Genomic DNA, 72,089 nt, shown 5'->3' on the forward strand with positions numbered 1-72,089 from the left:
AAACTGCACACGCATGCATAACTCATCAATTACATTACTATAACCTTGACTAATATATAAGGGAAACCGAATACGCACAAGACAGTAACACTCACTTGAAGTTGTAAGGAAAGAGTATTATATCTTTGTTTTGATTTATTACCAACGATCGTAGCAAGTTGGCCTCGGTATCTACGGCATGAAATTTAACCTGAGTTGCATCTATGAGATATGTGTTAATGAACCCAATATCACCGACTGTCTTTTCTTCAATTCGGCGATCTTCAATCTGCATAATATAGTGAGGATGATTATAAATACATGCAATGAAAGAGCTAAGCTATATAGAGAAACTTAATGACAGAAGTAGTACCACTTACAGACAGTAGCAGGCGACCGTTGTTTTATCGAGGGCCAATTGATTGAAAAACTGATAGAACTCCTCAAATGGAACAGGCAACAGATCAATTCCAACGAGGTCATGCTCCTTTTAACTTTCACATACAAAGTACTCCTCCCCCCAGAGTCTCTGCAGATTTTCAAGTACCAATCATGCAATCTTCGCATCATCGTTGATAGAGATCTTTCATCTTTGACGAGAGGCTTCCCATACTCGTATCTTTGTATCTGCATGTCCATGGGTTCATAATGTACTTCGTCGGGCAGGTAATCTGCAAGATTGCTATAACCGGGCACCATCCTCGGATCATTAGCGACGTTGTGGCTAGGCACCTTGAGCGGGGGGCACGATTGCTTCGCTTGTTCGCCGAGCTGGGCAATTTGTTTCCCAGCTCATCGTTCTTTCAGCCTTTGATCACTGACAGTACTTCCCGACCGCTCCGCTTCGGCAAATTCCTTTCCAATAATGCGGTCATAGTTTCCTTTCGGCGGAGACTTCGGTGGTTTTGTTAGGGCAGCCAGAGTGCGCTTCACTTTCACCCGATCTACCTTCTCCTCCGGAGGTGGATGTTTCTTTGCTTTCACCCCTTCAAAGCAGTTCCTCACTTCTTCTCACGCGATCTCGGCGTTCTCCTCCAGGGTCCTCTCATATGGTAACTTCTCTGGAGTCTTCAGAGAAGGACCGAATCTGTATGTCCTCCCGCCTCTGGTTGTACTGCTAGACGCCGACCGAGCAGACGGAGCGGTTGTCTTCTTTACTTGCTTAAGAGGCGGAGGAGAAGGACTACGACGCGCCGGAGCAGCTGGAGCGGCGGCAGGTCTCTTCCGCCCTTGCTGACGGGGCGGAGAAGGAGGAGGTTGGCTGCTCGGGCGCGTCGGCGCAGGCGGAGAAGGAGGTGGAGTGCCGCCACGCGCCGGAGAAGGAGCCGGCCGAGGGCCCTGATCGTCACTCGCCGGAGGAGGAGGCGGTGGAGGCGGAGTGCCCTGACTTGCCGGAGGAGGAGGAGGAGGCGGAGGCGTCCAGTTCGGAAGGTTGATGAGCTCCTTCCGCCATAGGCATGGAGTCTTCAGAGCAGACCCCAGCCGAGTCTCCCCTTCACCGGTAGGGTGGTCAAGCTGGAGGTCCTCAAATCCCTCCGTTATCTCATCCACCATCACCCTAGCATATCCTTTTGGAATCGGCCAGCAGTGAAAAGTTGCGCCGGGTTCAGTAGGATAAACAGAGCCAACAGCCGCCTTGACCTTCAAATTCATCCATTGCGTCATAAGGTGGCAATTTTGAGACTCCGTTATAGCATCCACGGGATAGCTGGCAGGAGCCATCAAGGCATGCTCCGGCTGAAGCAGCTCGGTGGAAGCCACGCTGCTTCTGCGCTGAGATGGCGGGGTAGCTTCGGGGAAGGCTTCGGCAGTACGTTTGCTGCGATTTGCTTCTCGTTCCTCTATCGCGTCTACCCTTGCTTGCAGCGCCTGCATTTGGGTCTGCTGCATTTTTTTCCTCCTCTCATGGGATTTGTAACCGCCTGCGTCCAGAAACCCAACCTTCCACGGAACGGAGCCTGGCGTGCCTTGTGTCCGTCCAGGGTGCTCAGGGTTCCCGAGGGCCATTGTGAGCTCGTCGTTCTCTCTGTCTGGAAAGAACGTCCCTTCCTGCACTGCTTCGATATACTGCTTAAGCTTACTGACTGGTATGTCCATTTGATCATTCGTCCAAATGCACTTCCCTGTTACAGGGTCCAAGGTTCCGCCAGCCCCGAAGAACCAAGTCCGGCAACGGTCTGGCCAGTTAATTGTCTCTGGTTCGATCCCTTTATGAACCAGATCATTCTCAGTCTTGGACAACTTAGGCCGGGCTACGAGGTAGCCACCTGACCCCGTGCAATGGTGAAGCTTCTTCTTCGCAGCATTTTGCTTGTTTGTCGCCGACATCTTCTGACTCTTTTCCGATGTCTTGTGGGCCACAAATGCGGGCCAGTGATCTCTGATCTTCTCATATCTGCCCTTGAATTCGGGTGTCTCATTATTTTCGACAAACTTATTCAGCTCTTTCTTCCACCTCCTTAATAGTTCTGCCATCCTCTTTAGAGCAAAAGACTTGATTAATTTCTCTTTAACTGGGTTCTCTGGATTATCCTCAGGCGGTAGGGTGAAATTTGACTTCAGCTCAGTCCAAAGATCATTTTTCTGCATATCATTTACATAAGACACCTCAGGGTCTTCTGTAGCCGGCTTAAACCATTGTTGGATGCTTATCGGGATCTTGTACCTAACCAGAACCCCGCACTGAGCAACAAATGCGCTCTTTGTCCGGAGGGGTTCAATAGGTTGGCCGTCGGGCGCGATTGCTATGATCTCAAACTTTTCATCCGAGCTCAACTTTTTCTTCGGGCCTCGTCTCTTTACCGAAGTTGTGCTCGATCCGGAGGGCTAGAAAAAAGAACAAAGACTTAATTAATATGTGTACATACCAAAACAATGAATGCATCAATCAGCTAGTCAGCATAGGCTTAACTAATATATATACCTGGCCGGACTCGGTTCGGTCATCGGAGCCGTCATCACGGTCTCCTTCTTGCACCGGCATTGGGTCACCGGAGCCGTCCTCATGTTCTTCTTCTTGCACCGGCATTAGGTCACCGTAGCCAGCTTGTTCACCCTCTCCTTCCAGACCATCGATTTCGTTGAGAAACAACGAGATGGAATCACTTCCTTCTGCGATTATGTCCCTCAACAACGCTTCTTTTGTTGCTTCGTCTAGGGCGGTGTCCATAGTTTCTACAAATATTTATAACATGGCAATTATTATTCAAACATGACAGATGGATATATTAGTGCCAAACGTAGAACTAGCTACCTAATCATAGTAAGCTATCGGGAGGGGGTATATATCGACAACGACGACACTACATCTATGTCCCTCGACGACCCTCATTCCCGATAAAAAAAGAGGAAGAAGAAGAAAAAAGAGGAGAAGAAAGAATAGAGGAGAAGAACCCTCGAACCCTCGAACCCTCGACGACCCTGGAACCCTCGACCCCTAGACAACCCTCTTCTTCCTCTCATGTTCGAGAGGATCGCCGAGGGGTCGGGAGGTTGCCTAGTGTCAAAGGATTCAACAAAACCATGTCTTCATCATTAGGCGAAAGTAACATGTGCATGATGGTACGAAGCTCTTCAAAGTTGTTCCGGAACGGAGTCCCAGATAGGATAATTCGCTTTTTGGTACAAAGTTCAGAAAGAGCCTTCCGAATATCGCTATTTGGAAGGCCTTTGCTGAATTCGTACCAAAAGGCGGATTATTCTATCCGGGACTCCATTCCAGAACAACTTTGCAGAACTTCGTACCAACATGCCCTGGTTACTTCCGGCTAATGATGAAGGCATGGATTTCTTCAATGCTTTGACACTAGGAAACCTCTCTCGACCCCTCGGCGATCCTCGACCCCTCGAACCCTCGACGACCCTGGAACCCTCGACCCCTAGACGACCCTCTTCTTCCTCTCATGTTCGAGAGGATCGCCGAGGGGTCGGGAGGTTGCCTAGTGTCAAAGGATTCAACAAAACCATGTCTTCATCATTAGGCGAAAGTAACATGTGCATGATGGTACGAAGCTCTTCAAAGTTTTTCTGGAACGGAGTCCCAGATAGGATAATTCGGTTTTTGGTACAAAGTTCAGCAAGAGCCTTCTGAATATCGCTATTTGGATGGCCTTTGCTGAATTCGTACCAAAAGGCGGATTATTCTATCCAGGACTCCTTCCAGAACAACTTTGCAGAACTTCGTACCAACATGCCCTGGTTACTTCCGGCTAATGATGAAGGCATGGATTTCTTCAATACTTTGACACTAGGAAACCTCTCTCGACCCCTCGGCGATCCTCGACCCCTCGAACCCTCGACGACCCTGGAACCCTCGACCCCTAGACGACCCTGCTGGAACCCTCGACCCTCGACCCTATAGAACCCTCGAACCCTCGACCCTGAAACCCTCGACCCTTGACCCCTTAACGACCCTCGACCCTCTACCCTAGTTCCCGACCCTCGACCCCTCGGCGATCCTCGACACCCTCGTTCCCGATAAAAATTAAGAAGAAGAAGAAGAAGAAGAAGAAGAAGAAGAAGAAGAAGAAGAAGAAGAAGGAATAGCTAGAGGAGAAGATCGAAGAAAAAAAAGAAGAAAAAAAAGAGGAGAAGAAGAAAGGAATAGTGGAGAAGAAGAGAAAATAGAATATATTCTATATTCTATTTTCTCTTCTTCTCCACTATTCATTTCTTCTTCTCCTCTTCTTTTTCTTCTTTTTTCTTCTTCTTATTTATTTCTCCTCTTCTTTTCCTCTCCTCTTCTTCTTTCTTTCCTCTTCTTATTTTCTTCTTTCCTATCCTTCTTTTTCTAAAATTGTAACTTTTGCATATATAATACTTTTCTAAAATTGTAACTTTCTATATAAAACTTTCCTATCGGGAGGGGGAGAAGATCGAAGAAAAAAAAGAAGAAAAAAAAGAGGAGAAGAAGAAAGGAATAGAGGAGAAGAAGAAAAAATAGAAAAAAAATTCTATTTTTTCTTCTTCTCCTCTCTATTCCTTTCTTCTTCTCCTCTTCCTTTTCTTCCTCTCCTCGTCTTCTCCTTCTTCTTCTCCTTCTTCTTCTTCTCCTTATTTTCCTTTTCCTTATTTTACTTTTTCCTCTCCACTAACATAAAATGCACTAACCTAAAATGCAACAAACATAAAATGCACTAAAGAGGCTCAACTAACCTAAAATCAGTGATAAAATGCACTAACCTAAAATCGATATCTACTAACAACTTAAAAAAATTAATACATATATGAAAAAATGCATATATGAAAAAAAAATCATCATATCATCAACAGAAAAAAAACATCATCATATCATCAACAGAAAAAAAACATCATCATATCATCAACCTAAAGGGCGCCGGCGCGGGGCGAAGATGGGCTCGGGGCGGCGACAGGGCGGGGTGACGGCGGCGGGCTCGGGGCGGCGATGGGGTGGGGCGACGGCGGCGGGCGCGGGGCGACGACGGGCTCGGGGCGACGGCGGGCTCGGGGCGACGACGGGCTCGGGGCGGCGACGGGGCGGGGCGACGGCGGCGGGCGCGGGGCGACGACGGGCTCGGGGCGACGGCGGGGCGGGGCGACGACGGGCTCGGGGCGGCGACGACGACGGCGAACGGCCTGGGGGCGTCGGGGCGAATGGGAGCGGTTGGCCAAAATTTCAAAAGTGTTGGCTTATATAGCCAGAGCAATGGTCCCGGTTCATGCTACGACCCGGGACTAATGCTCCCTTTAGTCCCGGTTGGTGCGACGAACCGGGACCAATGGCCAATTTTCAGCAGCCGAAAGGGCGGGAAGCGAAGGCCATTGGTCCCGGTTGGTGGCACCAACCGGGACTAAAGGGGGGCAATGGTCACGGTTGGTGCCACGAACCGTGACCAATGCCCCCTTTAGTCCCGGTTGGTGCCACCAACCGGGACCAATGGCCTTGTGCTGCCCCGCGCCCAAAAGTTTAGTCCCACATCGCTAGCTGAAGGGCGCCGGCACTTGTTTATAAGCGCTATTGTGCCTCCCCATTCGAGCTCCTCTCTAATGCAGGCTTTCGGGCCTAAACTTGCTATTGCCTGTGGGCCTATTGGGCCTTCTGCGGGCCTGAATCCTAGCCCGTGTAGGGTTTCTAGTCGTATTCTGGCCGTGGAGGCCCAGTAGGTGGCATTTTTTTTGGTTTTTTCTTTTTTATTTCTACATTTTTTTGGTTTTTTATTTTTTTTTCTACTTAAAACTAAATACTTACAGTTTTTTAGTGATTTCTTTTTGCTTTTAGGTCACAAAAATTATAAACTTTCTGTTAGTGCCATTAGTTTTAAATTTTGAATAGTTTAAATTTGAATTTTTAAAAATTTGTGTGAATCACTAGTTTATGAATAACTTTACTATAAAAATAGAATTTTTTTTTCTATTTATTTTTTATTTATACTTACAACTAAATACTTATAGTTTTTTAGTGATTTCTTTTTGATTTTAGGTCAGAAAAATTATAAACTTTCTGTTAGTGCCATTAATTTTAAAATTTTGAATAGTTTAAATTTGTATTTTTTAAAATTTGTGTGAATCACTAGTTTATGAATAACTTTACTATAAAAATAGATTTTTTTTTCTTTTTTGCTATTTATTTTTTATTTATACTTACAATTAAATACTTATAGTTTGATTTTAGGTCACAAAAATTATATTCTTTTTGCTATTGAAGAATATTATAGTTTTATTTTAGTTGATCATAACATAATATTTTAATTGATTGTTTTTATTTTCATAAAAGTTTTGTAGTTCATTCAATTTGCTATTAATTCATTCTTTGAGCTAAATGACTCTGAAATTGGAAAGCATTTAAAAATGAACTCCGAAAAGGTTGAAAGTTGATGCACTTCGTAGAGAGGGTTACGACAAAAACTTGATGCACTTCGTGTACAAAATGGACAATCACTTTCGAAGTATCAAAGTTTCGGACAATAACTGCGTCACATCATTGGCTAGGACGAATGGTTCGTCTGTGTACCCAAGATTGTTTAGATCCACTGTTGTCATACCGTACTGTGGGTCTACCTGTACCCCGCCTCCTGACATATTGATCCATTTGCCTCAACACATGAAACCTTGAACCATAAGACATGAAAGCATTTCAAATGAACTCTGAAAAAGTTGAAAGTTGGGATGGTATCATAATTTCACCCACATAGCATGTGCATGTACAAAACGGACAATGGTAGCATGTTCGTCTGTTACAAATTTGGCATGGTATCATCATAATAGTTGCGGGAGAAAGTCTTCACTTTTTCTTTGCTTGTGTCATTTGCTTATTGCGCCGTAACCATGGATAATCTTCATTGTTTATCAGGATGCTTGGGTCAGCCTTGACATTGAAGGGAGGAATTTCATGAAACTTTTCATAATCTTCAGACATGTCTGTCTTGTCATCCACTCCCAGGATGTCCCTTTTTCCTGAAAGAACTATGTGGCGCTTTGGCTCATCGTATGATGTATTCGCTTCCTTATCTTTTATTTTTCTCGGTTTGGTAGACATGTCCTTCACATAGATAACCTGTGCCACATCATTGGCTAGGACGAACGGTTCGTCAGTGTACCCAAGATTTTTCAGATCCACTGTTGTCATTCCGTACTGTGGGTCTACCTGTACCCCGCCGCCTAACAGATTGACCCATTTGCACTTAAACAAAGGGACCTTAAAATCAGGTCCGTAGTCAAGTTCCCATATGTCCACTATGTAACCATAATATGTGTCCTTTCCGCTCTCGGTTGCTGCATCAAAGCGGACACCGCTGTTTTGGTTGGTGCTCTTTTGATCTTGGGCGATCGTGTAAAATGTATTCCCATTTATCTCGTATCCTTTGTAAGTCAATACAGTCAAAGATGGTCCCCTGGACAACAAGTACAACTCATCACAAACAGTGTTGTCACCTCTGAGACGTGTTTCCAACCAACTGCTGAAAGTCCTGATGTGTTCACATGTAATCCAGTCATTGCATTGCTCCGGGTGTTTGGAGTGCAGACTGTTCTTGTGTTCATCGACATACGGGGTCACCAAGGTAGAGTTCTGTAGAACTGTGTAGTGTGCTTGAGACCAAGAATATCCGTCCCTGCATATTATTGAGTCTCTTCCAAGAGTGCCTTTTCCAGTCAGTCTCCCCTCATACCGCGATTTAGGGAGACCTATCTTGTTAAGGCCAGGAATGAATTCAACACAAAACCCGATAACATCCTCTGTTTGATGGCCCATGGAGATGCTTCCTTCTGGCCTAGCGCGGTTACGGACATATTTCTTTAGGACTCCCATGAACCTCTCAAAGGGGAACATATTGTGTAGAAATACGGGCCCCAGGATGACAATCTCGTCGACTAGATGAACTAGGACGTGCGTCATGATATTGAATAAGGATGGTGGGAACACCAGCTCAAAACTGACAAGACATTGCACCAAATCACTCCTTAGCCTTGGTACGATTTCTGGATCGATCACCTTCTGAGAGATTGCATTGAGGAATGCACATAGCTTCACAATGGCTAATCGGACGTTTTCTGGTAGAAGCCCCCTCAATGCAACCGGAAGCAGTTGCGTCATAATCACGTGGCAGTCATGAGACTTTAGGTTCTGAAACTTTTTCTCTGGCATATTTATTATTCCCTTTATATTCGACGAGAAGCCAGTCATGACCTTCATACTGAGCAGGCATTCAAAGAAGATTTCTTTCTCTTCTTTCGTAAGAGCGTAGCTGGCAGGACCTTTATACTGCTTCGGAGGCATGCCGTCTTTTTCGTGCAAACGTTGCAGGTCCTCCCGTGCCTCAGGTGTATCTTTTGTCTTCCCATACACGCCCAAGAAGCCTAGCAGGTTCACGCAAAGGTTCTTCGTCACGTGCATCACGTCAATTGAGGAGTGGACCTCTAGGTCTTTCCAGTAGGGTAGGTCCCAAAATATAGATTTCTTCTTCCACATGGGTGTGTGTCCCTCAGCGTCATTCGGAACAGCTAATCCACCGGGACCCTTTCCAAAGATTACGTAGTGTAAATCATTGACCATAGCAAGCACGTGATCACCGGTGCGCATGGCGGGCTTCTTCCGGTGATCTGCCTCGCCTTTGAAATGCTTGCCTTTCTTTCAACATTGATGGTTGGTCGGAAGAAATCGACGATGGCCCAGGTACACATTCTTCCTGCATTTGTCCAGGTATATACTTTCAGTGTCATCTAAACAGTGCGTGCATGCGTGGTATCCTTTGTTTGTCTGTCCTGTAAGGCTACTGAGAGCGGGCCAATCGTTGACGGTCACAAACAGCAACGCCTTAAGGTTAAATTCCTCCTGTCTGTGCTCATCCCACGTACGTACACCGTTTCCATTCCACAGCTATAAAAGTTCTTCAACTAATGGCCTTAGGTACACATCAATTTCGTTGCCGGGTTGCTTAGGGCCTTGGATAAGAACTGGCATCATAATGAACTTCCGCTTCATGCACATCCAAGGAGGAAGGTTATACATACATAGAGTCACGGGCCAGGTGCTGTGATTGCTGCTCTGCTCCCCGAAAGGATTAATGCCATCCGCGCTTAAAGCAAACCATACATTCCTTGGGTCCTTTGCAAACTCATCCCAGTACTTTCTCTTGATTTTTCTCCACTGCGACCCGTCAACGGGTGCTCTCAACTTCCCATCTTTCTTTCAGTTCTCACTGTGCCATCGCATCAACTTGGCATGCTCTTCGTTTCTGAATAGACGTTTCAACCATGGTATTATAGGAGCATACCACATCACCTTCGCAGGAACCCTCTTCCTGAGGGGCTCGCCGTCAACATCACCAGGGTCATCTCGTATGATCTTATACCGCAACGCACCGCATACCGGGCATGCGTTCAGATCCTTGTATGCACTGCGGTAGAGGATGCAGTCATTAGGGCATGCATGTATCTTCTCCACCTCCAATCCTAGAATGCAGTCATTTGCTGCGTATGTACTGTCGGGCAATTCGTTATCCTTTGGAAGCTTCTTCTTCAATATTTTCAGTAGCTTCTCAAATCCTTTGTCAGCCACAGCATTCTCTGCCTTCCACTGTAGCAATTCCAGTACGGTACCGAGCTTTGTGTTGCCATCTTCGCAATTGGGGTATAACCCTTTTTTGTGATCCTCTAACATGCGATCGAACTTCAGCTTCTCCTTTTGACTAATGCATTGCGTCCTTGCATCGACAATGACCCGGCGGAGATCATCATCATCAGGCACATCGTCTGGTTCCTCTTGATCTTCAGCAGCTTCACCCGTGGCAGCATCATTGGGCACATCGTCTGGTTCCTCTTGATCTTCACCAGCTCCCCCCGTTGCAGCATCACCGTATTCAGGGGGCACATAGTTGTCATCATACTCTTCTTATTCGCCGTCTTCCATCATAACCCCTATTTCTCCGTGCCTCGTCCAAACATTATAGTGTGGCATGAAACCCTTGTAAAGCAGGTGGGAGTGAAGGATTTTCCGGTTAGAGTAAGACCTTGTATTCCCACATTCGGTGCATGGACAACACATAAAACCATTCTGCTTGTTTGCCTCAGCCGCATCGAGAAACTCATGCACGCCCTTAATGTACTCGTGGGTGTGTCTGTCACCGTACATCAATTGCCGGTTCATCTGCGTGCATTATATATAATTAAGTGTCCAAATTAATAGAAGTTCATCATCACATTAAAACCAAAGTGCATACATAGTTCTCATCTAATAACATATAGCTCTCCAGAGCATCTAATTAATTAAACCATACATTGAAACTATGTAAAACATTTCAATGCGAAAACAAATGCGATCATAATCGCAACCAAGGTAACAATTGATCCAACGGCATAATGATACCAAGCCTCGGTATGAATGGCATATTTTCTAATCTTTCTAATCTTCAAGCGCATTGCATCCATCTTGATCTTGTGATCATCGACGACATCCGCAACATGCAACTCCAATATCATCTTCTCCTCCTCAATTTTTTTTATTTTTTCCTTCAACAAATTGTTTTCTTCTTCAACTAAATTTAACCTCTCGACAATAGGGTCGGTTGGCATTTCCGATTCACATGCATCCTAGATAAATAAAATCTATGTCACGTTGGTCGGCATAATTTTCATAAACAATAAATGAACCAATAGTTATAAAGATAATATACATACCAAATCCAAATCATAGACAGGACGAGGGCCGACGGGGGCGGATACCAAAACCATCGCACTATATAAGATGCAATAATAAATGTAAGAAAATGATACAAGTATCTATCTAAACATACAAGTAAGAATATTTTTCCTTTCAGAAAGAACATAAGAACAAGAGGCTCACCACGGTGGTGTCGGTGATGAGATCGGCGCGGGTGATCGACGGCGGTGAAGACGGGGACGGGGCGTGACGGACCGCTAAATCTAGACAAATCTCGAGGAAAATGGAGCTTGGAGGTCGAGCTTCGAGAGGAGAAAGCTTAAGTAGTGTGGCTCGGGCATTCCATCGAACACCTCATGTGCATAGGAGGTGAGCTAGAGCACCACAAAGCCCTCTCCCCCTCGGCCAGAAAAAACAGAGCACTGTGCTCTGCTCTTGCGCGAGGGGGGTATATATAGGCACCTCATTGGTCCCGGTTGATGACATGAACCGGGACTAAAGGGGAGCCTTTGGTCCCGGTTCAAGCCACCAACCGGGACCAATGGTGGTGGGCTAGGAGCGAGGCCCATTGGTCCCGGTTCGTCCCACCAACCGGGACCAGAAGGTCCAGACGAACCGGGACCAATGGCCCACGTGGCCCGGCCGGCCCCCTGGGCTCACGAACCGGGACCAATGCCCACATTGGTCCCGGTTCTAGACTGAACCGGGACTAATGGGCTGAGCCGGCCTGGACCATAGCCCTGTTTTCTACTAGTGTAGAGGCTCACTAGGGACACATTGTGGTCTATGTATTCACACATGTATTACGATTTCCGGACAATACAATTATAGCATGAACAATAGACAATTATCATGAACAAGGAAATATAATAATCTTTTATTATTGCCTCTAGGGCATATTTCCAACAGTCTCCCACTTGCACTAGAGACAATAGTCTAGTTACATTGTGATGAATCGAACACCCATGGAATTTTGGTGTTGATCATGTTTTTCTCTAGGGAGAGGTTTAGTCAACGGATCTGCCACATTCAGGTCCGTATGTACTTTACAAATTTCTATGTCTCCATTTTGAACACTTTCACGAATGGAGTTGAAGTGACGCTTGATATGCCTGGTCTTCCTGTGAAACCTGGGCTCCTTGGCAAGTGCAATAGCTCCAGTGTTGTCACAGAAGAGTTTGATCGGCCCCGACGCATTGGGTATGACTCCTAGGTCGGTGATGAACTCCTTCACCCAAATTGCTTCATGCGCTGCCTCCGAGGCTGCCATGTACTCCGCTTCACATGTAGATCCCGCCATGACACTCTGCTTGCAGCTGCACCAGCTTACTGCTCCACCATTCAACATATACACGTATCCGGTTTGTGACTTAGAGTCATCCAGATCTGTGTCGAAGCTAGCATCGACGTAACCCTTTACGACGAGCTCTTCGTCACCTCCATAAACGAGAAACATGTCCTTAGTCCTTTTCAGGCACTTCAGGATATTCTTGACCGCTGTCCAGTGTTCCTTGCCAGGATTACTTTGGTACCTTCCTACCAAACTTACGACAAGGACATCAGGTCTGGTACACAGCATGGCATACATAATAGACCCTATGGCTGAGGCATAGGGGATGACACTCATCTCTTCTATATCTTCTGCCGTGGTCGAGCATTGAGCTAAGCTCAATTTCACACCTTGCAACACAGGCAAGAACCCCTTCTTGGACTGATCCATATTGAACTTCTTCAATATCTTTTCAAGGTACGTGCTTTGTGAAAGACCTATGAGGCGTCTTGATCTATCTCTATAGATCTTGATGCCTAATATATAAGCAGCTTCTCCAAAGTCCTTCATTGAAAAACTCTTATTCAAGTAGGCCTTAATGCTGTCCAAAAGTTCTATATCATTTCCCATCAAAAGTATGTCATCTACATATAATATGAGAAATGCTACAGAGCTCCCACTCACTTTCTTGTAAACGCAGGCTTCTCCATAAGTCTGCATAAACCCAAACGCCTTGATCATCTCATCAAAGCGAATGTTCCAACTCCGAGATGCTTGCACCAGCCCATAAATGGATCGCTGGAGCTTGCATACCTTGTTAGCATTCTTAGGGTCGACAAAACCTTCCGGCTGCATCATATACAGTTCTTCCTTAAGATAGCCGTTAAGGAATGTCATTTTGACGTCCATTTGCCATATCTCATAATCATAGTATGCGGCAATTGCTAACATGATTCAGACGGACTTCAGCTTCGCTACGGGAGAGAAAGTCTCATCGTAGTCAACCCCTTGAACTTGCCGATAACCCTTAGCGACAAGTCGAGCTTTATAGATGGTAACATTACCATCCGCATCCGTCTTCTTCTTAAAGATCCATTTATTTTCTATCGCTCGCCGATCATCGGGCAAGTCTGTCAAAGTCCATACTTTGTTTTCATACATGGATCCTATCTCGGATTTCATGGCTTCCAGCCATTTGTTGGAATCTGGGCCTGCCATCGCTTCTTCATAATTCAAAGGCTCACCGTTGTCTAACAACATGATTTCCAGGACAGGGTTGCCGTACCACTCTGGCGCGGAACGTGTCCTTGTGGACCTACGAAGTTTAGTAGGAGCTTGATCCGAAGTATCTTGATCATCATCATTAACCTCCTCTCTAATCGGTGCGGGCACCACAGGAACATTTTCCTGAGCTGCGCTACTCTCCGTTTCAAGAGGCAGTACTTCATCAAGCTCCACTTTCCTCCCACTTACTTCTTTCAAGAGAAACTCTTTCTCTAGAAAGGATCCATTCCTGGCAACAAAGATCTTGCCTTCGGATCTGAGGTAGAAGGTATACCCAATGGTTTCCTTAGGGTATCCTATGAAGACGCATTTTTCCGACTTGGGTTCGAGCTTTTCAGGTTGAAGTTTCTTGACATAAGCATCGCATCCCCAAACTTTTAGAAACGACAGCTTAGGTTTCTTCCCAAACCATAATTCATATGGTGTCATCTCAATGGATTTAGACGGTGCCCTATTTAAAGTGAATGCGGCTGTCTCTAGAGCGTATCCCCAAAATGATAGCGGTAAATCAGTAAGAGACATCATAGATCGCACCATATCCAATAGAGTGCGATTACGACGTTCGGACACACCGTTACGTTGAGGTGTTCCAGGCGGCGTGAGTTGTGAAATGATTCCACATTTCCTTAAGTGTGTGCCAAATTCGTGACTTAAATATTCTCCTCCACGATCTGATCGTAAGAACTTTATTTTTCAGTCATGTTGATTCTCTACCTCATTCTGAAATTCCTTGAACTTTTCAAAGGTCTCAGACTTGTGTTTCATCAAGTAGACATACCCATATCTACTCAAGTCATCGGTGAGAGTGAGAACATAACGATATCCTCCGCGAGCCTCAACACTCATTGGACCGCACACATCAGTATGTATGATTTCCAATAAGTTGGTTGCTCGCTCCATTGTTCCGGAGAACGGAGTCTTGGTCATTTTGCCCATGAGGCATGGTCCGCATGTGTCAAATGATTCATAATCGAGAGACTCTAAAAGTCCATCAGCATGGAGCTTCTTCATGCGCTTGACACCAATGTGACCAAGGCGGCAGTGCCACAAGTATGTGGGACTATCGTTATCAACTTTAATTCTTTTGGTATTCACACTATTAATATGTGTAACATCACGTTCGAGATTCATTAAGAATAAACCATTGACCATCGGAGCATGACCATAAAACATATCACTCATATAAATAGAACAACCATTATTCTCGGATTTAAATGAGTAGCCATCTTGAATTAAACGAGATCCTGATACAATGTTCATGCTCAAACTTGGCACTAAATAACAATTATTGAGGTTCAAAACTAATCCCGTAGGTAAATGTAGAAGTAGCGTGCCAACGGCGATCACATCGACCTTGGAACCATTCCCGACGCGCATCGTCACCTCGTCCTTCGCCAGTCTCCGCTTATTCCGCAGCTCCTGCTTTGAGTTACAAATATGAGCAACAGCACCGGTATCAAATACCCAGGAGCTACTACGAGCACTGGTAAGGTACACATCAATTACATGTATATCACATATACCTTTAGTGTTGTCGGCCTTCTTGTCCGCTAAGTATTTGGGGCAGTTCCGCTTCCAGTGACCCTTCCCTTTGCAATAAAAGCACTCAGTCTTAGGCTTGGGTCCATACTTTGACTTCTTCCCGGCAACTTGCTTACCGGGCGCGGCAACATCCTTGCCGTCTTTCTTGAAGTTCTTCTTGCCCTTGCCTTTCTTGAACTTGGTGGTTTTATTGACCATCAACACTTGATGTTCCTTTTTGATCTCCACCTCCGCTGATTTCAGCATTGAATATACCTTGGGAATGGTCTTTTCCATCCCCTGCATATTGAAGTTCATCACAAAGCTCTTGTAGCTTGGTGGAAGCGACTGAAGGATTCTGTCAATGACCGCGTCATCCGGGAGATTAACTCCCAGCTGAGTCAAGCGGTTGTGCAACCCAGACATCTTGAGTATGTGTTCACTGACAGAGCTATTTTCCTCCATCTTACAACTAAAGAACTTGTCGGAGACTTCATATCTCTCGACCCGGGCATGACCTTGGAAAACCATTTCAGCTCCTCGAACATCTCATATGCTCCGTGTTGCTCAAAACGCTTTTGGAGCCCCGGTTCTATGTTGTAAAGCATGCCGCACTGAACGAGGGAGTAATCATCAGCACGTGACTGATAGGCGTTCATAACGTCTTGGTTTGCTGGGAATGGTGCTTCACCTAGCGGTGCTTCTAGGACATAATCTTTCTTGGCAGCTATGAGGATGATCCTCAGGTTCCGGACCCAGTCCGTATAGTTGCTGCCATCATCTTTCAGCTTGGTTTTCTCTAGGAACGCGTTGAAGTTGAGGGCAACATTAGCGTGGGCCATTTGATCTACAAGACACATTGTAAAGATTTTAGACTAAGTTCATGATAATTAAGTTCATCTAATCAAATTATTAATGAACTCCCACTCAGACAGACATCCCTCTAGTCATCTAAGTGAAACATGATCCGAGGCAACTAGGCCGTGTTCGATCATCACGTGAGACGGACTAGTCAACATCGGTGAACATCTCCATGTTGATCGTATCTTTCATACGACTCATGTTCGACCTTTCGGTCTCTTGTGTTCTGAGGCCATGTCTGTACATGCTAGGCTCGTCAAGATCACCTAAGTGTTTGCATGTGTAAATCTGTCTTACACCCGTTGTATGTGAACGTTGGAATCTATCACACCCGATCATCACGTGGTGCTTCGAAACAACGAACTGTCGCAACGGTGCACAGTTAGGGGGAACACTTTCTTGAAATTATTATGAGGGATCATCTTATTTACTACCGTCGTTCTAAGTAAACAAGATGCAAAACATGATAAACATCACATGCAATCAAATAATAATAGTGACATGATATGGCCAATATCATATAGCTCCTTTGATCTCCATCTTGGGGCTCCATGATCATCTTGTCACCGGCATGACACCATGATCTCCATCATCGTGTCTCCATGAAGTTTCTCGCCAACTATTACTTCTACTACTATGGCTAACACGTTTAGCAATAAAGTAAAGTAATTTACATGGCGTTTCCAATGACACGCGGGTCATACAAAAAATAATGACAACTCCTATGGCTCCTGCCGGTTGTCATACTCATCGACATGCAAGTCGTGATTCCTATTACATGAACATGATCGCATACATCACATATATATCATTCATCACTCATCACAACTTTGGCCATATCATATCACAATGCACTTGCTGCAAAAACAAGTTAGACGTCCTCTAATTGTTGTTGCAAGTTTTACGTGGCTGCAATAGGGTTCTAGCAAGAACGTTTTCTTACCTACGTAAAAGCCACAACGTGATTTGTCAACTTCTATTTACCCTTCATAAGGACCCTTTTCGTCGAATCCGCTCCAATTAAAGTGGGAGAGACAGACACCCGCCAGCCACCTTATGCAACTAGTGCATGTCAGTCAGTGGAACCGGTCTCACGTAAGCGTACGTGTAAGGTTGGTCCGGGCCGCTTCATCCCACAATACCGCTGAAGCAAAATAAGACTAGTAGCGGCAAGAAAGTTGACAACATCTACGCCCACAACAATTGTGTTCTACTCGTGCAAAGAGAACTACGCATAGACCTAGCTCATGATGCCACTGTTGGGGAACGTTGCAGAAAACAAAAAATTTCCTACGGTTTCACCAAGATCCATCTATGGGTTCATCTAGCAACGAGTGATCGGATGCATCTACATACCTTTGTAGATCGCAAGCAAGAGCGTTCACTAGAACGTGGATGACGGAGTCATACTCGCCGTGATCGAAATCACCGATGACCAAGTGCCGAACGGACGGCACCTCCGCGTTCAACACATGTACGGAGTGGATGACGTCTCCTCCTTCTTGATCCAGCAAGGGGGAAGGAGAGGTTGATGAAGATCCAGCAGCACGACGGCGTGGTGGTGGATGCAGTTGTCACCGCAGCAGGGCTTCGCCGAGCGTCTGCGCGAGAGGGAGAGGTGTAACAGGGGAGAGGGAGGCGCCAAGGCTGTAGGGTGCGGCTGCCCCTCCCTCCCCCCCTTTATATAGGCCCCCTGGGGGGGCGCCGGCCCTGGAGATCCAATCTCCCAAGGGGGCGGCGGCCAAGGGGGGTGGAGTACCTCCCAAGGCAAGTGGGGCGCCCCCCCCCCACCCTAGGGTTTCAACCCCAGGCGCAAGGGGGTGGGCCAAGGGGGGCGCACCAGCCCACTATGGGCTGGTTCCCCTCCCCACTTCAGCCCATGGGGCCCTCCGGGATAGGTGGCCCCACCCGGTGGACCCCCGGGACCCATCCGGTGGTCCCGGTACAATACCAATGACCCCCGAATCTCTCCCGATGGCCGAGAATGTACTTACTATATATAATTCTTTACCTCCGGACCATTCCGGAACTCCTCGTGATGTCCGGGATCTCATCCGGGACTTCTAACAACTTTCGGATTACTGCATACTCATATCTCTACAACCCTAGAGTCACCGAACCTTAAGTGTGTAGACCCTACGGGTTCGGGAGACATGCAGACATGACCGAGACGCCTCTCCGGTCAATAACCAACAGCGGGATCTGGATACCCATGTTGGCTCCCACATGCTCCTCGATGATCTCATCGGATGAACCACGATGTCGAGGACTTAATCAATCTCGTATTCAATTCCCTTTGTCAATCGGTACGTTACTTGCCCGAGACTCGATCGTCGGTATCCCAATACCTTGTTCAATCTTGTTACCGGCAAGTCACTTTACTCGTACCGTAATGCATGATCCCGTGACCAACCCCTTGGTCACATTGAGCTCATTATGATGATGCATTACCGAGTGGGCCCAAGAGATACCTCTCCGTCATACGGAGTGACAAATCCCAGTCTCGGTTCGTGCCAACCCAACAGACACTTTCGGAGATACCCGTAGTGTACCTTTATAGCCACCCAGTTACGTTGTGACGTTTGGCACACCCAAAGCACTCATACGGTATCTGGGAGTTGCACAACCTCATGGTCTAAGGAAATGATACTTGACATTGCAAAAGCTCTAGCAAACGAACTACACGATCTTTATGCTATGCTTAGGTTTGGGTCTTGTCCATCACATCATTCTCCTAATGATGTGACCCCGTTATCAATGACATCCCCATGTCCATAGCCAGGAAACCATGACTATCTATTGATCAATGAGCTAGTCAACTAGAGGCTCACTAGGGACACATTGTGGTCTATGTATTCACACATGTATTACGATTTCCGGACAATACAATTATAGCATGAACAATAGACAATTATCATGAACAAGGAAATATAATAATCTTCTATTATTGCCTCTAGGGCATATTTCCAACAATGGTGCTAGTGAAGATGTTGATGGAGATTGCCCTCTCCCGATGAGAGGAGCGTTGGTGATGACGATGGCGATGATTTCCCCCTCCCGGAGGGAAGTGTCCCTGGCAGAACAGCTCTGTCGGAGCCCTAGATTGGTTCCACCAAGGTTCCGCCTCGTGGCGGCGGAGTCTCGTCCCGAAAGGTTGCTTCTGATTTTTCTCTGGATGAAAGACCTCATATAGCAGAAGATGGCCATCGGAGAGCCAACAGGGGGCCCACAAGGCAGGGGGCGCGCCCTGCAGGGTAGGGCGCGCCCCCCACCCTCGTGGCCAGGTGGGTCCCCCTCTGGTAAACTTCTTCTGCTCAATATTTTTTATTATTTCCAAAAATGACTTTCGTGGAGTTTCAGGAGTTTTGGAGTTGTGCAGAATAGGTCTCTAATATTTGCTCCTTTTCCAGCCCAGAATTCCAGCTGCCGGCATTCTCCCTCCTTATGTAAACCTTGTAAAATAAGAGAGAATAGGCATAAGTATTGTGACATAACGTGTAATAACAGACCATAATGCAATAAATATCGATATAAAAGCATGACGCAAAATGGAAGTATCAGAGACCACACGCGAGTCACCTCGTACCTACACAAACAAATAAGAACCTCGCAACCAATGCGATAAAGGGGTTGTCAATCCCTTCACGGCCACTTGCAAGAGTGAGATCTGATAGAGATGATAATAACAAGATAAATATTTTTGGCATTTTTATGATATAGATTGAAAGTAAAGATTGCAAAATAAAGTAGATTGGAAACTAATATGATGGAGAATAGACTCGGGGGCCATAGGTTTCACTAGTGGCTTCTCTCAAGATAGCATAAGTATTACGGTGGGTGAACAAATTACTGTCGAGCAATTGATAGAAAAGTGAATAATTATGAGAATATCTAGGCATGATCATGTATATAGGCATCACGTCCGCAACAAGTAGACCTAAGGCATCTACTACTATTACTCCACACATCGACCGCTATCCAGCATGCATCTAGAGTATTAAGTTCATAAGAACAGAGTAATGCTTTAAGTAAGATGACATGATGTAGAGGGATAAAATCATGCAATATGATATAAACCCCATCTTTTTATCCTCGATGGCAACAATACAATACGTGTCGGTTCCCTTTCTGTCACTGGGGTCGAGCACCGCAAGATTGAACCCAAAGCTAAGCACTTCTCCCATTGCAAGAAAGAACAATCTAGTAGGCCAAACCAAACTGATAATTCGAAGAGACTTGCAAAGATAAACCAATCATACATAAAAGAATTCAGAGAAGATTCAAATATTGTTCATAGATAATCTGGATCATAAACCCACAATTCATCGGATCTCGACAAACACACCGCAAAAGAAGATTACATCGAATAGATCTCCAAGAGAATCGAGGAGAACTTTGTATATTGAGATCCAAAGAGAGAGAAGAAGCCATCTAGATACTAGATATGGACCCATAGGTCTGAAGTAAACTACTCACACATCATCGGAGGGGCCATGGAGTTGATGTAGAGGCCCTCCGTGATCAATGCCCCCTCCGGCGGAGCTCCAGAAAAGGCCCCAAGATGGGATCTCTTGGGTACAAAAGGTTGCGGCGGTGGAAATAGGGTTTCGTGGTGCTCCTGGATGTTTGCGGGGTATGTGAACATATATAGGAGGAAGAAGTAGGTCGATGGAGCAACGAGGGGCCCACGAGGGGGGAGGGCGCGCCCAGGGGGGTAGGCGCGCCCCCTGCCTTGTGGCCACCTCGTTGATTGCTTGACGTCCACTCCAAGTCCTCTGGATCATGTTTGTTCCAAAAATCACGTTCCCGAAGGTTTCATTCTGTTTGGACTCCGTTTGATATTCCTTTTCTACGAAACACTAAAATAGGCAAAAAAAAAGCAATTTGGGTTGGGCCTTCGGTTAATAGGTTAGTCCCAAAAATAATATAGAAGTGTAAAAATAAGCCCATTAGCATCCAAAATAGATAATATAATAGCATGGAGCAATCAAAAATTATAGATACGTTGGAGACGTATCATGAACTACTTTCCAATTCAGGAGAAAGTACAATTACCTCATCAAGTTTCACATTCCTCCCAATCACTTCTTTTGAGAGAAACTTCTTCTCTAGAAAGGATCCATTCTTAGGAACGAATATCTTGCCTTCGGATCTATGATAGAAGGTGTACCCAACAGTTTCCTTTGGGTATCCTATGAAGATGCATTTGTCCGATTTGGGTTCGAGCTTATCAGGTTGAAACTTTTCACATAAGCATCGTAGCCCCAAACTTTAAGAAACGACAGAATAGGTTTCTTGCTAAACCACAGTTCATATGGTGTCGTCTCAACGGATTTAGATGGTGCCCTATTTAATGCGAATGCAGCTGCCTCTAATGCATAACTCCAAAACAATAGTGATAAATCGGTAAGAGACATCATAGATTGCACCATATCTAATAAAGTACGGTTATGACATTCGGACACACCATTACGTTGTGGTGTTCCAGGTGGAGTGAGTTACGAAACTATTCCGCATTGTTTCAAATGAAGACCAAACTCATAACTCAAATATTCTCCTCCACGATCAGATCGCAGAAACTTTATTTTCTTGTTACGATGATTTTCCACTTCACTCTGAAATTCTTTGATCTTTTCAAATATTTCAGACTTATGTTTGATATACCTATATCTGCTCAAATCATCGGTGAAGATTAGAAAATAATGATACCCGCCGCGGGCCTCAACTCTCATCGGACCGCATATATACATCAGTATGTATTTTTTCCAATAAGTCAGTTGCTCGCTCCATTGTTCCGGAGAACGGAGTCTTAGTCATCTTGCCCATGAGGCATGGTTCGCAAGCATCAAATGATTCATAATCAAGTGATTCCAAAAGTCCATCCGCATGGAGTTTCTTCATGCGCTTTACACCAATATGACCTAAACGACAGTTCCACATATAAGTTGCACTATCATTATTAACTTTGCATCTTTTGGCTTCAATATTATGAATATGTGTATCACTATGATCAAGATTCAATAAACCATTTATATTGAGTGTATGACCATGGAAGGTTTTATTCATGTAAATAGAACAACAATTATTCTTTGACTTAAATGAATAACCATATTGCAATAAACATGATCCAATCATATTCATGCTCAACGCAAACACCAAATAACACTTATTTTAGGTTCAACACTAATCCCAAAGGTAAAGGGAGTGTGCGATGGTGATCTTATCAACCTTGGAATCACTTCCGACACACATCATCACCTCGCCCTTAACTAGTCTCTGTTTATTTTGCAACTCCCGTTTTGAGTTACTACTCTTAGCAACTGAACCAGTATCAAATATTGAGGGGTTGCTATAAACACTAGTAAAGTACACATCAATAACATGTATATCCAATATACCTTTGTTCACTATGCCATCCTTCTTATCCGCCAATAATCTAGGGCAGTTCCACTTCCAGTGACCATTTCCTTTGCAGTAGAAGCACTCAGTTTCAGGCTTGGGTCTAGCTTTGAGCTTCTTCATGGGAGCACCAACTTGCTTGATATTCTTCTTTGAAGTTTCTCTTCCTTTCCCTTTGCCCTTTTTCTTGAAACTAGTGGTCTTGTTAACCATCAACACTTGATGCTATTTCTTGATTTCTACCTTCGCCGATTTCAGCATCACAAAGAGCTTGGGAATTACTTTCGTTATCCCTTGCATATTATAGTTCATCACTAAGTTCTAGTAACTTGGTGATAGTGACTAGAGAACTTTGTCAATTACTATCTTATCTGGAAGATTAACTCCCACTTGATTCAAGCAATTGTAGTACCCGGACAATCTGAGCACATGCTCACTAGTTGAGATATTCTCCTCCATCTTGTAGGCAAAGTACTATCAGAGGTCTTCTACATCTTGACACAGGCATGAGTATGAAATACCAATTTCAACTCTTAGAACATCTTATATGCTTTGTGGCGTTCAAAATGTTTTTGAAGTCCCGGTTCTAAGCCGTAAAGCATGGTGCACTCTGTTGGGTAACGTAGCAGAAATTCAAAATTTTCCTACGTGTCACCAAGATCTATCTATGGAGAGACCAGCAACGAGGGGAAGGAGAGTGCATCTACATACCCTTGTAGATCGCTAAGCGGAAGCGTTCAAGAGAACGGGGTTGAAGGAGTCGTACTCGTCGTGATCCAAATCACCGGAGATCCTAGTGCCGAACGGACGGCACCTCCGCGTTCAACACACGTACAGCCCGTTGACGTCTCCCATGCCTTGATCCAGCAAGGAGAGAGGGAGAGGTTGAGGAAGACTCCGTCCAGCAGCAGCACGACGGCGTGGTGGTGGTGGAGGAGCGTGGCAATCCTGCAGGGCTTCGCCAAGCACCACGGGAGAGGAGAAGAACTTGGGAGAGGAGGGCTGCGCCAGAACCTTGGTGCGGCTGCCCTCCCACCCCCCACATATATATAGGGGCAAGGGAGAGGGGGCCGGCCCCCTCAGATCCCATCTGAGGAGGGGGCGGCGGCCAAGGGGGCTTGCCTTGCCCCCAAAGGCAAGGGGGCGCCCCCCCCCTTTAGGGTTCCCCCAAACCCTAGGCGCATGGGCCCTAGGGGGGAGGCGCCCAGCCCACTAAGGGTCTGGTCCCTCTCCACATACAGCCCATAGGGCCCTCCGGGGCAGGAGGACCCTCCTGGTGGACCCCCGGAACCCCTTCGGTGGTCCCGGTACAATACCGGCAACCCCCCGAATTATTCCGGTGACCGTATGATGACTTCCCATATATAAATCTTTACCTCTGGACCATTCCGGAACTCCTCGTGATGTCCGGGATCTCATCCAGGACTCTGAACAACATTAGGTAACCACATACAAACTTCCTTTATAACCCTAGCGTCATCGAACCTTAAGTGTGTAGACCCTATGGGTTCGGGAAGCATGCAGACATGACCGAGACGTTCTCCGGTCAATAACCAACAGCGGGATCTGGATACCCATGTTGGCTCCCACACGTTCCACGATGATCTCATCGGATGAACCACGATGTCGAGGATTCGATCAATCCCGTATACAATTCCCTTTGTCTAGCGGTATTGTACTTGCCCGAGATTCGATCGTCGGTATCGCGATACTTTGTTCAATCTCGTTACCGGCAAGTCTCTTTACTCGTTCTGTAACACATCATCCCGTGATCAACTCCTTGGTCACATTGTGCACATTATGATGATGTCCTACCGAGTGGGCCCAGAGATACCTCTCCGTCACACGGAGTGACAAATCCCAGTCTCGATTCGTGCCAACCCAACAAACACTTTCGGAGATACCCGTAGTGCACCTTTATAGCCACCCAGTTATGTTGTGACGTTTGGAACACCCAAAGTATTCCTACGGCATCCTGGAGTTGCACAATCTCATGGTCTAAGGAAATGATACTTGACACTAGAAAAGCTTTAGCATACGAACTACACGATCTTGTGCTAGGCTCAGGATTGGGTCTTGTCCATCACATCATTCTTCTAATGATGTGATCCCATTATCAATGACATCCAATGTCCATGGTTAGGAAACCGTAACCATCTATTGATCAATGAGCTAGTCAACTAGAGGCTTACTAGGGACATGGTGTTGTCTATGTATCCACACATGTATCTGAGTTTCCTATCAATACAATTCTAGCATGGATAATAAACGATTATCATGAACAAGGAAATACAATAATAACCAATTTATTATTTCCTCTAGGGCATATTTCCAACACACTAAACTATCAAGTAGTCATCATACCGAGCTTTACCAAACGTTCATAACGTCTGTATCTGCTCCTGCAATAGGTCCGTCACCTAGCGGTGCATCAAGGACATAATTCTTCTGTGCAACAATGAGGATAATCCTCAGATCACGGACCTAGTCCACATCATTGCTACTATCATCTTTCAACATAGTTTTTCTCTAGGAACATATCAAAAATAAACGGGGAGCTACATCGCGAGCTATTGATCTACAACATAGTTATGCAAATACTATCAGGACTAAGTTCATGATAAATTAAAGTTCAATTAATCATATTACTTAAGAACTCCCACTTAGATAGACATCCCTCTAGTCATCTAAATGATCATGTGATCCAAATCAACTAAACCATGTCCGATCATCACGTGAGACGGAGTAGTTTTCAATGGTGAACATCACTATGTTGATCATATCTACTATATGATTCACGCTCGATCTTTCGGTCTCCAGTGTTCCGAGGCCATATCTGCATATGCTAGGCTCGTCAAGTTTAACCCGAGTATTCCGCGTGTGCAAAACTGACTTGCACCCGTTGTATGTGAACGTAGAGCTTATCACACCCGATCATCACGTGGTGTCTTGGCACGACGAACTGTCGCAACGGTGCATACCTAGGGAGAACACTTATACCTTGAAATTTAGTGAGAGATCATCTTATAATGCTACCGCCGAACTAAGAAAAATAAGATACATAAAGGATAAACATCACATGCAATCAAAATATGTGACATGATATGGCCATCATCATCTTGTGCCTTTGATCTCCATCTCCAAAACACCGTCATGATCCCTATCGTCACCGGCATGACACCATGATCTCCATCATCTTGATCTCTATCAACATGACGTCACATGGTCATCTCACCAACTATTGCTTTTGCAACTATTGCTATCGCATAGCGATAAAGTAAAGCAATTATATGGTGCTTGCATCTTATGCAATAAAGAGACAACCATAAGGCTCCTGTCAGTTGCCGATAACTTCAACAAAACATGATCATCTCATACAACAATTTATATCTCATCACGTCTTGACCATATCACATCACAACATGCCCTGCAAAAACAAGTCAGATGTCCTCTACTTTGTTGTTGCAAGTTTTACGTGCCTGCTACGGGCTGAGCAAGAACCGTTCTTACCTACGCGTCAAAAACCACAACGCGGTATAGTGATTGCTTTTTGATCTTCAAAAAGAACCCTGTTCATTGAATCCAATTCAACTAAAGTTGGAGAAACTGACACCCACCAGCCACCTGTGTGCGAAGCACGTCGGTAGAACCAGTCTCGCGTAAGCGTACGCGTAATGTCGGTCTAGGCCGCTTCATCCAACAATACCGCCGAATCAAGAAACAACTAGTGACGGCAAGCAATATGTATATACCCACACCCACAAGTCCTTTGTGTTCTACTCGTGCATATAACATCTACGCAAAAACCTAGCTCGGATGCCACTGTTGGGGAACGCAGTAATATCAAAATTTCCTATGCACACGCAAGATCATGGTGATGCATAGCAACGAGAGGGGAGAGTATTGTCTATGTACCCTCGTAGAGCGTAAGAGGAAGCGTTGTAACAACGCAGTTGATGTAGTCGCACGTCTTCACAATCGACCGATCCTGGTACCGAAAGTACGGCACCTCCGCGATCTGCACATGTTCGGCTCGGTGACGTCCCATGAACTCATGATCCAGCAGAGTGTCGAGGGAGAGCTTCATCAACACGACAGCGTGATGACGGTGATGATGATGCTACCGAAACAGCGCTCCGCCTAAGCACCGCTACGATATGACCGAGGTGGATTATGATGGAGGGGGGCACCGCACACGGCTAAGAGATTAATGATCAACTTGTGTGTCTATGGGGTGCCCCTGGCCACGTATATAAAGGATGGAGGGAGGAGGAGGTCGTGAAGGAAATATGCCCTAGAGGCAATAATAAAGTTATTACTTATTTCCTTATAATCATGATAAATGTTTATTATTCATGCTAGAATTGTATTAACCGGAAACATAATACATGTGTGAATACATAGACAAACAAAATGTCACTAATATGCCTCTACTTGACTAGCTCGTTAATCAAAGATGGTTATGTTTTCTAACCATGAACAATGAGTTGTTATTTGATTAACGAGGTCACATCATTAGTTGAATGATCTGATTGACATGACCCATTCCATTAGCTTAGCACCCGATCGTTTAGTATGTTGCTATTGCTTTCTTCATGACTTATACATGTTCCTATAACTATGAGATTATGCAAATCCCGTTTGCCGGAGGAACACTTTGGGTGCTACCAAATGTCACAACGTAACTGGGTGATTATAAAGGAGCATTACAGGTGCCTCCAAAGGTAGATGTTGGGTTGGCGTATTTCGAGATTAGGATTTGTCACTCCGATTGTCGGAGAGGTATCTCTGGGCCCTCTCGGTAATGCACATCACATAAGCCTTGCAACTAATGAGTTAGTTGCAGGATGATGTATTACAGAACGAGTAAAGAGACTTGCCGGTAATGAGATTGAACTAGGTATTGGATACCGACGATCGAATCTCGGGCAAGTAACATACCGATGACAAAGGGAACAACGTATGTTGTTATGCGGTCTGACCGATAAAGATCTTCGTAGAATATGTAGGAGCCAATATGGGCATCTAGGTCCCGCTATTGGTTATTGACCGGAGACGTGTCTCGGTCATGTCTACATTGTTCTCGAACCCGTAGGGTCCGCACGCTTAAGGTTACGATGACAGTTATATTATGAGTTTATGCATTTTGATGTACCGAAGGTTGTTCGGAGTCCCGGATGAGATCACGGACATGACGAGGAGTCTCGAAATGGTCGAGACATAAAGATTGATATATTGGAAGCCTATATTTGGACATCGGAAGTGTTCCGGGTGAAATCGGGATTTTACCGGAGTACCGGGAGGTTACCGGAACCCCCCGGGAGCCATATGGGCCTTAATGGGCTTTAGTGGAAAGGAGAAAGGGGCAGCCCAAGGTGGCTGCGCGCCTACCCCCTCCCCTAGTCCTATTAGGACTAGGAGAGGTGGCCGGCCCCCCTCTCCCTCTTTCCCCCTCGGGGAATCCTAGTCCAACTAGGATTGGGGGGGGGGAGTCCTACTCCCGAAAGGACTAGGACTCCTCCTACGCCCTCCTCCTAGCCGGCGCCCCCCTCCCCCTTGGTTCCTTTATATACTGAGGCAGAGGCACCCCAGAAACACACAAGTTGATCCACGTGATCTATTCCTTAGCCGTGTGCGGTGCCCCCAGCCACCATAGTCCTCGATAATATTGTAGCGGAGTTTAGGCGAAGCCCTGCTGCTGTAGTGCATCCAGATCGTCACCACGCCGTCGTGCTGACGGAACTCTTCCCCGACACTTTGCTGGATCGGAGTCCGGGGATCGTCATCGAGCTGAACGTGTGCTCGAACTCGGAGGTGCCGTAGTTTCGGTGCTTGATCGGTTGGATCGTGAAGACGTACGACTACTTCCTCTACGTTGTGTCAGCGCTTCCGCAGTCGGTCTGCGTTGGGTACGTAGACAACACTCTCCCCTCTCGTTGCTATGCATCACATGATCTTGCGTGTGCGTAGGAAATTTTTTGAAATTACTACGAATCCCAACAGTGGCATCCGAGCCTAGGTTATTTATGTTGATGTTATATGCACGAGTAGAACACAAGTGAGTTGTGGGCGATATAAGTCATACTGCCTACCAGCATGTCATACTTTGGTTCGGCGGCATTGTTGGACGAGACGACCCGGACCAACATTACGCGTACGCTTACGCGAGACCGGTTTCCCCGACGTGCTTTGCACATAGGTGGCTTGCGGGCGACTGTCTCTCCAACTTTAGTCGAACCAAGTATGGCTACGCCCGGTCCTTGCGAAGGTTAAAACGGAGTCTATTTGACAAACTATCGTTGTGGTTTTGATGCGTAGGTGAGATTGGTTCTTGCTTAAGCCCGTAGCAGCCACGTAAAACTTGCAACAACAAAGTAGAAGACGTCTGACTTGTTTTTGCAGGGCATGTTGTGATGTGATATGGTCAAGACATGATGCTGAATTTTATTGTATGAGATGATCATGTTTTGTAACCGAGTTATCGGCAACTGGCGGGAGCCTTATGGTTGTCGTTTTATTGTATGAAATGAAATCGCGATGTAATGCTTTACTTTATTACTAAGCGGTAGTGATAGTCGTGGAAGCACAAGCTTGGCGAGACGACAACGATGCTAGGATGGAGATCAAGGTGTCACGCCGGTGACGATGGTGATCACGACGGTGCTTCGGAGGTGGAGATCACAAGCACGAGATGATGATGGCCATATCATATCACTTATATTGATTGCATGTGATGTTTATCCTTTTATGCATCTTATCTTGCTTTGATTGACGGTAGCATTATAAGATGATCTCTCACTAAATTATCAAGAAGTGTTCTCCCTGAGTATGCACCGTTGCGAAAGTTCTTCGTGCTGAGACACCACGTGATGATCGGGTGTGATAGGTTCTACGTTCAAATACAACGGGTGCAAAACAGTTGCACACGCGGAATACTCAGGTTATACTTGACGAGCCAAGCATATACAGATATCGCCTCGGAACACGGAGACCGAAAGGTCGAGCGTGAATCATATAGTAGATATGATCAACATAACGATGTTCACCATTGAAAACTACTCCATATCACGTGATAATCGGTTATGGTTTAGTTGATTTGGATCACGTAATCACTTAGAGGATTAGAGGGATGTCTATCTAAGTGGGAGTTCTTTAATTAATTTGATTAACTAAACTTAAATTTATCATGAAACTTAGTACCTGATTAGTATCTTGCTTGTTTATGTTTGATTGTAGATAGATGGCTCGTGCTGTTGTTCCGTTGAATTTTAATGCGTTCCTTGAGAAAGCAAAGTTGAAAGATGATGGTAGCAATTACACGGACTGGGTCCGTAACTTGAGGATTATCCTCATTGCTGCACAGAAGAATTACGTCCTGGAAGCACCGCTGGGTGCCAGGCCCGCTGCAGGAGCAACGCCGGATGTTATGAACGTCTGGCAGAGCAAAGCTGATGACTACTCGATAGTTCAGTGTGCCATGCTTTACGGCTTAGAATCGGGACTTCAACGACGTTTTGAACGTCATGGAGCATATGAGATGTTCCAGGAGTTGAAGTTAATATTTCAAGCAAATGCCCGGATTGAGAGATATGAAGTCTCCAATAAGTTCTATAGCTGCAAGATGGAGGAGAACAGTTCTGTCAGTGAGCATATACTCAAAATGTCTGGGTATAATAATCACTTGATTCAATTGGGAGTTAATCTTCCAAATGATAGCGTCATTGACAGAATTCTTCAATCACTGCCACCAAGCTACAAGAGCTTCGTGATGAACTATAATATGCAAGGGATGAACAAGACTATTCCCGAGCTCTTCGCGATGCTGAAAGCTGTGGAGGTAGAAATCAAGAAGGAGCATCAAGTGTTGATGGTTAACAAGACCACTAGTTTCAAGAAAAAGGGCAAAGGGAAGAAGAAGGGGAACTTAAAAAAGAACGGCAAGCAAGTTGCTACTCAAGAGAAGAAACCCAAGTCTGGACCTAAGCCTGAAACTGAGTGCTTCTATTGCAAGCAGACTGGTCACTGGAAGCGGAACTGCCCCAAGTATTTGGCGGATAAGAAGGATGGCAAGGTGAACAAAGGTATATGTGATATACATGTTATTGATGTGTACCTTACTAATGCTTGCAGTAGCACCTGGGTATTTGATACTGGTTCTGTTGCTAATATTTGCAACTCGAAACAGGGACTACGGATCAAGCGAAGATTGGTTAAGGACGAGGTGACGATGCGCGTGGGAAACGGTTCCAAAGTCGATGTGATCGCAGTCGGCACGCTACCTCTACATCTACCTTCGAGATTAGTATTAGACCTAAATAATTGTTATTTGGTGCCAGCGTTAAGCATGAACATTATATCTGGATCTTGTTTGATGCGAGACGGTTATTCATTTAAATCAGAGAATAATGGTTGTTCTATTTATATGAGTAATATCTTTTATGTTCATGCACCCTTGAAGAGTGGTCTATTCTTGTTGAATCTCGATAGTAGTAACACACATATTCATAATGTTGAAGCCAAAAAATGCAGAGTTAATAATGAGAGTGCAACTTATTTGTGGCACTGCCGTTTAGGTCATATCGGTGTAAAGCGCATGAAGAAACTCCATTCTGATGGACTTTTGGAACCACTTGATTATGAATCACTTGGTACTTGCGAACCGTGCCTCATGGGCAAGATGACTAAAACACCGTTCTCCGGAACTATGGAGAGAGCAACAGATTTGTTGGAGATCATACATATAGATGTATGTGGTCCGGTGAATATTGAGGCTCGTGGCGGATATCGTTATTTTCTCACATTCATAGATGATTTAAGCAGATATGGGTATATCTACTTAATGAAACATAAGTCTGAAACATTTGAAAAGTTCAAAGAATTTCAGAGTGAAGTTGAAAATCATCGTAACAAGAAAATAAAGTTTCTACGATCTGATCGTGGAGGAGAATATTTGAGTTACGAGTTTGGTGTACATTTGAAAATTTGTGGAATAGTTTCGCAACTCACGCCACCCGGAACACCTCAGCGTAATGGTGTGTCCGAACGTCATAATCGTACTTTACTAGATATGGTGCGATCTATGATGTCTCTTACTGATTTACCGCTATCGTTTTGGGGATACGCTCTAGAGACGGTCGCATTCACGTTAAATAGGGCACCATCAAAATCCGTTGAGACGACGCCTTATGAACTGTGGTTTGGCAAGAAACCAAAGTTGTCGTTTCTGAAAGTTTGGGGCTATGATACTTATGTGAAAAAGCTTCAACCTGATAAGCTCGAACCCAAATCGGAGAAATGTGTCTTCATAGGATATCCAAAGGAAACTATTGGATACACCTTCTATCACAGATCCGAAGGCAAGACTTTTGTTGCTAAATTCGGAAACTTTCTAGAGAAGGAGTTTCTCTCGAAAGAAGTGAGTGGGAGGAAAGTAGAACTTGACGAGGTAACTGTACCTGCTCCCTTATTGGAAAGTAGTACATCACAGAAAACTATTTCTGTGACACCTACACCAGTTAGTGAGGAAGTCAATGATAATGATCATGAAACTTCAGAACAAGATACTACTGAACCTCGTAGATCAACCAGAGTAAGATCCGCACCAGAGTGGTACGGTAATACCGTTCTGGAAGTCATGCTACTAGATCATGATGAACCTACGAACTATGAAGAAGCGATGGTGAGCCCAGATTCCGCAAAGTGGCTTGAAGCCATGAAATCTGAGATGGGATCCATGTATGAGAACAAAGTATGGACTTTGGTTGACTTGCCCGATGATCGGCAAGCAATTGAGAATAAATGGATCTTCAAGAAGAAGACTGACGCTGACGGTAATATTACTGTCTACAAAGCTCGACTTGTCGCGAAAGGTTTTCGGCAAGTTCAAGGGATTGACTACGATGAGACCTTCTCACCTGTAGCGATGCTTAAGTCTGTCCGAATCATGTTAGCAATTGCCGCATTTTATGATTATGAAATTTGGCAGATGGATGTCAAAACTGCATTCCTGAATGGATTTCTGGAAGAAGAGTTGTATATGATGCAACCAGAAGGTTTTGTCGATCCAAAGGGAGCTAACAAAGTGTGCAAGCTCCAGCGATCCATTTATGGACTTTTGGGGATCAAAGCATTTGGTTTTATACAGACTTTTGGGGAAGCCTGTATTTACAAGAAAGTGAGTGGGAGCTCTGTAGCATTTCTGATATTATATGTGGATGACATATTGTTAATTGGAAATGATATAGAATTTCTGGATAGCATAAAGGGATACTTGAATAAGAGTTTTTCAATGAAAGACCTCGGTGAAGCTGCTTACATATTAGGCATTAAGATCTATAGAGTTAGATCAAGACGCTTGATTGGACTTTCACAAACAACATACCTTGACAAAATTTTGAAGAAGTTCAAAATGGATCAAGCAAAGAAAGGATTCTTGCCTGTGTTACAAGGTGTGAAATTGAGTAAGACTCAATGCCCGACCACTGTAGAAGATAGAGAGAATATGAAAGATGTTCCCTATGCATCAGCAATAGGATCTATCATGTATGCAATGCTGTGTACCAGACCTGATGTGTGCCTTGCTATAAGTCTAGCAGGGAGGTACCAAAGTAATCCAGGAGTGGATCACTGGACAGCGGTCAAGAACATCCTGAAATACCTGAAAAGGACTAAGGATATGCTTCTCGTATATGGAGGTGACAAAGAGCTCGTCGTAAAAGGTTACGTTGATGCAAGCTTTGACACTGATCCGGACGATTCTAAATCACAAACCGGATACATGTTTACATTAAACGGTGGAGCTGTCAGTTGGTGCAGTTCTAAACAAAGCGTCGTAGCAGGATCTACATATGAAGCGGAGTACATAGCTGCTTCGGAAGCAGCGAACGAAGGAGTCTGGATGAAGGAGTTCATATCCGATCTAGGTGTCATACCTAGTGCATCGGGTCCAATGAAATTCTTTGTGACAATACTGGTGCAATTGCCTTGGCAAAGAAATCCAGATTTCACAAGAGAACCAAGCACATCAAGAGACGCTTCAATTCCATCCGGGATCTAGTCCAGGTGGGAGACATAGAAATTTGCAAGATACATGCGGATCTGAATATTGCAGACCCATTGACTAAGCCTCTTCCACGAGCAAAACATGATCAGCACCAAGACTCCATGGGTGTAAGAATCATTACGGTGTAATCTAGATTATTGACTCTAGTGCAAGTGGGAGACTGAAGGAAATATGCCCTAGAGGAAATAATAAAGTTATTATTTATTTCCTTATAATCATGATAAATGTTTATTATTCATGCTAGAATTGTATTAACCGGAAACATAATACATGTGTGAATACATAGACAAACAAAATGTCACTAGTATGCCTCTACTTGACTAGCTCGTTAATCAAAGATGGTTATGTTTCCTAACCATGAACAATGAGTTGTTATTTGATTAACGAGGTCACATCATTAGTTGAATGATCTGATTGACATGACCCATTCCATTAGCTTAGCACCCGATCGTTTAGTATGTTGCTATTGCTTTCTTCATGACTTATACATGTTCCTATAACTATGAGATTATGCAACTCCCGTTTGCCGGAGGAACACTTTGGGTGCTACCAAACGTCACAACGTAACTGGGTGATTATAAGGTAGCATTACAGGTGTCTCCAAAGGTAGATGTTGGGTTGGCATATTTCGAGATTAGGATTTGTCACTCCGATTGTCGGAGAGGTATCTCTGGGCCCTCCCGGTAATGCACATCACATAAGCCTTGCAAGCATTGCAACTAATGAGTTAGTTGCGGGATGATGTATTACAGAACGAGTAAAGAGACTTGCCGGTAATGAGATTGAACTAGGTATTGGATACCGACGATCGAATCTCGGGCAAGTAACATACCGATGACAAAGGGAACAAAGTATGTTGTTATGCGGTCTGACCGATAAAGATCTTCGTAGAATATATAGGAGCCAATATGGGCATCCAGGTCCCGCTATTGGTTATTGACCGGAGACGTGTCTCGGTCATGTCTACATTGTTCTCGAACCCGTAGGGTCCGCATGCTTAAGGTTACGATGACAGTTATATTATGAGTTTATGCATTTTGATGTACCGAAGGTTGTTCGGAGTCCCGGATGAGATCACGGACATGACGAGGAGTCTCGAAATGGTCGAGACATAAAGATTGATATATTGGAAGCCTATATTTGGACATCGGAAGTGTTCCGGGTGAAATCGGGATTTTACCGGAGTACCGGGAGGTTACCGGAACCCCCCGGGAGCCATATGGGCCTTAATGGGCTTTAGTGGAAAGGAGAAAGGGGCAGCCCAAGGTGGATGCGCGCCTCCCCCCTTCCCTAGTCCTATTAGGACTAGGAGAGGTGGCCGGCCCCCCTCTCCCTCTTTCCCTCTCGGGGAATCCTAGTCCAACTAGGATTGGGGGGAGTCCTACTCCCGGAAGGAGTAGGACTCCTCCTGCGCCCTCCTCCTGGCCGGCGCCCCCCTCCCCCTTGGCTCCTTTATATACTGAGGCAGAGGCACCCCAGAAACACACAAGTTGATCCACGTGATCTATTCCTTAGCCGTGTGCGGTGCCCCCAGCCACCATAGTCCTCGATAATATTGTAGCGGAGTTTAGGCGAAGCCCTGCTGCTGTAGTGCATCAAGATCGTCACCACGCCGTCGTGCTGACGGAACTCTTCCCCGACACTTTGCTGGATCGGAGTCCGGGGATCGTCATCGAGCTGAACGTGTGCTCGAACTCGGAGGTGCCGTAGTTTCGGTGCTTGATCGGTTGGATCGTGAAGACGTACGACTACTTCCTCTACGTTGTGTCAGCGCTTCCGCAGTCGGTCTGCGTTGGGTACGTAGACAACACTCTCCCCTCTCGTTGCTATGCATCACATGATCTTGCGTGTGCATAGGAAATTTTTTGAAATTACTACGAATCCCAACAGGCCGGCCCTCATAGGGCGCTCCAAAAGTGTGGAGTCCTACTAGGACTCCCTAGTCCTAGTAGGATTCCACCTCCTACATGGAATAGGAAAATGGGAAGGGAGAAGGAGAAGGAAGTAAGGAAGGGGACGCCCCGTTTCCCTAGTCCAATTCGGACCAGTCCATGGGGAAGGGGCGCGGCCACCCTTGAGGCCTTTCTCTCCTTTCCCGTATGGCCCATTAAGGTGCAATACGAATTCCCGTAACTCTCCGGTACTTCGAAAAATACCCGAATCACTCGGAACCTTCTGGATGTCCGAATATAGCCTTCCAAGATATCGATCTTTACGCCTCAACCATTTCGAGACTCCTCGTCATGTCCTTGATCTCATCCGGGACTCCGAACAAACTTCGGACATCAAATCACATAACTCATAATACAAATCGTCATCGAACGTTAAGCGTGCGGACCCTACGGGTTCGAGAACTATGTAGACATGACCGAGACACATCTCCGGTCAATAACCAATAGCGGAACCTGGATGCTCATATTGGCTCCTACATATTCTACGAAGATCTTTATCGGTCAAACCGCATAACAACGTATGTTGTTCCCTTTGTCATCGGTATGTTACTTGCCTGAGATTCGATCGTCTGTATCTCAATACCTAGTTTAATCTCGTCATCGGAAAGTCTCTTTACTCGTTCCGTAATTCAACATCCCGTAAATAACTCATTAGTCACATTGCTTGCAAGGCTTATAGTGATGTGCATTACCGAGAGGGCCCAGAGATACCTCTCCGATACACGGAGTGACAAATCCTAATCTCGATCTATGCCAACTCAACAAACACCATCGGAGACACATGTAGATCATCTTTATAATCACCCATTTACGTTGTGACGTTTGATAGCACACAAAGTGTTCCTCCGGTATTCGGGAGTTGCATAATCTCATAGTCAGAGGAACATGTATAAGTTATGAAGAAAGCAATTGCAACCAATAAATGATCATCGTGCTAAGCTAACGGTTGGGTCAAGTCAATCACATCATTCTCTAATGATGTGATCTCGTTAATCAAATGACAACTCATGTCTATGGTTAGGAAACATAACCATCATTGATTCAACGAGCTAGTCAAGTAGAGGCATACTAGTGACATTCTGTTTGTCTATGTATTCACACATGCACTAAGTTTCCAGTTAATACAATTCTAGCATGAATAATAAACATTTATCATGATATAAGGAAATATAAATAACAACTTTATTATTGCCTCTAGGGCATATTTCCTTCAAATTGACCAAATGGTTGGGTGTCAAAAACTTTTATCCACCTCTCGTGAAAAAGACAAATTTCCGCCGATTCAGTAGGAAGCGGGTCAAATTTGAACTGCAGCTGCCTCATAGTTTGCTATTTATTTTTCCCAAAAATCATTTTAGGTACAAAAGTATTTATTTAATCAGAGAAACACCAACAGTTTTCCAAGATTCAATCACTAGATAGGAACGGTCATGCCTGCCGTTTTGACCGCATTTTGAAATGGGCATGAAAAAATAAAAAAATAAAAAATTGGAAAACTTTCGCATGGTGTCATTATATGTGGCCAAGTTCATAGGAAAAATAATAAACTTGTAATACCGCAATCATTAAAAAAAATGTTCTCAGAAATGAGCTATCTCATGTGGAGATCTATGACTTTCAAGCCAAATGATCAATATTATGGCCACATTTATGGCATAGTTTGTTCAAATGATCTCATATAGTGCACAAGGGTGCATCTTGCAATGACGAACAATGTTTCCTAAGTGAGTTTTTATTTTCTTTGGACAAAAAAGCAATTTTCTATTTTTTTAGTGCCAAAAATGAGTTTTTTTTAAGAACCTACCATATATTTGTTGCAAAATTGGACCAAATCAAATTTCTAAAATACTAGGCCATATTTAATGTACAATTGACCAAATGGTTGGGTGCAAAAAGTTTTTGATCCACCTCTCATGAAAAAGACAAATTCTGGCATATTCATTTTCCATTTTCGAGTTCCCAAAATGAGTTTTTTGTTGAAGAACCTTACAAATATTTGTTTTAAAAAAACTTCTCCATTTTTTAAGAATATTATACCACATTTTATGAACAAATTTGTGTACACTAGAAACATTTTTATAGATATTAAATTGTTTTTTGTGAAGAATCCAATTTAGTATGTGTAATGGAAGGCCCAGCCCATGAACAAACAGCACGCGGGGGTGATAAGGTGCTCCAAGTTCCCCGCCGCCGCCGCCGCTCTGCTCCAGGTTCGCCGACGCCGCCGCTGATTTGCTCAAGGTTCGCCGCCGCCTGTAGATCTGTGTCAACTTGCTTCGATTTGCTTGTCCTTATTCTACTACTACTTGTTACCCTCCCAGGAGATCGTTGGAGAGTCGATCGGGGATGAGCGGAGGCATGCGGCAGATCCTCAACTTGGGGCTTTATGACGGGGTCAAACGCGCGTATTCGCTGCGGCGCCTGAACCTCTCCAAGTTGCAACTTTTTCACCCGACGGCAGAAGAGGCGGCCGCGCATGGCATGGTGCTGCCCACGCTGGCCCCCGACAAGGCCCGTGCCGGCAACAGGAAAAGGATCTACAACACTAAACTGGCGACGGCGGAGGCGGCGGCGCCCAAGATGGATGTGCCAAAACCCGAGCTGGTCATGGGGCCACCGCAAATCTCCCCCTGGCTCAACTCACGTCGCTTCGTCCATTTCTTCCCCACCGCCTCGGAGAGCAAGGTCATCTTGGGCGACCGCGGGAACCGCATGTTACGCTTCAACATCGTCGATGGCTTCCGCTACATGGATACCCTGCCATGCCTCCACGGAGTCAAGGAGATCCCGATGGTCATCTCCGTCCCTCCAACGGACGTGCACCTTCCTGATGGCCACCAAGAAGACACTGGCGACCTCTACATCATCGATGGCCTCCTCCATCCGGACAAGGCGGAGGTGCGGCCGCAGTTCTAGGCCCTGGTGTGGAGGGGGGTCGACCAGTCCGCCCTATCTAGCAAGTTCTGGCACTGCGACATCCTCCCTCTGCCGCCGTGGATCAGCCACCACGAGCACGCCATGGTCTTCGGCCACGCCCTCGTCGGCGACAGCATCTGCTTCTCCATCTGTGGGGCCCAGGGTGCTGGCACCTACTGCTTCCACATCGCGACTCGTGAGTGGAGCAAAGCTGGCGACTGCCTCATGCCCTTCCATGGCAAGGCAGATTACGTCCCTGAGCTTGGACTCTGGTTTGGCATGTCACAGGACAACCTCCTCTGCGCTGCTGACCTCTCAGGCCTCGTCAGAGGGGAGGAGCTGTCGCCAGACAAGATGCGGATCTGGCAGCGTGATGACCTGCCAGAGGAGTGGCAGCCAAACAGCTTGCGCAATCCCTGTGTCGTCAGCCTTGGTTATGGCAGATTCATTATCGTGGACTTCTTGGATTTCATGAAATTCAACAAGGAATGGAACGAGATGGATGCTGTCAAGGAATTTGCCCTCTTCACCGGTATGGAGCTAGCCTTCAGCAACGGCAAAGGCAAGAATGGCAGAACTGGTGCCAGCAAAGACAATGGCCACCACAGTAGTGGCACCGATTGCTCCGGCAATGAGAGTTGCAACTGCGGCAGTGAGGCTGGCAGCAATGGCGGCAAAGGCAAAGGGCTGATGCATGGCCTCCGTATGATCAAGCACAAATCCCATCGTTACATGTTTAAGAAGCAACTGAGGATCGAGGCGGTGCTCTGAATTTGGAACCGCGGCTAGTTTATGCAGGCATGCATTCTGGCACTTAGTTTGCTCTCTATCTTCTGCTCCCTGTTTACAGCAAGGAGTACTGACTCTAGTGCTAAGCCAGCTTAAATAATCTGTATTATTGTATGATGAAACGTACCGTAATTTTAACTCCCCGGTGTTATTTTGGACCATTTCCATCTAGTATTCAGATTTGCTGCTGAGCAAATAATTGTTTGATGTTAATTTTGAACTGTTGTGCTAGCTGAAGAATCCAATCTTCTAGGTAGAAACAAAAACAAGTAGATCATATAGTATATAGTAATACTGGTTCAGTTTCCAGAGTTGATTTCAAGTAACTACAGTTTGGTTATGAAGAAAAATAGCAGTTTGGTCAAGTACAAGCTCTTCATCTTCAAGTCACTGACAATGTTGTAACTAAGTCAAAACTGAGCAGGTATGACATTGCTGATCAACTCCACTTGCAATTGAAAATAAAAATCATTCTTTTCACTTCAGGTAGGAGTATGAGAGTGGTAATGGAATGCAGATTCCAGTTGTTCTTTCTTAAAAAAAAGCATGCTCGGTTTTGACTTTTGGCCATGTGTAGCTTGCAGTTAAAGATAAAATCATGTTTTTTTACTTTAGATATGAGAATGAGAGTGTTAATGGTATGCAGGTTCCAATTTTGTTTTTAAATGAAGATATTTATATTTGTCTATGGAAGGAATAGCCGCTGGAGCAGTCTGCACAAAATGCCTGAAACTGAAACTAATCTACTACTACTCAGCAATACAACTTGTTTTCTGACCATTCAAAAAAAAGAGGAGAAAACAAGAGGCAGTATAACTTGCTGGGCCCAAAATAATTTGTTTCTTTTTGAATATAGGTCCTCGGCTTTGATAATAGGTCCATACTTATTTACTTTTTTCGGGGTGCACTCCTTGTTTGTTGGAGGCTGCAAAAGGCAGCCCCTTGAACCTAGTGATTTCTTTTGGAATGCAAGATACAGGTTTGCTGGTTTAGTTTCTCGGCAGTCGTTGATCGTGGATCAGACGCTCCTCAACCTCCTGTGTGTCGCTGTTCAACATCCGACAATGTCTCCTCTTTCTGTTCTGCTTTTCACCAGGTCCCTGTGTGTAATGTCTATAAAACTACCATTTCCTTCCGTTTTCGACTATCTTCCAGTGGCTTTGGGCTACATAAACCCTAGCAAATCGAGCCAATCTTGCTCCGAATCTCTGAAATTCTAGTGCTAGATTCAGTTAGTGACAGTCAGTTGTAGACAACTGGTGTCTAGAGCCAGTAAATCCTTGGAGGCGGCATGGATCTAGAGTGTCGATGAGGTTGGGTTCTCTCTCTCATAAAATCCCTCGTCAAGCTCGGATTCCGGAGGCGGTGTGGTTTGCTGTGGAGGCGGCATTTGGTTTGTTGTGGATGCGGCATTTTTTCGGGTGCATTCAGTAGTTCAGCCTGGTTATTACTGGAGAACATCTCTTGGGTGGTAAAAAAACTCCCAGTCCCTGATGTTTGATCGTGCACCATCCGAAGGCGGGTGGAGACGGTAAACAAAGGCAAAGGTTTCCCTCCCTGCCTAACCATGTTCTTCTCTGCAGCAAGGTGCTCCTTGTGCTACGAACAAAAGTAACAGATTCAGAAGATACGATGTCAAGACCTTGCAGAGAAATCGTGAGGAAGATAGAAAGGAGTTTCAAGCAAAGCAGCCAACAGAAAGAAATTTTGTCACCGTGCACAAGAATTTTGTCAAGATTCAGGCCAGTTTCAAATGTTTACTGTTGGATCCTGAACCTGAAGATGAAAGGACGAACAAAGGGAGCATTCGGTATCCAATTTTAGCTACTCTAATTCTGTTGGTCATGCAGCAGAAAGATGCAAAGAAGATGATTCGGTATCCAATTGTCTTGCATGATGCGAGTGCAAGAACCAGTTCCAATCCTCCTGACCAGTTCCTATATAAGAACATCTCTTCCTTCACATATACCCCTCCAGACTCAAGAACTTGCCATTGGGGTAGTTGAGAGAACACATATCTTGAAGTTGCCGCCATGCTTGTTTTGCAAGCAAACATTAATACGAATATAACTTGAACAGTTGTTGATAGCAATTATCCTATTTGAGGCTTCCATATCATTTTTTTTGGAACACAACACACACGTAGGCGCTCATATATACAAGCATACACTCGTCCCTATGAGTACCTTCGAGAGACTGATCCAGTATATCATCTTGAGACTAATGAAGTCATCATAGGCACGGGAACATCTGCTCCCACTGAACGCGAATCACCGGAAAGTCTGGAATAAATCCAGAAAAATACACGGATCACAATGATTTGAACCCTGGTAAACTGAAGATACCACTGTCCTTCTAACCATCCAACCACAGGTTGGATTGCATTGGAGGCCTCCATGTCATTCATCAATAAAATAGGCGAGTGATCTGATGAGGCAGCAACTAAATGCCTCACGGGCGCCATCGAGAACATGTTGCATCAGTCTATAGATGAACCGCCTGTCCAGCCTCACATGACAATAGTGCCCACCTTGTACCTTGGGAGAGTATCATACGAAAACCAATATAAAAAAAACATCATGGGAACCATGTTTAAAAGTTCCGAAAAAATCTGAAAAATGTGGAATGTTAAGAGGATGATATTATAAAGTGCTGCGTCGGGCCTCCCCTAGCGGCGTCTAGGGTTTACTTCCTTGCGGCGAACCCCGCCGTAAGTCCACCATAGCCGGCGTATCCCGTCGTTCCCTTCCGTGTGATCGTGATCCCAGGGCAAGCCGGGGGGGTCTCCTACCTCTCTCCATCCCCCGTTGGTACACGCGGTGTTCAGCGGCCGCTACCCTCGAGTCACCCTATGGCGGCGGCGGCGGAGGTGTTCTCGTATTTGACATCGTATTTGTGGCAAAGCCACCGTTCATAATTCTTCATACTTGTCACTCATGCATCATTGCACATCCCGGTACACCGCCAGAGGCATTCACGTAGAGTCATATTTTGTTCTAAGTATCGAGTTGTAATTCTTGAGTTATAAGAAAATAAAGTGTGATGATCATCATTATTAGAACATTGTCCCAAGAGAGGAAAGGATGATGGAGATTATGATTGCCTCACAAGTCGGGATGAGACTCCGGACGAAAAAAAGAAAGAAAAGAGGTCAAAAAGAAAAAGAAAGAAAGAAAGAAGGCCCAAATAAAAAAATAGAGAAAAAGAGAGAACAGACAATGCTACTATCCTTTTTCCACACTCGTGCTTCAAAGTAGCACCATGATCTTCATGATAGAGAGTCTCCTATGATATCACTTTCATATACTAGTGGAAATTTTTCATTATAGAACTTGGCTTGTATATTCCAATGATGGGCTTCCTCAAAACGCCCTAGGTGTTCATGAGCAAGCGAGTTGGATGCACACTCACTTAGTTTTTTTTGTTGAGCTTTCATATACCTATAGCTCTAGTGCATCCGTTGCATGGCAATCCCTACTCACTCACATTGATATCTATTGATGGGCATCTCCATAGCCCGTTGATACGCCTAGTTGATGTGAGACTATCTTTTCCTTTTTTGCCTTCTCCACAACCACCATTCTTTTCCACATATAGTGCTATATCCATGACTCACGCTCATATATTGCGTGAAGATTGAAAAAGTTTGAGAACATCAAAAGTATGAAACAATTGCTTGGCTTGTCATCGGGGTTGTGTATGATTTAAATATTTTGTGTGGTGAAGATAGAGCATAGCCAGACTATATGATTTTGTAGGGATAACTTTCTTTGGCCATGTTATTTTGAGAAGACATGATTGCTTAGTTAGTATGCTTGAAGTATTATTATTTTTATGTCAATATTAAACTTTTATCTTGAATCTTTCGGATCTGAACATTCATGCCACAATAAAGAAAAATTACATTGAGAAATATGTTAGAAAGCATTCCACATCAAAAATTCTTCTTTTATCATTTACCTACTCGAGGACGAGCAAGAATTAAGCTTGGGGATGCTTGATACGTCTCCAATGTATCTATAATTTTTGATTACTCCATGCTATTATATTATCTATTTTGGATGTTAATGGGCTTTATTTTACACTTTTATATCATTTTTGGGACTAACCTACTAACCGGAGGCCCAACCCAAATTGCTGTTTTTTTTGCCTATTTTAGGGTTTCAAGGAAAAGGAATATCAAACGGAGTCCAAACGAAATGAAACCTTCGGGAACGTGATTTTCTCAACAAACGTGATCCAGGAGACTTGGAGTGGGCGTTAAGAAACGATCGAGGAGGGCACGAGGCAGGGGAGCGTGCCTACCCCCCTGGGCGGGCCCTCCACCCTCGTGGGACCCTCGTTGCTCCACCGACGTACTTATTCCTCCTATATATATCCACGTACCCCCCAAACATCCAGGAGCACCACGAAAACCTAATTCCACCGCCGCAACCTTCTGTACCTGAGAGATCCCATCTTGGGGCCTTTTCCGGAGCTCCGCCGGAGGGGGCATTGATCACGGAGGGCCTCTACATCAACTCCATGGCCTCTCCGGTGATGTGTGAGTAGTTTACTTCAGACCTTCGGGTCCATAGTTATTAGCTAGATGGCTTCTTCTCTCTCTTTGGATCTCAATACAAAGTTCTCCTCGATTCTCTTGGAGATCTATTCGATGTAATCTTCTTTTGCGCTGTGTTTGTCGAGATCCGATGAATTGTGGGTTTATGATCAAGTTTATCTATGAACAATATTTGAATCTTCTCTGAATTCTTTTATGTATGATTAGTTTATCTTTGCAAGTCTCTTCGAATTATCAGTTTGGTTTGGCCTACTAGATTGATCTTTCTTGCAATGGGAGAAGTGCTTAGCTTTGGGTTCAATCTTGCGGTGCTCGATCCCAGTGACAGAAAGGGAACCGACACGTATTGTATTGTTGCCATCGAGGATAAAAAGATGGGGTTTATATCATATTGCATGAGTTTATCCCTCTACATCATGTCATCTTACTTAAAGCATTACTCTGTTCTTATGAACTTAATACTCTAGATGCATGCTGGATAGCGGTCGATGTGTGGAGTAATAGTAGTAGATGCCTTCGGTCTACTTGTCGCGGACGTGATGCCTATATAAATGATCATGCCTAGATATTCTCATAACTATGCTCAATTTTATCAATTGCTCGAAGTAATTCGTTTACCCACCGTAATACTTATGCTCTTGAGAGAAGCCACTAGTGAAACCTATGGCCCCCGGGTCTATCTTCCATCATATTAATCTTCCAACACTTAGTTATTTCTATTGCCGTTTATTTTACTTTGCATCTTTATTTCTCTTTATCATAAAATTACCAAAAATATTATCTTATCATATCTATCAGATCTCACTCTCGTAAGTGACCGTGAAGGGATTGACAACCCCTTTATCGCGTTGGTTACGAGGTTCTTATTTTTTTGTGTAGGTGCGTGGGACTCGAGCGTGATCTCCTACTGGATTGATACCTTGGTTCTCCAAAACTGAGGGAAATACTTATGCTACTTGGTTGCATCACCCTTTCCTCTTCAAGGGAAAACCAACGCAGTGCACAAGAGGTAGCAGGCCTCCCCTAGCGACGTCTAGGGTTTACTTCCTTGCGGCGAACCCCGCCGTAAGTCCACCATAGCCGGCGTATCCCACCGTTCCCTTCCGTGTGATTATGATCCCAGGGCAAGCCGGGGGGGTCTCCTACCCCTCTCCATCCCCCGTTGGTACGCACGGTGTTCGGCGGCCGCTACCCTCGAGTCACCCTATGGCGGCGGCGGCTACATCCATTTGAAAAACCATGGGAGGAAAGCGTATTTGAAAATGTTTCTAATACGAATATAACTTGAACGGTTGCTGATAGCAATTATCCTATTTGAGGCTTCCATATCTTTTTTTGGAACACAACACAGACGTAGGCACTCATATATACAAGCATACACTCGTCCCTATGAGTACTTTCGAGAGACTGATCCGGTATATCATCTTGAGACTAACGAAGTCATCATAGGCACGGGAACATATGCTCCCACTGAACACGGATCACCAAAAAGTCTGGAATAAATCCAGGAAAATACGTGGATCACAAGGATTAGAACCCTGGTAGACTGAAGATATCATTGTCCTTCTAACCATCCAACCATAGGTTGGATTGCATTGGAGGCCTCCATCTCATTCATCAATAAAATAGGCGAGTGATCTGATGAGGCAGCAACTAAATGCCTCACGGGCGCCATCGAGAACATGTTGCACCAGTCTATAGATGAACTGCCTGTCCAGCCTCACATGACAATAGTGCCCACCTTGTACCTTGGGAGAGTATCATATGAAAACCAATATAAAAAAACATCATGGGAACCATGTTTAAAAGTTTCGAAAAAAATCTAAAAAATGTGGAATGTTAAGAGGATGATATTATGAAGTGCTGCGTCGGGCCTCCCCTAGCGACGTCTAGGGTTTACTTCCTTGCGGCGAACCCCGCCGTAAGTCCACCATAGCCGGCGTATCCCGGCGTTCCCTTCCGTGTGATCGTGATCCCAGGGCAAGCCTGGGGGGTCTCCTACCCCTCTCCATCCCCCGTTGGTACGCGCGGTGTTCAGCGGCCGCTACCCTCGAGTCACCCTATGGCGGCGGCTACATCCATTTGAAAAACCATGGGAGGCAAGCGTATTTGAAAATGTTTCTAATACGAATATAACTTGAACGGTTGCTGATAGCAATTATCCTATTTGAGGCTTCCATATCTTTTTTTTGGAACACAACACAGACGTAGGCGCTCATATATACAAGCATACACTCGTCCCTATGAGTACTTTCGAGAGACTGATCCGGTATATCATCTTGAGACTAACGAAGTCATCATAGGCACGGGAACATATGCTCCCACTGAACGCGGATCACCGGAAAGTCTGGAATAAATCCAGGAAAATACGTGGATCACAAGGATTTGAACCCTGGTAGACTGAAGATATCACTGTCCTTCTAACCATCCAACCACAGGTTGGATTGCATTGGAGGCCTCCATCTCATTCATCAATAAAATAGGCGAGTGATCTGATGAGGTAGCAACTAAATGCCTCACGGGCGCCATCAAGAACATGTTGCACCAGTCTATATATGAATTGCCTGTCCAGCCTCACATGACAATAGTGCCCACCTTGTACCTTGGGAGAGTATCATACGAAAACCAATATAAAAAAACATCGTGGGAACCATGTTTAAAAGTTTTGAAAAAATCTGAAAAAATGTGGAATGTTAAGAGGATGATATTATAAAGTGCTGCGTCGGGCCTCCCCTAGCGACGTCTAGGGTTTACTTCCTTGCGACGAACCCCGCTGTAAGTCCACCATAGCCGGCGTATCCCGCCGTTCCCTTCCGTGTGATCGTGATCCCAGGGCAAGCAGGGGTGTCTCCTACCCCTCTCCATCCCCCGTTGGTACGCGCGGTGTTCGGCGGCCGCTACCCTCGAGTCACCCTATGGCGGCGGCGGCTACATCCATTTGAAAAACCATGGGAGGCAAGCGTATTTGAAAATGTTTCTAATACGAATATAACTTGAACGGTTGTTGATAGCAATTATCCTATTTGAGGCTTCCATATCTTTTTTTTTGGAACACAACATAGACGTAGGCGCTCATATATACAAGCATACACTCGTCCCTATGAGTACCTTCGAGAGACTGCTCCGGTATATCATCTTGAGACTAACGAAGTCATCATAGCCATGGTAACATCTGCTCCCAATGAACGCGGATCACCGGAAAGTCTGGAATAAATCCAAGAAAATACGCGGATCACAAGGATTTGAACCCTGGTAGACTGAAGATACCACCGTCCTTCTAACCATCCAACCACTGGTTGGATTGCATTGGAGGCCTCCATCTCATTCATCAATAAAATAGGCGAGTGATCTGATGAGGCAGCAACTAAATGCCTCACCGGCGCCATCTAGAACATGTTGCACCAGTCTATAGATGAACTGCCTGTCCAGCCTCACATGACAATAGTGCCCACCTTGTACCTTGGGAGAGTATCATACGAAACCAATATAAAAAACATCGTGGGAACCATGTTTAAAAGTTTCGAAAAAATCTGAAAAAATGTGGAATGTTAAGAGGATGATATTATAAAGTGCTGCGTCGGGCCTCCCCTAGCGACGTCTAGGGTTTACTTCCTTGCGGCGAACCCCGCCGTAAGTCCACCATAGTCGGCGTATCCCGCCGTTCCCTTTCGTCTGATCGTGATCCGAGGGTAAGCCGGGGGGTCTCCTACCCCTCTCCATCCCCTGTTGGTACACGCGGTGTTCGGCGGCCGCTACCCTCGAGTCACCCTATGGCGGCGGCGGCGGAGGTGTTCTCGTCGACGAATCGTGGCTCCCAAGGAAGAGTGGATGATGACCTAGGAGATTTCTTTGATAAGCTGGACCTCCATGAGGAGGAGTTTGATGATGTTGTGGTTGAAGAGGAAGCCCCAGATCTGGTGGAGGAGATTCCGTGGCTAGCCCTAGCTAGGGTTCATACCACAAAAAACTTGAGCCAATCTGCTTTCAAAAAGGATATGCGGGCTGCTTGGAACTGTGCCCAGCAGTTCGATTTCGGCCAATTGGCCCAAATCTGTTTGTCGTCCAAGTTTACTGCCTTCTTTTGATTTAATCCCCGTCTCTGTTGGGTTGTGGTGGCTGATACTCAAAGTCCTGGTGGCCAATGAAGAACTATATATGGCCTTATTTTTAGACCTTGCCCTCCATACCATTTGATCCCTTGGTTCAGCAATAAACAAGGTTTATGGGTCTGTGTCTCTTGGTTCTTTTAGTGCAGCAAAGTATTTGTTAATCTTTAGTATAATAGCTTTTCTAATTGAAATAGAATACATACACAGCCCACATGACTAGCGTAAGTTACGGAGCCCCGGTCGGGGCGACCCCGAGGCGATCGTCCGTCGATCTCTGTGATCACGGATACACGGCGGAGGGATCGAGGTATGTGAGGAAGGATGTACGAGGAGGGTGCAAGGCCCGGGATCTGGATCAGAATGACCCACTGGGCATGCGTGAAGTATGGATCAAAGCGAGGGAGGCGGTGAGGAGATTGGTAGAGAAGGAAAAAGCGGGGCGATCAGGGAAGAAACAAATCACAGGTATGATTCCCGAATCCGCTAGCAAGGGAGTAGAGAGGATTAGATCAAAAATGGAGTTGGTAAGAAGGGATTTGGGTATTGCTAATTTGGAGAGGAATCATGTCTCAAAGGAATTATACAAAGGGCTAGATCTGAAATCGGAGCCGCCAGATAGAGGGAAGGATAAAGATTGTATCAATCACAAATCAGATCGCGCAACGGGGGCAGTGAATCAGTCGGTGATCAAGAGCGATATGGTGCCACATAGTAGGATTCAGGTTGATATAAAGGACCAGAGGGGAAAATCCATGCTCATCGCTTTTGTGTGTAGTGTCCAACCGCAAAAGAATACCACCACCATGGCTGATCAGGGACAGCGCAAGGGCAAGGAGGGGATGAACCCCGATGAGGAGGTGGCCTCCAATGGCAAACCGACGCTGGGGGGCGTCCACTCCTCCGAGGGGGGCCATCCGAGAGCCGCAACGACACCATCCGCACCCCCGGCCGGCACGACGCTGGAGGGAGCATGGGAGAAAGGCTCGATGAGCTTGAGCATGTTGTCGCCCCTGTGTTCCCCATCAATATGGGGGTACGGGCGGCGAGCGTCGTCCAGCTGAACCTGGCGCGGGAGCGCGCGGCTATGCGTTCGAGATGGATAGCCGTTGGGATGTTCTTCTCGGTGCAAATCTTCGGCATCGTGGGCTTGTTCAACGAGCTCAAGAGCAAGTGGGGTCTTCGGGGGCGGCTTAACTATACCCCCTTGAAGAACAACCGCTTCCTCCTTGAGTTTGAGAGGGAAGGAGATCTTCGTTTCATCCTCAACAACGGCCCTTGGACACACAAGGGCGATGCCTTCCTCATGGTGGGCGTGGATGGGAGTGCTCGACCGGGCGACGTGGTAGTTGCCCACATGCCGATGTGGGCTCGTATTTACGATGCCCCACCAATCATGCTTTTTGAACCTGTTGCCAGAGAGATTGGGGCTGAACTTGGAGAGGTGCTTGAGGTGGATGCTGATAGGGAGGGCAGGATCTGGGGTGATTACATGCGAGTGCGCATAAACCATGATGTTGATGAGCCGATCTGCAGTAAGATAGAAACCTATGATAGAGCTGAGGGAAAATTGTATAAGCTGAATGTAAAATATGAGAGACTCCCGAGGTTTTGTAGCTCATGTGGCCACCTAGGGCACGGCCAGCGCGATTGTAAGCTGCCTGATGATCTCCAAGAGATGAGATTTTCGGCAGCAATGCGCGCTTCACCTTTTAAGAGGAGTCAGAGTAGGGGTGGAGTCGTAGTCCCAGAAGCTAGTAGTGCCAGGCGTTTCCTGCTGTTCGAGTCGTACAGAGGGGAGGACCGGTTCTTGGCTACACAGAAGGGGGCGACAGTGAAGTATGGCAGCGTGCCTGAAGAAGTGCTGGCTGACCCTTTGGTGCAGGAAGCAATCGCGGCCGTCAGTGCTATACGGCTGGATACCGCAGGCGTGGGGGTCGGCGGGGCCAGACTGGTACCTGCCAAAGCGGCTTTGCCCCAGCCGGTACCCTCAACCCCGATGTGGAAGGGTGAGAGGGCTGAGCTTGAGGGCCCGGAGTTCCCTCCTGGTTTTGAGCCTGTGCAGCAAGGGGGCCTGGACACTTCTGGAAAAGGAGCTACAGCAGATGGCTCTGTTGCTCTGGAGGATGACCAAAAAATGACAGTGATGATGCATGAACAGGTTGCTCCACGGGATTCAGGCATGGAGAAAGAGAGGACTAAGGAGCTGGAAGAAGGAGGAAAGATCAGGAAGATGGGAGATGCTCTGGGGCAGGTAAAAACTCAGGCTGCAGTGGTAGTTGCAAACACTAAGGATGCTTCTGAGGGCAACACAGCGGGCAAAAGGGGGAGGCAACAAACGTAAGAAGTTCTCACCCAGAAGCAAGGGAGGGGGACAGGCGCAACGCGGGTCAGTTCTGGGTAAGAGGGATGCGGGTGAGCAGGAGAAGGAAGGGGCGACCAATCCTACAGAGGAAAGTGTGGATCCTGAGCAATACAAAAAGAAGAAGGGGGGAGAACAAGCTGAAGGGCAGAGTAACACGGGACAGAAGGGCGGCCAGGAAGCTACCGAGCCAGGGGCCCTCGGTCAACTGGTGGGTGCGCCTGTTAGCACCCGCCAGGAGCCATGACAATAATCAGTTGGAACTGTCGGGGCCTCGGTCAAGCCCGGACAGTTCAAGAGCTTGTATGCCTAGTGCATACCTACCGTCCGTCTTTAGTCTTTATCTCTGAAACTAGAAGCAGCGAGGAGTATGTCAATAAGTTGCGTAGCAGGCTAGGCCTTAAATTCTGCATCTCCCATGTTGGGAAAGGAAAGAGTGCAGGTGTTGCTCTATTCTATGATGAGCAAGTTGAAATAAAGAAGCTCGCTGTTGGCTCGCGTTACATCGATGTGTTAATTCGTCTGAACCCTCACTGTCGGCAATGGCGTGGCACCTTTGTATACGGCGAACCGAAAGCGAGTGAGAGACACCATATGTGGGATTTACTGAGAAGAATAAGACCTTTATCAATTGAACCATGGCTAATGATAGGCGACTTTAATGAAGCGGCATGGCAGCATGAACACTTTTCTCGTGCCCAGAGGAGTGAGAAGAACATGGAAATTTTAGAGACGTGCTTGCGGACTGCAGCATGCTCGATCTGGGCTTTAAGGGCCCGAAATGGACATATGACAATAAGCAAGAGGGGGCTAATAATGTGAAGGCAAGGATTGACCGGGGAGTGGCAGACCATCGATGGAGTGCATTGTTTCCGGAAGCCTCAATCGAGCACATCTGCTCCTCACGTTCGGATCACCTTCCTCTCCTTCTCGGATTTGGCTCAAGGAAAGAATGGAGGCCTGTGAATAAAGCATTCCGTTATGAACACATGCGGGAAAGGCTGGACTCGCTGTCAGATGCTATAATGGAATCGTGGCATAAGATAAATCCATGCGCTAATATGTCTGACATATCGGCAAAATTAGTTGAACTCCAGCAATCTTTGAGCACTTGGGCAAGGACGAAGTTTGGTTCTGTAATAAAACAAACTGGTGCACTAAGGAAGCAACTTGAGATCCTTTGGAAACGCACCCCTTCGCCAGAAAGAGACAAGGAAATCAAGACGGTCTCGAGAAATCTGGACGAGCTGCTCCACCGTGAGGAGATGATGTGGCGACAACGATCGAGAGCTCTCTGGCTACGGGAGGGAGACAGAAATACAAAGTATTTCCAGCGAAAGGCATCGTGGAGACGCAAAAAGAACACAATTAACAAATTAAAAGATGAGAATGGCGAGTGGGTGGAAAACAAAGTAAAACTGCAGGAGATGACCACAAATTTCTTCAAGGACTTATACACAAAGGAAGGAGGGCTGGACCCAAATCTGATCACCAGCTACATGAATGAAAAGGTTACTGCGGGGATGAATGAGTCGTTAGTTAAGGAGTTCACGGAGAAGGAAGTAAGCGATGCTCTCTTTCAAATTGGCCCCCTGAAAGCTCCCGGTCCGGATGGCTTCCCCGCGAGATTTTTCCAAAGAAACTGGAGTACAGTTAAGCAGGATGTGGTAAATGCAGTGCTGAATTTCTTCAAAGAGGGGTCCATGCCGGAAGGAATAAACGATGCGGTTATCGTCCTAATTCCAAAGAAAAACAACCCAGAATACTTGAAGGATTTTCGCCCTATTAGCCTTTGTAATGTAATTTACAAGGTGATTTCCAAATGTTTGGTAAATCGGCTTAGACCTCTGTTGGATGAGCTCATATCTGAAACACAAAGCGCTTTTATCCCAGGTCGCCTGATAACGGACAATGCCACCATTGCTTTCGAATGCTTCTACAAAATTCAGCATAGCAGGCAGCCGGCCAACACCCATTGTGCTCTCAAATTGGATTTGGCAAAAGCTTATGATAGGGTGGACTAGGACTTTCTAGAGGCGGCCCTGTCAAAATTGGGGTTTGACAAGCAATGGATTGGGTGGGTAATGAGCTGTGTGAAGTCCGTGAGGTACTCTGTCAAGGTTAACGGAGAACTCCTAGAAACCTTCTACCCCTCGAGAGGACTACGGCAAGGTGATCCACTAAGTCCTTATTTGTTTTTATTCGTTGCTGAGGGGCTGTCCTGTCTGATGGACAGGGAGATCCGAAGGGGAGGGATCACTCCAATAAAAATAGCAAGGGGGAGCCCGGGCATCGCAAATTTGCTGTTTGCGGATGACAGTCTGATCTTCTTCAAGGCTTGCAAAGAAGAAGCAAAAACTATTGTAGATATTCTGGAAAAATTCCAAAAGGGCTCGGGACAATTACTGAGTAACAACAAGTGTTCGGTTTTGTTTAGCGAGATATGTCCAGCCTCACATCAACTCGAGGTGAAAGCGGAATTGCAAATCACGACATCTAATTTTGAAAGCAAATATCTAGGGTTGCCCACCCCAGAGGGCCGAATGAAGGAAGAGCAATTTCAACCAATCATGGAAAGATTCGTCAAGAGATGTTCTGACTGGAACGAGCGATACATGTCCCATGCTGCAAAAGAAACCCTTGTAAAATCTGTACTACAAGCACTCCCAACCTACTGTATGGGTGTGTTTAAGATGACACAAGGATTCTGTGATAAGTATGAAAAACTAATCAGAGATTTCTGGTGGGGGGAGGAAAATGGGCACCGAAAGGTCCATTGGATGGCATGGGATCGGATGACTAAACCAAAGAGGGGAGGGGGCATTGGGTTTAGGGACATGAGTCTTTTCAACCAAGCCCTTCTAGCTACGGAGATTGATCCAACGTCCAGATAGCTTGTGCGCACGGGTACTAAAATCTAAGTACTACCCGCACGGGGAGCTTATCGACACGGTCTTTGCAACTGAGGCCTCTCCTATCTGGCGTGGAATTGAGCACGGACTGGAACTTCTAAAAGCAGGACTAATTTGGAGAATTGGTGATAGGAGAAAGATAAACATACAGAGAGACAACTGGATACCTCGAAGAGAAGGCCTAACCCCAGCCAAGTTCATTCGAAGGTCCAGATTACGCTGGGTCAATCAATTGATGCAACCTGATGGTAGTGGATGGAACACACAGCTGGTTCACCAATTATTCCATAGATTTGATGCGGAGGAAATCTGCAGCATAAAACTCCCTAGATCAGGGGGCTCCGATGTGTTGGCCTGGCACAATGAAAAGTCGGGCGTGTTCTCGGTGAGGAGTGCATATAGATTGGCGGTTTCGATCCGGAATCAATCAAATACCACCACCTCTAGCTCGTCAAGCGAGGCAGACGATCGGAGCATTTGGGACATAATTTGGAAGGCCAAAGTGCCAGAGAAAGTGAAGGTTTTCGGGTGGAGGGTTGCAACTGGCACTCTGGCCACAAAGAGGAACAAGTGGAAGCGTACCCTGGAATCTGACAGCACGTGTAACATATGTGGGGCGGGTGTGGAGGACGAATTCCATGCTGTCGTAACCTGTACGAAGAGTAGAGGATTGAGACACGCAATGAGGAACCACTGGAACCTCCCGGGCGAGCAACTCTTCAGGAATACGGGTGAGGACTGGCTGCAGAATTTGCTTGGTCCTTGCAACCAAGACACCAGAACTAGAATCCTGCTACTGCTTTGGCGATGCTGGTTTCTACGAGACGACTGTACCCATAGTACAGGGAAGGAATCAATCTGTCGATCCTCAGTACAGGGAAGTTCAACACGCCAACAGGAAGAAGAACAAGATGGCCCATTTACTGGCTGGCCGTGCTAGGAGGATGGGAGACCTGCTTTGTGTGCCGGGAGTACCGGACGACCTGTTGAGCGACCTGAGTGCCGACTTTGGGTTGGCTGAAGAGTAATTTTGTTTACTCTTGTACCTCAAAAAAAAATAATAGCTTTTCTAATTTTATTACAGGGTTGTGCTGGTAGTAATGCTAGAACTGAAGATGTGGTGGTTGACATTTTACATTGCTTCAAAACTGATTATGTTAGTTAGCGATGGTGATTTTATTATGAAAATTAATAGGACTGCTGACCCATGATGATATGGTATAGCTATTCAGTAGGTTATAACTGCTTGCTTATTAAGTGATATACTTGCGTCAAATGTGAAGCCTTTGTCAAACAGTTCAACTTTTTTCTGCTTTCAATATGTGAGGCCTAACTAAATAATTATCTCATTTGTCTTAAAATAATGCCTAATGGCTGCAGTTTCAATACTACATTAATTACGAGGGCAAGATAGTATTCAAAGTGGGGAGACCAAGATTGTGTTCTCTTGTTGTTATGTAGGTTTGTTGTAAAACTTTTTTTCTTTTTCTTTGCGGTTTGTTGTAAAACTTGCACTATCATCTTAGGGCGCCAACCACCACAGCCATGCTCATGAATGCTCCTTCAAAGGTACTCCCTCTGTAAAGAAATATAAGAGCGTTTAGATCACTACACTAGTAATCTAAACACTCTTATATTAGTTTACGGAGGGAGTAATATTTACTAAGGTTGCACATATATAGCATGGCAAGGCATCACACTTATCATTAGGAACCTCTACTCTGGACCATAATTTATGATTGAAAATTTATGACTGAGAAGATTGTTCTGGAAGAATACTTTGAAGAGTGGATCAATATATATGGTGGCTTTCTAATTCATATGAAATTGCACGTAGTTGTTGACCATTTTGAAGATGTTTTAATAAAATGTGCAATTATCCTATATAATCACTTATCAGTTGTTTTTTCTCCAGTGTCCATCATAAAGCGGATGCATATAACCAACCATATTGGCCTGGTAGGTTCAAATTCAGTTGGCTCTTTTTTGAATTTTCATTTTATTTTGCATTAACAGAATCTATTGTTGATTCTTCTCTCCCCTTTCTGTCATTAATCATTGTCGAACCAGCTTCAAAGGGATCAAGATGGTGCCTCCGGGACCGCACACAGAAGGACAGTGGTATCTTCAGTGTGCTATAATTCGGGGCTTGTGTGTGCGCCTCTATCTGCCTGTTCACTTGCCTAATTCGGGGCACGTCGTCACCTCTCCACCGCATCGTCTTCGTCCTTCTCCGCTTGCCATCTCGCCATGCCTCTCATCCCTGCTGCTGCTGCGTACGGTTAAGGTGCGGGTCTGCGTTCCCTTCCACCAGATCAGTTCCGCTCTACCGTTTGCATGGCCTCATTGCTTCCGTTTCTTGCCGCTTGTTGCTACTTGATCCCTCCTTCCATTTTCCTCCTTCCGTCTGCAGGATCGCTGGTTGTGCTCTCGTTTGGTCGGTTTTCTACTTCATCTTCCGCTGCGCCGCTGCTCATTCTTCTGGGGCCCGCCAAGGTGAGGCGTCCTTCTGTTGCGATGCTCTTTACCTGTTTGATGAAATGCCCGCTATGAACTGATATGTTGTTTCTTGCCTATTGGAGGTGATGTGGACTGAGCCCTTATTTTCCTTTTTGCGCCTTTGGATATGTGTGTTCTTGTGAATCTTACGTGCACCTTTAAATACGTGGATTCATTAGCATGTGTGAGAAAATCCATGAAGATTCAGAGGCCCCTGTTCCTGTTAGTTTGAAGAGCTACAGGAGCAGCATGTGATGAGAAAATGCGGACGCCAGTAATCCATGAAGATATACTCATGTACAGGGTCTGTTAGTGTGAATTGAATTCCCCTTTTTCATGATCAGTCTATGAACTACCTAGTGATGAGAATTCTGCTGTGCTATAAAGTGATTCTTGCTGCCAGTAACTTGGTATAGCTTTGGATTTATGTAACTGCATCAACTGTAACGACATGACAAGTAATTTGTGTCTGAAAGATGAGATTGGGCCATATATAAATAGTGCTCCCTCTGTAAAGAAATATAAGACCATTTAGATCACTACTTTAGTTATCTAAAAGGTCTTATATTTCTTTACAGAGGGAGTATGATGAAAGGCGTGTTATCCTGCTGACTGGGATCACATGGCAATGGGCTATGGTTAGTTAGGTAGGATCTGTCAGTGTGGTCAAGTCGTTCTCATTGTCATTGCTTTTGCTAAACTCGTGACTAATTTGTTTGACAAGGCAGAGATAATTTGATTCTTGTTGTATTCAGATCCTGTCTGTCTGTCTGTCTGTGTGCCGCGGCAATTATGTTGTTGCAGAGAGTGAACCTGACAAAGCTTGGAACACCCACACTATGGAGATACTGGAAGCACCTCAACCTTGTAAGCACTAGCATCGTATCCACCTATATGTTATAATTCTTGAGCAGCAAACAATAGAGTCCATGCTAAGCATTTGATTCATTTCTGATATGATATTTACTGTGGATGGTGATAAAAATGTGTCCAGGTGAGCAGGAACCCAACTCCATCAGAGGACCAGCTGTTGGACCCCATGGAACAGCTGGTCCTCTGATGGAGTTGGGTTCCCACTCCATTTTTGTTTCATCCTGATCTGCTGCCAGATCAATCTTGAGAATTCAAGCTCCTAGATTGACAGCCTATATAGATCCTCAATGCATCTCCACTGCGAATTGCATTAGGCCGACTGCCAAATTCATAAGGAGCAGATTCCAATTTCGGGGTGGGGGGATGCATCAGTAGTACAAGATGCAACTGTAGGCTCACTACGCATGCAGTGTGTGTGTGTGCGCCATCATCCGCTTTAATTGCCAATTTACTCTGCAAAAAAATAATATCCCCTCCTAACTTGCACAAAGATCATACTACTGCTTCCAATCCATTCTTTGTAAATTCGTGCAGGTAATCTTGGTTAGATTCAGGATCCATAATTACTGTCAATCAGAAGCAACCTAGATTACTCTGGGCAATTCAATTCGATCCGATCCGATCGGGATTTACTGCTTCCTTCACATGCTTATGCTCAGTGGATGGTTGAGTGGGTCCTGCTGAGTTAGTAGTGCCTTTACCGGTTCATCGCCATCATGGTCAGTGGATGGTTGCTGTCAATCCGTTTGAAATCTCCTCTCCTCCCATGAAAGATTTACTTTGCCCAGATCCAGATCAAATTTGCATGGATGCGTCGCCTCGATCGCTTTTTTCATCGAATTTCCCGGCCCAAATGATATTGTGAACTGTGTGTTATTAGCACTACATGATAGCATTTCTCCCAGCAAACCCCACCGCCTCTAACCCAGCATTTCACCTCCAACCCAACTCGCCACCAACTTCCACCATGGCCAACCCAGCTGCACCTTCCCCGACCATCCGCAATGGTGCTGCCGCCGGCTGGCCGCGCGATGGTGCCGGCCCCGACGCCCCCTTCATCGGCATCCCTGTCGCTCACCACTCCACTACCCACTCCATGCCTCAAGACAACTCCACCACGAACCCCGCTACACCCCCGCCCTCCACTCAGCTAGACCTAGACGCCCTGCGTGCTCGCCTAAACGAGGCACGTGCAGCGGCCGCTTTCGTCCCGTCTCCTATGCATGCTCGCGGCGATCTCCCCCCGCGCCATTCTGGCCCTCCTCTTGAGCACGCACCCCTCATTGTCGCGCCTCCATGCCTCGTCAATGACGTCGGCCACACCGCCTTCGCCCACCTCCGCACTCCCATCCACAACCCTGCGACGCTCATCCATGACGCCATCTTGGCTCACGCCGGCAACCCTAGCTTCAGCGTTGCGGGCTCTTGGCGTGGGGCGGGCTGCGTCACTTTTGAGTCCGCAAGCGTGCGGGACTACCTTGTCAGCCTCGGTTCCCTCGACTTTCGTGGCAACCAGATCACACTCGAGCCGGTCGAGCTTGCTGACCGGGCGTCACCCGTCTTCGACCAGCTAATCGAGGTCCAGGCTGCGGAATTCCCGCACGAGCTCTGGCACGACGCCGGGATCCGGTGGGCTCTTAGCCGCCTTGGAGACGTTTGCTCCGTCGACCACTACTGCCTCGAGGGGCGTGACTTCACAGCAGTCCGCGCCCTCGTCATGGTCGACCGGCGCAAACGCCTGCCGGACTCCCTGCCAATCCAGCTCCCTCCCTCCAACGACATCAAAGTCGTCAAGATCACCAAGCTCGCCACGATCCTCGACCCGATGGGACCCTCTGACCCATCGCCGTTCTCCTCCGACTCGGACTCGGACGCGGACGACCACCACTTCAACCGCGGCAACAACCCACGCAACGCCCCTACGGGCAATGCTGACGAGCTGCCTCGCGGCCCGCCGCCGTCCCCTGTCCTCGCCACCACACTGTTGGAAATATGCCCTAGAGGCAATAATAAAAGCATTATTATTATATTTCTTTGTTCATGATAATTGTCTTTATTCATGCTATAACTGTATTATCCGGAAATCGTAATACACGTGTGAATACATAGACCATAATATGTCCCTAGTAAGCCTCTAGTTGACTAGCTCGTTGATCAACAGATAGTCATGATTTCCTGGCTATGGACATTGGATGTCATTGATAACGGGATCACATCATTAGGAGAATGATGTGATGGACAAGACCCAATCCTAAGCATAGCACAAAGATCGTGTAGTTCGTTTGCTAGAGCTTTTCCAATGTCAAGTATCTTTTCCTTTGACCATGAGATCGTGTAACTCCCGGATACCGTAGGAGTGCTTTGGGTGTATCAAACGTCACAACGTAACTGGGTGACTATAAAGGTGCACTACAGGTATCTCCGAAAGTGTCTGTTGGGTTGACACGGATCGAGACTGGGATTTGTCGCTCCATATAACGGAGAGGTATCACTGGGCCCACTCGGTAATGCATCATCATTATGAGCTCAAGGTGACCAAGTGGTTGATCACGGGATCATGCGTTACAGTACGAGTAAAGTGACTTGCCGGTAACGAGATTGAACAAGGTATTGGGATACCGACAATCGAGTCTCGGGCAAGTAACATACCGATTGACAAAGGGAATTGTATACGGGGTTGATTAATCCTCGACATCGTGGTTCATCCGATGAGATCATCGTGGAGCATGTGGGAGCCAACATGGGTATCCAGATCCCGCTGTTGGTTATTGACTGGAGAGTCGTCTCGGTCATGTCTGCTTGTCTCCCGAACCCGTAGGGTCTACACACTTAAGGTTCGGTGACGCTAGGGTTGTGAAGATATGTATATGCAGTAACCCGAATATTGTTCGGAGTCCCGGATGAGATCCCGGACGTCACGAGGAGTTCCGGAATGGTCCGGAGGTAAAGAATTATATATAGGAAGTGCTGTTTCGGCCATTGGGACAAGTTTCGGGGTTATCGGTATTGTACCGGGACCACCGGAGGGGTCCCGGGGGCCAACCGGGTGGGGCCACCTATCCCGGGGGGCCACATGGGCTGTAGGGGGTGCGCCTTGGCCTACATGGGCCAAGGGCACCAGCCCCTATAGGCCCATGCGCCTAGGGTTTCCATATGGGAGGAGTCCCACTAGTGGAAGGCACCCCTAAGTGCCTTGGGGGGGGAGGGAAACCTCCCCTGGCCGCCGCACCTAGGAGATTAGATCTCCTAGGCTGCGCACCCCCCCCTTGGACCTCCTATATATAGTTGAGGAGAGGGAGGACTTCATACCTCAGCCTTTGGTGCTTCCTCTCTCCCCGTTACGTCTCTCTCTCGTAGTATAGGCGAAGCCCTGCTACTGTGACGCCCTGCATCCACCACCACGCCGTCGTGCTGCTGGATCTTCATCAACCTCTCTTCCCCCCTTGCTGGATCAAGAAAGGAGGAGACGTCATCCTTTCCGTATGTGTGTTGAACACGGAGGCATCGTCCGTTCGGTGCTAAGATCTTCGGTGATTTGGATCACGTCGTGTTCGACTACATCATCCCCGTTCTTTGAACGCTTCCGCTCGCGATCTACAAGGTACGTAGATGCATCTAATCACTCGTTGCTAGATGAACTCATAGATAGATCTTGGTGAAACCGTAGGAAAATTTTTGTTTTCTGCAACGTTCCCCAACAGTGGCATCATGAGCTAGGTCTATGCGTAGTTCTCTTGCACGAGTAGAACACAAAGTAGTTGTGGGCGTTGATTTTGTTCAATATGCTTGCCGTTACTAGTCTTATCTTGATTCGGCGGCATCGTGGGATGAAGCGGCCCGGACCGACCTTACACGTACTCTTACGTGAGACAGGTTCCACCGACTGACATGCACTAGTTGCATAAAGTGGCTAGCGGGTGTCTGTCTCTCCTACTTTAGTCGGATCGGATTCGATGAAAAGGGTCCTTATGAAGGGTAAATAGCAATTGGCATATCACGTTGTGGTCTTTGCGTAGGTAAGAAACGTTCTTGCTAGAAATCCATAGCAGCCACGTAAAACATGCAAACAACAATTAGAGAACGTCTAACTTGTTTTTGCAGGGTATGCTATGTGATGTGATATGGCCAAAGTTGTGATGAATGATGAATGATCTATATGTGATGTATGAGATGTTCATGCTATTGTAATAGGAATCACAACTTACATGTCGATGAGTATGACGGTGACAGGATGATCATGGAGCCCCAAGATGGAGATCAAAGGAGCTATGTGATATTGGCCATATCATGTCGCTATTATTATTTGATTGCATGTGATGTTTATCATGTTTTGCATCTTGTTTGCTTAGAACGACGGTAGTAAATAAGATGATCCCTCATAATAATTTCAAGAAAGTGTTCCCCCTAACTGTGCACCGTTGCTACAGTTCGTCGTTTCGAAGCACCACGTGATGATCGGGTGTGATAGATCCTTACGTTCACATACAACGGGTGTAAGACAGATTTACACACGCAATACACTTAGGTTGACTTGACGAGCCTAGCATGTGCATAGACATGGCCTCGGAACACAGAAGACCGAAAGGTCGAGCATGAGTCGTATAGAAGATACGATCAACATGAAGATGTTCACCGACGTTGACTAGTCCGTGTCACGTGATGATCGGACACGGCCTAGCCAACTCGGATCATGTTATACTTAGATGACTAGAAGAGGGATGTCTATCTAAGTGGGAGTTCATTAATAATTTGATTAGATGAACTTAATTATCATGAACTTAGTCTAAAATCTTTACAATATGTCTTGTAGATCAAATGGCCAACGTTGTATTCAATTTCAACGCGTTCCTAGAGAAAACCAAGCTGAAAGACGATGGCAGCAACTATACGGACTGGGTCCGGAACCTGAGGATCATCCTCATAGCTGCCAAGAAAGATTATGTCCTACAAGCACCGCTAGGTGATCCACCCGTCCCACAGAACCAAGACGCTATGAACGCTTGGCAGACACGTACTGATGACTACTCCCTCGTTCAGTGCGGCATGCTTTACAGCCTAGAGCCGGGGCTCCAAAAGCGTTTTGAGAGACATGGAGCATATGAGATGTTCGAAGAGCTGAAAATGGTTTTCCAAGCTCATGCCCGGGTCGAGAGATATGAAGTCTCCGACAAATTCTTCAGCTGTAAGATGGAGGAAAATAGTTCTGTCAGTGAACACATACTCACTATGTCTGGGTTACATAACCGCTTGACTCAGCTGGGAGTTAATCTCCCGGATGATGCGGTCATTGACAGAATCCTCCAGTCGCTTCCACCAAGCTACAAGAGCTTTGTGATGAACTTCAATATGCAGGGGATGGAAAAGACCATTCCTGAAGTATTTGCAATGCTGAAATCAGCAGAGGTAGAAGTCAAGAAGGAACATCAAGTGTTGATGGTCAATAAAACCACTAAGTTCAAGAAGGGCAAGGGTAAAAAGAACTTTGAGAAGGACGGCAAGGAAGTTGCCGCGCCCGGCAAGCAAGCTGCTGGGAAGAAGAAGTCAAAGTATGGACCCAAGCCTGAGACGGAGTGCTTTTATTGCAAAGGGAAGGGTCACTGGAAGCGGAACTGCCCCAAATACTTAGCGGACAAGAAGGCCGGCAAAACAAAAGGTATATGTGATATACATGTAATTGATGTGTACCTTACCAGTACTCGTAGTAACTCCTGGGTATTTGATACCGGTGCCGTTGCATATTTGTAACTCACAGCAGGAGCTGCAGAATAAACAGAGACTGGTAAAGGACGAGGTGACGATGCGCGTCGGGAATGGTTCCAAGGTCGATGTGATCGCCGTCGGCACGCTACCTCTACATTTACCTACGGGATTAGTTATAAACCTCAATAATTGTTATTTCGTGCCAAGTTTGAGCATGAACATTGTATCGGGATCTCGTTTAATACGAGATGGCTACTCATTTAAATCTGAGAATAATGGTTGTTCTATTTATATGAGAGATATGTTTTATGGTCATGCTCCGATGGTCAATGGTTTATTCTTAATGAATCTCGAACGTAATATTACACATATTCATAGTGTGAATACCAAAAGATGTAAAGTTGATAACGATAGTCCCACATACTTGTGGCACTGCCGCCTTGGTCACATAGGTATCAAACGCATGAAGAAGCTCCATGCAGATGGACTTTTAGAGTCTCTTGATTATGAATCATTTGACACGTGCGAACCATGCCTCATGGGTAAAATGACCAAGACTCCGTTCGCAGGAACAATGGAGCGAGCAACCAACTTATTGGAAATCATACATACTGATGTGTGCGGTCCAATGAGTGTTGAGGCTCGCGGTGGCTATCGTTATGTTCTCACCCTCACTGATGACTTAAGTAGATATGGGTATGTCTACTTAATGAAACACAAGTCTGAAACCTTTGAAAAGTTCAAAGAATTTCAGAGTGAAGTTGAGAATCAACGTGACAGGAAAATCAAGTTTCTACGATCAGATCGTGGAGGAGAATACTTGAGTCACGAATTTGGCACACACTTAAGAAAATGTGGAATAGTTTCACAACTCACGCCGCCTGGAACACCTCAGCGTAATGGTGTGTCCGAACGTCGTAATCGCACTCTATTAGATATGGTGCGATCTATGATGTCTCTTACCGATTTACCGTTATCTTTTTGGGGCTATGCTTTAGAGACTGCCGCATTCACTTTAAATAGGGCTCCGTCGAAATCCGTTGAGACGACACCGTTTGAATTATGGTTTGGGAAGAAACCTAAGCTGTCGTTTCTAAAAGTTTGGGGATGCGATGCTTATGTCAGGAAACTTCAACCTGAAAAGCTCGAACCGAAATCGGAAAAATGCGTCTTCATAGGATACCCTAAAGAAACCATTGGGTATATCTTCTACCTCAGATCCGAAGGCAAGATCTTTGTTGCCAAGAATGGATCCTTTCTGGAGAAAGAGTTTCTCTCGAAAGAAGTAAGTGGGAGGAAACTAGAACTTGATGAAGTATTACCTCTTGAACCGGAAAATGGCGCAACTCAAGAAAATGTTCCTGAGGCGCCTGCACCGACTAGAGAGGAAGTTATTGATGATGATCAAGATACTTCTGATCAAGCTCCTACTGAAATTCGAAGGTCCACAAGGACACGTTCCGCACCAGAGTGGTACGGCAACCCTGTCTTCGAAATCATGTTGTTAGACAACAGTGAACCTTCGAACTATGAAGAAGCGATGGCAGGCCCGGATTCCGACAAATGGCTAGAAGCCATGAAATCCGAGATAGGATCCATGTATGAAAACAAAGTATGGACTTTGACTGACTTGCCCGTTGAACGGCGAGCCATAGAAAATAAATGGATCTTCAAGAAGAAGACAGACGCGGATGGTAATGTGACCATCTATAAAGCTCGGCTTGTCGCTAAGGGTTATCGACAAGTTCAAGGAATTGACTACGATGAGACTTTCTCACCGGTAGCGAAGCTAAAGTCCGTCCGAATCATGTTAGCAATTGCCGCATTCTATGATTATGAGATATGGCAAATGGACGTCAAAACGGCATTCCTTAATGGTTTCCTTAAGGAAGAGTTGTATATGATGCAGCCGGAAGGTTTTGTCGATCCTAAGAATGCTGACAAGGTGTGCAAGCTCCAACGCTCGATTTATGGGCTGGTGCAAGCATCTCGGAGTTGGAACATTTGCTTTGATGAGATGATCAAAGCGTTTGGGTTTACGCAGACTTGTGGAGAAGCCTGCGTTTACAAGAAAGTGAGTGGGAGCTCTGTAGCATTTCTCATACTATATGTAGATGACATACTTTTGATGGGAAATGATATAGAACTCTTGGACAGTATCAAGGCCTACTTGAATAAGAGTTTTTCAATGAAGGACCTTGGAGAAGCTGCTTATATATTAGGCATCAAGATCTATAGAGATAGATCAAGACGCCTCATAGGTCTTTCACAAAGCACATACCTTGATAAGATTTTGAAGAAGTTCAAAATGGATCAGTCCAAGAAGGGGTTCTTGCCTGTGTTACAAGGTATGAAATTGAGCTCAGCTCAATGTCCGATCACGGCAGAAGATATAGAAGAGATGAGCGTCATCCCCTATGCATCAGCCATAGGTTCTATTATGTATGCCATGCTGTGTACCAGACCTGATGTAAACCTTGCCGTAAGTTTGGTAGGAAGGTACCAAAGTAATCCCGGCAAGGAACACTGGACAGCGGTCAAGAATATCCTGAAGTACCTGAAAAGGACTAAGGAAATGTTTCTCGTTTATGGAGGTGACGAAGAGCTCGTCGTAAAGGGTTACGTCGACGCTAGCTTCGACACAGATCTGGATGACTCTAAGTCACAAACCGGATACGTGTATATGTTGAATGGTGGAGCAGTGAGCTGGTGCAGCTGCAAACAGAGCGTCGTGGCGGGATCTACATGTGAAGCGGAGTACATGGCAGCCTCGGAGGCAGCACATGAAGCAATATGGGTGAAGGAGTTCATCACCGACCTAGGAGTCATACCCAATGCGTCGGGGCCAATCAAACTCTTTTGTGACAGCACTGGAGCTATTGCACTTGCCAAGGAGCCCAGGTTTCACAAGAAGACAAGGCACATCAAGCGTCGCTTCAACTCCATTCGTGAAAATGTTCAAGATGGAGACATAGAAATTTGTAAAGTGCACACGAACCTGAATATAGCAGATCCGTTGACTAAACCTCTCCCTAGGGCAAAACATGATCAACACCAGAATTCCATGGGTGTTCGATTCATCACAATGTAACTAGATTATTGACTCTAGTGCAAGTGGGAGACTGTTGGAAATATGCCCTAGAGGCAATAATAAAAGCATTATTATTATATTTCTTTGTTCATGATAATTGTCTTTATTCATGCTATAACTGTATTATCCGGAAATCGTAATACACGTGTGAATACATAGACCATAATATGTCCCTAGTAAGCCTCTAGTTGACTAGCTCGTTGATCAACCGATAGTCATGATTTCCTGGCTATGGACATTGGATGTCATTGATAACGGGATCACATCATTAGGAGAATGATGTGATGGACAAGACCCAATCCTAAGCATAGCACAAAGATCGTGTAGTTCGTTTGCTAGAGCTTTTCCAATGTCAAGTATCTTTTCCTTTGACCATGAGATCGTGTAACTCCCGGATACCGTAGGAGTGCTTTGGGTGTATCAAACGTCACAACGTAACTGGGTGACTATAAAGGTGCACTACAGGTATCTCCGAAAGTGTCTGTTGGGTTGACACGGATCGAGACTGGGATTTGTCGCTCCATATAACGGAGAGGTATCACTGGGCCCACTCGGTAATGCATCATCATTATGAGCTCAAGGTGACCAAGTGGTTGATCACGGGATCATGCGTTACAGTACGAGTAAAGTGACTTGCCGGTAACGAGATTGAACAAGGTATTGGGATACCGACAATCGAGTCTCGGGCAAGTAACATACCGATTGACAAAGGGAATTGTATACGGGGTTGATTAATCCTCGACATCGTGGTTCATCCGATGAGATCATCGTGGAGCATGTGGGAGCCAACATGGGTATCCAGATCCCGCTGTTGGTTATTGACTGGAGAGTCGTCTCGGTCATGTCTGCTTGTCTCCCGAACCCGTAGGGTCTACACACTTAAGGTTCGGTGACGCTAGGGTTGTGAAGATATGTATATGCAGTAACCCGAATATTGTTCGGAGTCCCGGATGAGATCCCGGACGTCACGAGGAGTTCCGGAATGGTCCGGAGGTAAAGAATTATATATAGGAAGTGCTGTTTCGGCCATCGGGACAAGTTTCGGGGTTATCGGTATTGTACCGGGACCACCGGAGGGGTCCCGGGGGCCCACCGGGTGGGGCCACCTATCCCGGGGGGCCACATGGGCTGTAGGGGGTGCGCCTTGGCCTACATGGGCCAAGGGCACCAGCCCCTATAGGCCCATGCGCCTAGGGTTTCCATATGGGAGGAGTCCCACTAGTGGAAGGCACCCCTAAGTGCCTTGGGGGGGAGGGAAACCTCCCCTGGCCGCCGCACCTAGGAGATTAGATCTCCTAGGCTGCGCACCCCCCCCCCTTGGACCTCCTATATATAGTTGAGGAGAGGGAGGACTTCATACCTCAGCCTTTGGTGCTTCCTCTCTCCCCGTTACGTCTCTCTCTCGTAGTATAGGCGAAGCCCTGCTACTGTGACGCCCTGCATCCACCACCACGCCGTCGTGCTGCTGGATCTTCATCAACCTCTCTTCCCCCCTTGCTGGATCAAGAAAGGAGGAGACGTCATCCGTTCCGTACGTGTGTTGAACGCGGAGGCATCGTCCGTTCGGTGCTAAGATCTTCGGTGATTTGGATCACGTCGTGTTCGACTACATCATCCCCGTTCTTTGAACGCTTCCGCTCGCGATCTACAAGGTACGTAGATGCATCTAATCACTCGTTGCTAGATGAACTCATAGATAGATCTTGGTGAAACCGTAGGAAAATTTTTGTTTTCTGCAACGTTCCCCAACACACACCACCTCCTCCCAACAACGTCGGCGGCTCCGCCGACCTGCCGCTGCACGTCTCATCCGAGGACGAGGGGCCTACGGAGGGGGGGATACCCGTCCTCAACATCTCATCCGACAGTGACTCCGCCCCCCCATCGCAGCGAGCCTCACCCCCCATGCCAGCCCATGCATGCCCCGTCGCCGACTCCTCCTCCACGACTGCCACCATCACGCGCCCCACACCACGCCTCGCTGCGGCTGTCGGGGGCGTCCACCTGCCGGCGCCCCCGCTTGCGGTCGGTGGTGACGACGGCGTCTTCGACGCCCCTCCTCCACCCTCCGTCCTGCAACTGCCGTCGGCGTTCTGCCAGTACGACAGCTCCACCTCGTCAAACTTCGACGGAGACACTGTCGCCTTCACCTTCTCGGCTGGGGCTTCCTCCCCTGGTACAGTCCCTGATCAGCCTTCTCCTCCCTCCACTAAAAATCCTCAAATCTCGCATACCATATCCGTGACCACAAACGCATTGGAACCTGCAGATTCAGCCACCCACGAGTCCGTGCTTCGCAAGCTGCGCCACTGCGCCAAACGTTCGGCGGACAAGACCAAAAGCCTCCGCCGTAGCTCCCGCCTTGCCGCCAAAGAGCCCTCTGTCTTCACTGACATGACTACTAGGGCTGTCAGGGCAAAAGCTGCGCGTCTCTCTGCATCGGACGTCGCAAAGGCTCTCAAGGACGCCATCCACCACGCCCAGCTTGATGTTCCAGAGGCCCCACCTGCTTCTGCCGCAGCCCTTGCGGAGATTGCCTCACTCTGTGGGGCTGGCGCTGAGGCTGCTGCTTTCGTTGCTCATGCTGACGACAGCAGCGACGACGGCGGTGCTGACGCCCTGCCATGATGCTCCTACTCCTCCATACACGCCCATGTGGCGTCCTATCGGCGACTTGCCGTCCCTACCGCGACTCGACTGATCGGGTCTACCTATCCCCTCGCTTGTGTGTCTAGGGCAAACCTTGCGTCTACCTCATCTACCGCTTAGTCTATTGCTTATTTTCGTTTCATATCAGTAGCTTGTTCTCGTCTAAGTGTATGGTGTACTTCTATCTGTATGAGTAACACCACCCTATCTATCTGTTCATGGAATGTAAGAGGACTTGGTGACGTCTCAAAATGCGCTGATATACTCTCTGAACTTATCAGCATTAGCCCCCACTGCGCCCTTCTACAGGAATCAAAACTAAATGAAATTACTGAACAAAAATTCCGATCCTTCTTACCTCGCTCTCTCGACCAAAAAGTGTTTCTACCGGCCGACGGCTCGGCTGGTGGAACAGTTTCAGCTTTTAACTCAAACTGCTTCACAGTACTCTCTCACACACACACCATAACTTTGCCACATCGATCAAACTCACGTCCCTTGCGCACCCACAACCCTTCATCATCACTAACGTCTATGCTCCCGTAAGCCGCAACCTCAAACAAGCATTTCTCGATGAGCTCAGGCTGATCAAACAAGATGATCACACGCCTTGGTTAATAGTTGGAGACTTCAACCTTGTCCGGTTTTCCCATGAAAAAAATAACCGAAACTTCCGCCAACGAGAAGCAGATGCTTTTAACAACATGATCAATGAGCTAGCCCTACTCGAACTCCCACTGCTGGACAGACGCTTCACTTGGTCCAACAAACGCTCTACGCCAACCTTAGAACGACTAGACCGAGCTTTCTTTAATCTGCCGTGGAATAATTGCTTCCCTAACACAACCCTATCCTCACTGCCACGTATCACATCCGATCACGTCCCCCTAATCCTACGCATTCAAATAGGTGTGCCCAAACCGCGCCACTTTAGATTCGAGTCTTCATGGACTCTCGCCACAGAATGCCATGACATCGTCCAAAAATGCTGGGCCACCAACCGTCGCTCGGCCCAACGAATAAACTCAGCAGCCGCCCTGTCCAAAGCCCTAAAAATAACCAGCCTCCCAGAGGCTTCACAAGAACACGATAACTTCTCTCCTACAAAACGGGACGGAGTTCCACTCTCAGGCCCAAAAAGCAGTCATTCTTCAGAACCACTTCACATCCATTATCGGCTGTGCACCGCCTACCTCCTGGTCCTTCCAGCCACACGAATACTACCCCCAACTGCTACCCCAACTCCTCAACCTGGAATCTGCCTATACTCATGACGAAATAAAAGAGGCATTCATGCAAATGAACCCCCTAGCTAGCCCTGGACCGGACGGTTTTGGACCCCTTTTCTATAGAAAATACTGGAATCTCGTTAAAAACCACATCTTCGCGTTCATGACAGACTTCCAAGACCTCTCTGCCCAAACTGAATGTTTCAACCTAGCCCACCTGTTAGAATAAATCCGAGGCCACCGTCAATCTATCGAGGACCAAGCAATCACACGAGGCACGACACCGAGATTTGTTAACGAGGTTCACCGATATGGCTACATCCCCGGGGCATGACTACGGGCGCTCCTCCCCATGACACCGTCACAATACCGCACCCTGGCCGACCGGGCGCCGGCACACGCCGCTGGCTCCCCTGCGTGCCCGTGCTATTATGTTGGCATAGGTTACATCGTATGTCTACCCCCGATATATATTAGAGGCCTAGGATACAAGTGTCCTATTAGGACACAACTCCTACCCTGTCTACACACAGTCCAAAACCAAGTCCAACTGTAACCTAACTTGTACAATAATATTCGACACAATTCTAACAAACTCCACCTTGGCGAATATTCTCCACCACCTTGAATTCATCTGTGCGTCAAACCTCCATGTACATTGGACTTGAAATACGTCATGAGCACCGTGAAGGAAATATGCCCTAGAGGCAATAATAAAGTTATTATTTATTTCCTTATATCATGATAAATGTTTATTATTCATGCTAGAATTGTATTAACCGGAAACATAATACATGTGTGAATACATAGACAAACAGAGTGTCACTAGTATGCCTCTACTTGACTAGCTCGTTAATCAAAGATGGTTATGTTTCCTAACCATGGACAAAGAGTTGTTATTTGATTAACGGGATCACATCATTAGTTGAATGATCTGATTGACATGACCCATTCCATTAGCTTAGCACCCGATCGTTTAGTATGTTGCTATTGCTTTCTTCATGACTTATACATGTTCCTATGACTATGAGATTATGCAACTCCCGTTTGCCGGAGGAACACTTTGTGTGCTACCAAACGTCACAACGTAAATGGGTGATTATAAAGGTGCTCTACAGGTGTCTCCAAAGATACATGTTGGGTTGGCGTATTTCGAGATTAGGATTTGTCACTCCGATTGTCGGAGAGGTATCTCTGGGCCCTCTCGGTAATGCACATCACATAAGCCTTGCAAGCATTGCAACTAATGATTTAGTTGCGAGATGATGTATTACAGAACTAGTAAAGAGACTTGCCGGTAACAAGATTGAACTAGGTATTGAGATACCGACGATTGAATCTCGGGCAAGTAACATACCGATGACAAAGGGAACAACGTATGTTGTTATGCGGTCTGACCGATAAAGATCTTCGTAGAGTATGTAGGAGCCAATATGGGCATCCAGGTCCCGCTATTGGTTATTGACTGGAGACGTGTCTCGGTCATGTCTACATTGTTCTCGAACCGTAGGGTCCGCACGCTTAAGGTTTCGATGACAGTTATATTATGAGTTTATGAGTTTTGATGTACCGAAGGAGTTCGGAGTCCCGGATGAGATCGGGGACATGACGAGGAGTCTCGAAATGGTCGAGACGTAAAGATCGATATATTGGACGACTATATTCGGACATCGGAAAGGTTCCGAGTGATTCGGGTATTTTTCGGAGTACCGGGTAGTTACGGGAGAAGCAATGGGCCTTGATGATCTTTAGTGGGAAGAGGAGAAAGGGCCAAGGGGCTGCTGCGCCCCCCCTCCCCTCTGGTCCGAATTGGACTAGGGAAAAGGGGGCCGGCCACCTTTCCTTCTCCTCCACTTCCTTCTCCCTTCCTCCCCTCTTGGTGGACTCCTACTAGGACTTGGAGTCCTAGTAGGACTCCACATCCTGGCCGCACCAAGCCTTGGCCGGCCTCCTCCTCCTCCATCCTTTATATACTGAGGCAAGGGGCACCCCATAGACACAAGTTGATCTTCGTGATCGTTCCTTAGCCGTGTGCGGTGCCCCCCTCCACCATATTCCACCTCGGTCATATCATTGCAGTGCTTAGGCGAAGCCCTGCGCCGGTAGAACATCTTCATCGTCACCACGTCGTCGTGCTGACGGAACTCCTCCCCGAAGCTTTGCTAGATCGGAGCCCGGGGAGCGTCATCGAGCTGAACGTGTGCCAAGAACTCGGAGGTGCCGGAGTAACGGTACTTGGATCGGTCGGATCGTGAAGACGTACGACTACATCAACCGCATTGTGCTAACGCTTCCGCAGTAAATCTACAAGGTTACGTAGATCATACTCTCCCCTCTCGTTGCTATGCATCACCATGATCTTGCGTGTGCGTAGGAAATTTTTTGAAATTACTACGAAACCCAACAGTGGCATCAGAGCCTAGGTTTTATATGTTGATGTTATATGCACGAGTAGAACACAAGTGAGTTGTGGGCGATATAAGTCATACTGCTTACCAGCATGTCATACTTTGGTTCGGCGGTATTGTTGGACGAAGCGGCCCGGACCAACATTACGCGTACGCTTACGCGAGACCGGTTCTCCCGACGTGCTTTGCACAGAGGTGGCTTGCGGGTGACAGTTTCTCCAACTTTAGTTGAACCGAGTGTGGCTACGCCCGGTCCTTGCGAAGGTTAAAACAGCACCAACTTGACAAACTATCGTTGTGGTTTTGATGCGTAGGTGAGATTGGTTCTTGCTTAAGCCCGTAGCAGCCACGTAAAACTTGCAACAACAAAGTAGAGGACGTCTAACTTGGTTTTGCAGGGCATGTTGTGATGTGATATGGTCAAGACATGATGCTAAATTTGATTGTATGAGATGATCATGTTTTGTAACCGAGTTATCGGCAACTGGCAGGAGCCATATGGTTGTCGCTTTATTGTATGCAATGCAATCGCGCTGTAGTGCTTTACTTT

At 46.3% G+C, this 72,089-nt stretch overlaps 2 protein-coding genes and 1 long non-coding RNA gene across 3 annotated transcripts; all 3 read left to right on the forward strand.

Annotated features, from left to right (window-relative positions):
• Positions 1-37,605: 37,605 nt before the first annotated feature.
• On the forward strand, positions 37,606-39,302 carry LOC125524289 (uncharacterized). Its single transcript, XM_048689368.2, has 2 exons — positions 37,606-37,685; positions 37,766-39,302. The coding sequence occupies exon 2, from the start codon at positions 37,791-37,793 to the stop codon at positions 38,358-38,360; it is 570 nt and encodes a 189-aa protein (XP_048545325.2). The 5' UTR covers positions 37,606-37,685; positions 37,766-37,790; the 3' UTR covers positions 38,361-39,302.
• Positions 39,303-48,789: 9,487 nt separating this feature from the next.
• LOC147983039 (uncharacterized) lies at positions 48,790-50,160 on the forward strand. The gene has a single exon (XM_087540625.1). It carries the CDS (start codon positions 48,790-48,792, stop codon positions 50,158-50,160), a length of 1,371 nt encoding a protein of 456 aa, XP_087396751.1.
• A 5,004-nt stretch (positions 50,161-55,164) lies between these two features.
• On the forward strand, positions 55,165-56,100 carry LOC147983040 (uncharacterized). Its single transcript, XR_015614927.1, has 3 exons — positions 55,165-55,377; positions 55,504-55,586; positions 55,673-56,100. It is a non-coding gene; the product is annotated as an uncharacterized LOC147983040 (long non-coding RNA).
• Positions 56,101-72,089: the final 15,989 nt, after the last annotated feature.

Source organism: Triticum urartu, chromosome 2A, assembly GCF_056163025.1.
Source record: "Triticum urartu cultivar PI428250 chromosome 2A, HENAU_Tu73, whole genome shotgun sequence".
NCBI classification, from domain to species: domain Eukaryota; kingdom Viridiplantae; phylum Streptophyta; class Magnoliopsida; order Poales; family Poaceae; genus Triticum; species Triticum urartu.

What these genes read in the sequence shown, in the direction of transcription:
- LOC147983039 (XM_087540625.1), top strand. Translation starts at nt 48,790, where the DNA reads ATGGGAGAAAGGCTCGATGAGCTTGAGCATGTTGTCGCCCCTGTGTTC.
- LOC125524289 (XM_048689368.2), top strand. Translation starts at nt 37,791, where the DNA reads ATGAGCGGAGGCATGCGGCAGATCCTCAACTTGGGGCTTTATGACGGG.